The sequence below is a fragment of the Euphorbia lathyris genome, chromosome 4, assembly GCF_963576675.1.
Source record: "Euphorbia lathyris chromosome 4, ddEupLath1.1, whole genome shotgun sequence".
Lineage (NCBI taxonomy): Eukaryota > Viridiplantae > Streptophyta > Magnoliopsida > Malpighiales > Euphorbiaceae > Euphorbia > Euphorbia lathyris.
This window is the reverse complement of record NC_088913.1, coordinates 3,819,223-3,891,311: the sequence shown is the minus strand read 5'-3', so window position 1 is coordinate 3,891,311 and position 72,089 is coordinate 3,819,223. Positions and strand designations below refer to the sequence as shown.

The 72,089-nt window shown below is 35.1% G+C and overlaps 1 pseudogene; it reads right to left on the bottom strand.

The window, feature by feature from the left end:
- Positions 1 to 20,382: 20,382 nt before the first annotated feature.
- On the bottom strand, positions 20,383 to 45,791 carry LOC136227936 (putative disease resistance protein RGA3; annotated as a pseudogene).
- Positions 45,792 to 72,089: the final 26,298 nt, after the last annotated feature.

Below are 72,089 nucleotides of genomic sequence, written 5' to 3'. Positions count from 1 at the left end.
ACTGATTAAGCTTGTATGTTTGCTTGGCATATATGCACAAATAAATAAGAATGAACTGATTAAGCTTATTTGTGTGTTTGTAAGGTAGCATATCTACCATTAAGCTTGGTGTGGTTAGATGTCTTCTGGTTTGACTTGGACATACATATAAATTGATTACCATGAACTGATTAGATGTCTTCTGGTGTGACTTGAATATACATATGAACTTATTACCATGCTCTTATAGGAATAAGTTGTTCACTAGATGTCTACTTTGTATTTCAAGATAGGAATAAGTTGTTCTTTACAGAATAAATGCACAAGTTAGACAATGAACTGATTAACATGTTCCCTTGGTTTTCAATTTGAACTTTTTGTTCTTCGAGTTGCCTTCCATGGCTGTCCAAGTTGTGGACCTATTTAGTGCTCTCCCTCTTGCACATCATATGCCCATCTTGCATGCTCTTCAGTCCATCTCCTAATAGCTGAATCAAATCTACCATGTTGTTGAGGTATTTCTCAGCAACTTATTCTTGCCCAGGAAATAACTCCTCAATGAGGGGCTCTACTAGTAGTGCATAAATATGCCACAACAGTTAGAAAATGCATAGATAAATTAGACACAAAATATGGATAATTTTCTATCAAAGAAATAGATAAATTGTTGCAAATCTAACCGTGGTAGTGGGATGTGCAGGGCGAGAAAGGAGGTGGGGAAGAGGAATCATCCCCTGAGGAGCCACATTAGGATGATGAATCCTAGTCGTGAAATAAAATTGAGAATAGGAATGTAAATTTGATTAGTGTATATGCAATATCATGTAGTATATATTATCTTAATGAGATATACGTTATTACCATTGGAGGTCTGGCTGGGAACTCCAAAGGGTAACAAATGCATATTTCAAATACACCCCCTTTATAGGGGGTGTATTGTGGACCTCTTATCATGAATCCATATAGTAATAGGTTTGCATCTAGAGGACCTGCTAGCATCAAAGAGAAGAAGAATCATTACAGGAAGAAAGAAGAAAATATAATGACAATGATACCTTAGATGGTGATAAGCCACCTCGGTGCCTCCTAGAGTAGTTTGTAGAGATCCAAGAAGATCATTCTTTGTACACGTCTAAGGGAAGCCATTGTAGTATAAGTTTTCTTGGTCTGAACTTTTTACAGAATATGGTAAAACTTAGAGAGTGAGGGACACTATATTTATACTAGTTTGAGGTGGGTAAGTGAAAGGTCGTGGAAGAGGAAAGGGTAAATGGGTTTAGGGTTATTGAAATGATGATCTGTAATTAATGACCTACTTTTGGTTATGCAGATATCAAGACTTGGGGATTATTCAAAATGACTTGCTTTTTCGATATGGTAGAGATATCAAGTCCGACCTTTTGTTGTTTGCATGGATATGTATTGCTTTTATTTTTTATAATATATTCAGAAATTTATTTGAATTCATGTAAACAGATTATGAACATTAGTTTTCCATTAAGTTAAAATCATTGATATATAAAATTTCATGTTCATTGAGTATGTAAAGTTCATTATCGAGGTAAAAATCAGAAACTCATTCGAAGAAGAAAGCAAAGAGCCACATTTAATTTAAAAAAATATCATCTAAACAACAATAGAAAGACACAAAAAAAAATGAATCAGTTATCTAAAAACAAATCCATTGACATAATTGATTAAAACCTATGTCATCTAAAACAAGCTATAATAATAAAAATTATTATTCAAACTGTCATCCTAGTTATCAATATTCCAATTTTCCAAATATATCTTGACGTTTTTAATTATTAAGATGTCATTCAATGCCCACATAGGTGACGTTAATAATAAATAAGCTGTCATCCGAACGCATGTAATATGATAGCCTACTAATAAGCTTATGTCATATGAGATTCCTTCACATGACAGAACCCAACCGTCGTCTGAAGGTCCATCAGATGATAAGGAGCCCCGTGACAGTTTAATTTCTTGCGGGACGACGGTTTTGAACCATCGTCTGAGGGGCTTATCGGTGCAGTGTCCATAATTTCACATATTATTAGCGACTGTCATCACTCTTGAAAAATAATCAGAGATAGACTCTCCAACTTTCATCTCCAAACTTCAAAGTCCCGTCAAAGTGCTTGAAGTTATGCATGTTTGACTCTTTCATTCCTTTGGAATTTCTTCTTCATCGACTCCCATATTTGTTTGGATGTATCCTTTTGAAGGATGGTATTTATGATTGATTTGTCAAAGAGAAATCTTTTTACCCTTAAATCTTCCAGTTTGAGCTCATCTAACATCCTTTTTTGTGCAGCAGTAATCCCCTCTTTAGTTTCAGCATCATACCTGTTGAAACACCTTTTCACATAATTTTGATTTGACAAAATTGTTAAGTGTAATTAAAAACATATTCTAAACACAGTAAGTTTAAATGCTTTGATTTATTCTACTAATGTGTTTGTTCAATGTTGAGTTAAATTGATTACAAGACGTAAGGATTAAAAGGCCCAAGCCCAGTACAAAAGGCAAAGCCCAAGTCAAACAACTCAAGATAACTCGGCCCGCGTTTATCAAAACGATGTCGCTGTGTGCAAAATGCAACTCAGCATGAGAAGGATCTAGAAGACCTTCAGGGAACAACTTCAGAACGAAGCTGCTGAGTTGATTCGACAAAGCGTACAAGACAACAGCTGGCTAAGGAAAATTTCCAGACAAAGTATTTCTACTTTGGGTAAAGTTCAGACGACACAATATGCTGTCTAGTTGACTTTGCTATAAAAGGAGATACATTCTGCTGAGCTGACCAAAAGCTGACCGAGGACAGAAGATACACAAATCTGATTGGCCGAGAGCTCTGAGCAAGTCAGGATGACAACGACATGAAGACGTTTCCCTCCAACGGTTATTTTGAAGTTTGAAATGACCGATGCCTCAAGACGTCTCTATAAATAGTGCCATCAGAAGCTTCATTCAACACAGAAGTTGATCAAGCCATTACGCTGACCAAATTTCTACGCAAGTTCTGCAAGCAAGAAGCAAAGCAATCTTACACTACATTTCATATATTTGTGTAAAAGTCTAGAGTGATTATTTAATCATCTAAGGTGTCTTAGCATTCATTGTTTAGGACAAACACTTATCATTTCTAGAGATTAGAAAGGAGAGGCTGAGTACTCGGTTATAGTACTCAGTGAGAGATTAGGATTGAGTAGAGGTATAAAGGAAGGTACTCTTGTTATACTCAGTTGCTAAGATTGTAAAAGGTTTGAGGCTCTACCTTTAAAGTGCTCAATAGAGGATTCGAAATCTCGGAACGTGTTCCGGGGATAGGACGTAGGCTTAGAAGAAGCCGAACCTGGATAAATCTGCTGAGTAACGTATTTCTTACCTTAAAATCCTTATATATATTGCTTGCTTAAATAACCAAAAACTGACCAAGTAAAGAGGTCAAGCTGAGTTGTGCGCATCGAACATCTGAGCTCAGGAATAGACTTTAAGTGCTATCTCCTGACTCAAGTCAAGAAACTGACCTAGTCACCAGTTGACTAAGCCAGTATCTTACTGATCACCCAGCGCCGCTGTTAAAACCTTTTCTCTTAAGAAAAGAAGTTTGCCCAAACTTAAGAAAAAGTTTAAATAGTTCCTAACCCCCCCTTGGAACTATACTTGCAACGTTATAAGGGACCAACAAGTGGTATCAGAGCTTAAAAGCTCACTGTAAAAGGTCTAACAACCTCGAGCTGATCCCTACCATGGGCGAAAATAGTACTCGGTTTCTCCCAGGAAACCAAACAACTCAGATACTGCCTGAGGGGTTGTCCATCACTCGGCCTCCCCTATTCTTCGGGTCTAACTATACCTTCTGGAAGAAAAGGATAAAAAATTTCATTCAGGCTACAAATATGAGTGTCTGGCTATCTATAGTTCAAGGCCCATTTGTACCTGTCGAAGTTGTGGCTGGCCAAACAGTTGTAAAAGCTGAGGCCAAATGGACAGAGGATGATCTTAAGAAGCTTCAAAATCACGCTTTGGCTATCAATATGCTTCACTATGTGCTCGATGCTGCAGAATATAATAAAATCTCAGGTTGTGAGTCGGCGTAAGAGATCTGGAAAAAGTTGGAAGTCACCTACGAGGGAACCAATAAAGTAAAGGAGTCCAAGGTGAATCAGCAGATGAGACTGTATGAGCTGTTCGATATGAACGATGATGAGGGCATTTCAGACATGAATGCAAGGTTTACCAACATCATTAATGAGCTCAAGAGACTTGGGAAAATCTTTACTGAGGAAGAACAAGTCAAAAAGATACTCAGGAGTCTTCCTAAAGACTGGCAAGCAAAGAAGACCGCTGTTGAGGAAGCTCAGGATTTAACCACCTACAAATATGACGAACTCATCGGCTCGTTGCTGACCCATGAGATATCTATGAAAAACTTCGAGGTGAAGGAAAAATCTGAAGACAAGAAGCAGAAGTCTCTTGTCATGAAAGCTGACTCCACTGACGGGAGATCAACTGATGACGAGGAGATGGCTATGTTCACAAGGAAGATGAAAAGGCTATTCAGGAAGAATGACAAATATTCTAAGAAGCCTTACAGAAAGTTTGATAAGTATAAAGCTGACTCAAGCGACAACAAATACAAAAAGGACAGCTCAAAGCCCATTACATGCTTTGAGTGCCATCAAACTGGCCATATTAAGTCAAGCTGCCCCACACTGAGGAAAGACAAGAAGAGAGGCAAGAAGGCAATGGTGGCTACATGGAGCGACAGTGATGAGTCTTCATCTACAGAAGCTGAGGCCACCGAGTCAGCAAAGATATGCTTCATAGCTGAAAAACTTGCTGAGCCATTCGTCTCAGAGCATGCTGACCCATCCGTCGCATCAGATGACGAGGTGCAATCAAATGAGGTAATTACTCTTCCCCAGCTCAGAAATGATATGGTTAATACCCTAAGTGATCTCTACACACTTGTCAAGAAGTGTAATAAGAAAGTTAGAGCACTCAGCAGGCGCTGTGACGAAGTGGAAGAGGTCAAGCTGAGTGACCTCAGATTCCTTCTTCAGGACAATTCAACTCTGCATGATAACATGAAGATCATTGTTAAGCCCAAAATATACCTAAAATATCATACATAAATACGTTAAATTTACATTAAAATCATGTTAATTATATTCATTTGGAATACTTTTACGTCTTTATTTACTTCTTTGATGCAAGGTACTTAATTATTTGGTTAAATCCAAATAGGAGCGAAAACGGAGCTAAAATGGAGGAAAAACCTAAAAAACATACCGAGAACGCATAACGGCCAGAAGAACGCTCAAGAAGAAAGAAAAGCAGTCGAGAGACAGGGAAAATTCTCTCTGTCGCAACTGAGATTTTGAGAATCTCAGTCGCGACCTACGGAAGCCAGCTCGGGAGAAAAATGAAGTTTTCACTCGTCCCTATACCCCCTGCCGCGACTGAGATTTTCAGAATCTCAGTCGCGACAGCGAACCCTTCTGCACACGAAACACATGTTTTAAGCCGGAAAAACGTGTCTGTTCGTTCGGATAAAAGCAACCCTTCACCAGCGGACACGACCCATCAATTACAACCCTTCACCAACTATAAATAAGTGATCCATTTCAAGAAATCAAGGTTGGTTAAGTTGGAAAAAGTTAGAGAAATTAGAAAAGAAAGTTATTATGTTGAGTTTTTGACTCAGAAATGAGTCAGAAAGTTAGATTTCATCTCTGTGTAAACAATCGTGCTGTACACGAATTGTTATTAGATTAGTTATAAAAACAATATTAGTTTAGTTTTCATTCTGGTAGTAGACGAGATCATTCTCTATTCCGAAGATTCAGTGAGAAGAATTGACGGCTGAAGCGCATGAGGTTTGACGCACCTACGGAGTTTGAGAGAAAGATTGACGACCCGGATCTCAAAGTTTTCGTTACAATGCTATCCAAGTTTCTACTTCTCTGTTAACTTGTGAAAATTCACATTTCATTAATAATATACTTATTTATTCAATACATTCTTACTGTTGTTATTTTAATATTGTTCTGACAAAATGATTTTCAAAATGATAAATTGGTGTTTTTATTAAAACGTTTTATTCCATCTTATTCATATAAGAACTTTGTTGAACACTTGACAGATTCAGTTTTTATGGATGACATGATCGCTGATCGCGGCTTATCAGATATAAAATACTAGTTTGATTAAGGTAGGAATCACCTCAATATCAGGGGGATTTCTACGGTTCAAAGCCATTTAATTGAATAAATCCTTATATTGTTACATGTCTATAATCTTACAAAGTTAAAGTTGCTTTCTTTGCTTTATGGAAATAAAGTTTTATACCTTCTATTTATTCTAGTTACGGTAGTATCTGTCTTGTAATCAAAAACCACAAAGACGGAATTGTTCTCTAAACTCGATATAATCCTTCTATCTAATCCTAATTTACCAAAACCAATTCAATCAATTAAACGATATTCTTTTGTTAATCCTAAACACGTGAATAAAACTGAATTAAATAAGTTTTTAGTTAAAAAGCGTTCCTTGTGGGTTCGATATCTTTTATTACTACATGCGTATACCGTGCACTTGCGGAAATCGCTCAACAAGTTTTTGGCGCCGTTGCCGGGGATCGCCAAATTTTTAACAAAAATTTATATTTTTCGTGTTTTATTCCGAACCTTGGTTAACAATATATTTATTTATCTTTATAGTTTTTATTTGAGGATGGTCACTAGGACTAAATCCTTGTTATTATTTAACGTTTGCATTTAGATGTTTGCAGATTAACAGAAAAAAAATCCAAGTTTCTCAAAAGATAACCTGGAGATTTGATTATCAATAAAATTCATAGAAGAAATCAAGAAGGAAAAGAAAATTTTATGAAACAGGATGTCAGACGTGACAGATGATTTTTCCAGAAAATATAACTCTTCCCAAACACATTTACCTCTTTTCTATACACTATCCCTTCACCAAAACATCATTTCTCTTTGTAAACAAATTATTCAAATCCTACATTACATCCAAATAATTTCTTCTTTTATCATATCATTTCCTTAAACACCTACATTTATCTCTCTAAGAAACAGCCGATCAACTCTTCTTAGACAGATATATCAGAAAGTAGGAATGAGGAATACAGTCAATGAAATTATCTTATCCGCCAGGAAGGAATTGTATACTTTTGATATAGTTTTGAAAGTTTCGGTTCATGTGCGTAGTTCCAGTTCGTGCACAAAACTAGAAGTTCGGGCATTCAACCGCAATCAGTAGATCATTGAATTGAGAAAACGCTAAAAAAGCATTAAAAAAACAAACAAACAAAAAAAAAGGAAAAAAAAGAGAAGAAAATAAAATGATTTCAAAGTTTGGGATACAGTTCTACTTTCTTTTCTTCCCACTTGAAATTATTCTCAGGTAAGTAAACAAAACCATTATTTAGAACCGGTCTAGGTAAATGACTCTATGCATAATTCTCCTTGAGAATTCTTAAGAATTATCACCTTTTTAGTTTTTAATATTTCATATTCTAATTTTTACATTTTATTTTAGTTTAATTTTTATATTCATCTTTGGTTTAGCAATAATGATTAGATTAGAAATAAAAAAAATTCAATGAAAGATATTGAAAATATGCTTTGTATCTTCAATTTTTGTAATTTATGAGGAAAGTGTTTTTAGATTTCAAGAAATCTCAATTGAATTAAAATCACATATAATTTAAGTTTCTGATTGTATAGAGATTTTTAAACAAATCTCTACAGTGATTTTTTATTTGACGTTTTTGAACTTACTGAGAATTTTTAATTCCCAATTAAGATTTTAAAATTCTCTATAAAACTAGGGAGGACCAATGCAAAAGCATTCCTTACCAATTGGCAAGACGTGTCGCGATCGATATTCCAATTTCTCGACCATGACACGCATAATTTTCAATAAGATGTCTTTTGTTCTATGAAAATTAATTTATTTAGTTTTCATATTTTTAATTTTTAGTTTTTCTTATCTTATGTTCATAATTTTTATTTTTCTTTTTAATTTATATATTTTTATTTTTGTTTTTATTTTCATTTTTATTTTGTGTACAAATAAGTTTGTCAACATTAAAATTTTAATCTAGTCATGTTTTGAAAATGATTTCATTAAGTGTTAAGTGATCTTGAGGAATTATAAAATGCAAAAATCTCAGTTGAGATTTTTCATGTTTCAGGATTTGGAAATCTCAGTTGAGATTCTGAAAATCTCAGTTGAGATTTTCTGTCTTTTACAATTTAAATAACTGTAAGGGATTACAGCCATCTGATTTTTAAAATTTCTGTCAGTTGATTCGAAGAGGTATCACTTTTTGCATCTTTTCTTTTTAACAGATACAACCTTTCACTTAAATGTCTTATATATTCCTGTAGGATCAGACTTATTCCATTTCATTTCATCTTCCTGAATTTCTTTCTCAAATTCTCAATCCTACAGACATCATTTTCTTGTCTCTCACAAACATGACTAAGTCTTTGAAAAATATTCGAAAACACACCTCGACTCATAGCAAGCGTGTTGAAATTTCTTCATGCTATGGAGCATGATTTCCAATCTACAATCATGATGAGGGAAAACATTATTTTTAGTTTAGATATGCACAGTTTTGTGGAATGCTGTATATGAGTTCCTGAACGAAGAACTCGGGATAAACGATGATATGAAATGCTATCTGACAAACTTAGGATGGGCCAAGTTTGCATCAATGAAGTTTCTTATTATTGGAAACTGGGTATTAGAGGTTTTGTCTACTATTCGGTTCGTCAATAAGAGGCATGTTCGTCTCAGTTTTCGTTGTGAAGGGAAGATGTTCACCTTTGGATATCCTGAACTTCATAATTGGTTTGGTTTTCCACCACGGGACACCACTCCACATCATCCTGGCAGAGATATGACTTATATTGATATCTGGAGAATGTTGACAGGATTTTGGAGACTCAATCCAAGTCTTGCCTACAACAAATTAATAAATTCTAACTCCATACTGTTTTTACACAAATTTCTCTGTCATAGTTTATTTGGTCGAGTCAGAAGCAATATTGTCCATGATACTGATTTATATGTGCTAGGTGATATTTTCCAAGGCAACTCTGTGAACTCCTCAAAGATTCTAATGGAGGGGTTAGTTGCTGCTTCCCGTTCGAAGAAACGGAAGATTGGGTTCGCCAACATCATTTGTGGAATCATATTGGGAGCCAAGGGAACCATTTCTGTTCCTTGGACTGATACAAAACCATTCCCTATTTTAGACTACGAGTTCTTGGAGAACGAGGGACTTGTCAAACGAGTTTTTCATTCTGGTCCAACATTCCTTTCTGCACCAGAGAGGCAAGTCTTCGTTCAAACGAAGATTAATAGAGCCAATGCATGTCGTCTGTCATCTACTTAGGGATATATTTTATGCGTTTCTGTCTGTTGTTTTTAATATATATATATGAGTGTTTGATTGTAATTTATGTTTTTATAATGTTTCTATGTAAATATATATTATGATATTGTTTATAATAGTGAATAAAAGTGCATTAATTCTTTCGTTTATTTCTTTCATTTAAGGAACAACCTTTGGTTTTCCTTCAATTTAATATTCCAGTTTTGTTTATCTCAGTTTTAGGGATTCATTGTAACATTAATGTCACTTACTTCACAGAGGAATTGGTTTTGAAGTGTTAAAATCATAAAAAACAGTCCCAATTTTACCCAGATTTTTCAAAATCTCAGTTGAGATTGCGAATTCTTAGTTGAGACAGCAGAGGAAAAAATTTTCACCAAAATTTCGTCCCCCTACCTACTTGCTGTCGCGACTGAGATTTTGAAAATCTCAGTCGCGACTTGCGCCTTACAGTCATGGGATTTAGGCGAAATTTTGGCTCTTTTCCTATTCCTACTCTAATTCACTACCTATTACTCTATCCTAATCAATACCTATTACTTACACCTATTTAAATCACCTATTTTTACACCAATCAACCATCTTTTCTCTTCCCAATACTAAGATTCACTCATCTTCCCCATAAATCTTTACCCTATTCATCTTCTTCTTCCTCAATTCACCACCATTATCTTTTATTCTAACTTTCATCCTTTCATATTTTCTTCATTCCATTCACCCAATTTCACAAACAAATCACTATGCCTAGACAAAAGACCATTGCAACAAAGCTAAGGCCACCGAAGTCAATCGATTATGGGTTCAATATGGAGCACCGTTCGACATTGCGACGGAAGCCGAAGGATGTAAATTTCGCCGATTATTCTAATGTCCAAATAGATTTCGTCGACATGCTTTTTCTGGACACCGATACGGTAAACACACTTTCTTTTACCGAGCGTATTGATGAATTTCTTACCGTTCTTGGTTGGAAACGATTTGCTAGTATGCGTTTTCCTAGTCTTAAATCGCATATTATTGAGTTTTTGGTTACTCTAACCTATGACAAGAAGAAAGGAGTTATCTCTTTTCGGAGTGATGGAGTCCGTTATGATGTTGGGTATGCGGCCATGAACCGTTGGTTTGGTTTTCCTACTCGGAAATTTTATTCCAAACCAAAGCCTTTTGATTCACACTCGGTTTGGAATACTTTAACCGGTTTAGATGTTTTTAGTCCAAAGAATACATCTAGTAAGCTTCTTAAGGACAATTGTATTTTTCTTCTTTCACAAGTTTTTATCATTTTCCTTCTTTGGTCGAGTTGAAAGTTCCAAAGTGCAAGTTCGTGATTTGGTTGTGTTAGATGTTATTTTTAACGGTTTGGCCATTGATAGTATCGAGATGATATTTACTAATTTAGTTCGAGCTTCCAAGTCCCGCAATAAGCAAGTGCCCATGGGTAGTTTAATTATCGGCATTGTTTTGGGTGCTCGGGGTGAGTTGGTGGATTATCAAAATATGCCTCATGTTGGTTTACCTTTCTTGGATCTCACGGCACTTCAAAGGGCCAATTTATTGAAGAAAATGGGACCCCCGCCTTTATATCTTATGCGGATCGCACAAGACCTGTTTTTGCTACCTTGGGTGGTGAAGCTTCAAGTTCTCAAGGTTTGGGTGCCCAAGATGATGATGAGGATGATGAAGAGGAATTTGATACAGAAGACGAGGAGGAGGAGAATGTTGATGTTAATGCCACCAAGCAAATGTGGAACCAAATGTTGATGAACAAGTTGGATGGCAATGTGTTTTGACACAAATGAACGAGCATAACCGTCACATGAATTTACGGTTAGATGAAGTCGTTGCTAACAATACCGAAATGAGTTCGAGGATAAACACGGTGGATGCCAATATCACTACATTGAGTCGTGAGCACAAATCTACTCGTCGCCGGTTGCTATCTTTCTTCCGACGCCATGGAGTTGAGACTACGCCTTCCCCACCGAGTTCACCTTGATAAGTTTTATCCTTTCTTTCCTTAACTCATTTTCGTTATTATTATTATGTCTTGTTAAATTCGGTACAATATTTTTAATTATGTTTGGTACAATTTTCTTTATTTTTACTGTTTGAATGTTTTCGTACCATCTTTTTAATTCCCATTCGTATGGTTTATTTCGTACTATTTTTCGTGTTTTATCGCTTTTTGCACCAATGAGGACATGGTCCAAATTAAATGTGGGAGGAGATATTTCATATTCATTCTAATTTTAAGTACGAATGAATGCCACGAATAAGAATGAATGCTATTTATTTAAGTATAAATGCATATTGTTATTCAATTTTAAGTAAAATATAATATGCAACATTTTGCCAAATCAATTGCAACATTTTTATTATATGTGCAACATTTTTCAAACATAATGGCAATTTTTCATAAACGTAAATTTTTTTTGTTAACTATATTTTTCATATGTTTCAAACACTTTAACTTTCAAAATAATGTTAAGCATATTTTAAGGTTATCATTATTGTTAGAAATAATATTTCTATACGGGCTATATTTTTACAAATATTTTTACAAATCTCCGATACGATTTTATCAAAAAACGTCTCGAGTAAATGTATACAAGTAAAATTTCTTTAGTTTCAAATCTCTATTTTATATCATGAATTCATGATAAATATAAATCTTATTTTCAATTTTCAATTAGGTTTATAGGCATAAATCGAACTAACAACTTTAGCTTTTTAGCTCGATATTTTTTTGTCTTACATTAAAATCCAATTGAAGTTTTTAAGGAAACTTTAGCCATAATACATGTTGAATTTCAAGTCAATATAGGATGAATGTGCTACTTTTCTTTTCCCAATTTATAATTTTCATTTTTGTAATTTATTTTAAATAAATCAAGTAGTCGTATTCTTAACTTTTGGCCACGATTGAGACCAACCTTATCACAATCGAGGTATGAAAGGGAAGAACATTAAGTACCGTTTACTTTTGGCCACGATTGCGACCACCCTTATCACGGTCGAGGTATGAAAGGAACGTTAAAAAATTAAAGCAAAAATTAAATGTGTTTAAAGTTTTAAGTAACGATTACGTCCACCCATGGCATGGTCGGTACCTCTTAAACGAACACGAAAGCAAATAAATTCGTATAAAGTTACGATCGAGACCACCCTTATCTTGGGCGTAACTAAACAAATATATTAAACCTAAGTCCTTAATAAATCTATATTTGTAATAGTTTAGGTTTGGGAAAGGAAATTTTGTGCTTAGAAATGCCTTAAGACGAAAGATTCGGAAATCATGCGTGCTTACACCGTTCCGAATACTTCAATATAAAAATTGAAATACAAGACGAGTAATATATCTCTTTTACACTAGCTAGTTTGATGCTTTGCGTATAAATATACCATGAAAAGTTTATCTTTCGGTTTAACTAATTTAAAGAGGAATATATGGATATATGTTCTATTTATAAAGAGATTGATTAAAGAATAAATTCAGTGAAATTTTGCTCGGGACTAGCAAAAGCTTAAGTGTGGGAGTTTGTTAAGCCCAAAATATACCTAAAATATCATATATAAATACGTTAAATTTACATTAAAATCATGTTAATTATATTCATTTGGAATACTTTTACGTCTTTATTTACTTCTTTGATGCAAGGTACTTAATTATTTGGTTAAATCCAAATAGGAGCGAAAACGGAGCTAAAATGGAGGAAAAACCTAAAAAACGTACCGAGAACGCATAACGGCCAGAAGAACGCTCAAGAAGGACGAAAAGCAGTCGAGAGAGAGGGAAAATTCTCTCTGTCGCGACTGAGATTTTGAGAATCTCAGTCGCGACCTACGGAAGCCAACTCGGGAGAAAAACGAAGTTTTCACTCGTCCCTATACCCCCTATCGCGACTGAGATTTTCAGAATCTCAGTCGTGACAGTGAACCCTTCTGCACACGAAACATATGTTTTAAGTCGGAAAAACGCGTCTGTTCGTTCGGATAAAAGCAACCCTTCACCAGCGGACACGACCCATCAATTACAACCCTTCACCAACTATAAATAAGTGATCCATTTCAAGAAATTAAGGTTGGTTAAGTTGGAAAAAGTTAGAGAAATTAGAGAAGAAAGTTATTATGTTGAATTTCTGACTCAAAAATGAGTCAGAAAGTTAGATTTCATCTCTGTGTAAACAATCGTGCTGTACACGAATTGTTATTAGATTAGTTATAAAAACAATATTAGTTTAGTTTTCATTTTGGTAGTAGACGAGATCAGTCTCTATTCCGAAGATCCAGCGAGAAGAATTGACGGCTAAAGCGCATGAGGTTTGACGCACCTACGGAGTTTGAGAGAAAGATTGACGATCCGGATCTCAAAGTTTTCGTTACAATGCTATCCAAGTTTCTACTTCTCTGTCAACTTATGAAAATTCACATTTCATTAATGATATACTTATTTATTCAATACATTCTTACTGTTGTTATTTTGATATTGTTCTGACAAAATGATTTTCAAAATGATAAATTGGTGTTTTTATTAAAACGTTTTATTCCATCTTATTCATATAAGAACTTTGTTGAACACTTGACAGATTCAGTTTTTATGAATGACATGATCGCTGATCGTGGCTTATCAGATATAAAATATTAGTTTGATTAAGGTAGGAATCACCTCAACATCAGGGGGATTTCTACGGTTCAAAGCCATTTAATTGAATAAATCCTTATATTGTTACATGTCTATAATCTTACAAAGTTAAAGTTGCTTTCTTTGCTTTATGGAAATAAAGTTTTATACCTTCTATTTATTCTAGTTACGGTAGTATCTGTCTTGTAATCAAAAACCACAAAGACGGAACTGTTCTCTAAACTCGATATAATCCTTCTATCTAATCCTAATTTACCAAAACCAATTCAATCAATTAAACGATATTCTTTTGTTAAACCTAAACACGTGAATAAAACTGAATTAAATAAGTTTTTAGTTAAAAAGTGTTCCATGTGGGTTCGATATATTTTATTACTGCAAGCGTATACTCTGAAGTCCAATCAGTTTCAAAGAAACTGAGAAAGGACGTCACGACTATCCAGAACCAATTAAAGGTTCCAAATAAAAGAAACATTCCGCTGAGAACTCAGTACCATGGTACTCAGCAGAGATGGAATCCCCAGCGAAAAGTCCAGTGTGACTTTTGTGGGAAGAAAGGACACACCACTAAAGTGTGCTGGCACGCTCAGCACTGGGGTGCTGACAAGTCAGTGAAACATCCTAAACAGAAGGTCAGCTGTGACTTCTGTGGAAAGAATGGCCATACTGTCCAAGTATGTCGCCATAAAATAAAATATGATGCTTTACCTGTTGCACCTAACAAGCAAGGACCCAAAAAGAATTGGGTACCTAAAAGTAACTAGTTACAATGCAGGTAAGCCTGAGATGTGCCGAGAAGTCAAAGATGTGGTATATTGACAGCGCATGCTCGAGGCATATGACTGGTGATGAAACTCAGTTCATCATGTTTGTGCGTAAATGAGGAGGAAGTGTAAGTTTTGGAGACAACAAGAAGGGTAAGATAGTAGGGTCAGGAACCATTGGAGGTAATCCTACTATTGAATTTGTCTCCCTAGTCAGCAGACTCAAATATAACTTACTCAGCGTAGCTCAGCTATGTGACAATGAGAGAAAAGTTATATTTGATGCTACTGGATGTAAAATATATGAGGGTGAATCAAATGAGTTAATTCTAACTGCCCCTCGCATAGATAATGTCTTTATGCTAGACTTAGAGAAAAAGTTTTCAAAAACTGTATGCTTAGTATCAAAGGAAGAAAATTCCTGGCTATGGCACAGGAGACTTGGTCATGTAAGCATGGACCTCTTGGCGAAATTAGCAAGAAAGAAATTGGTTGAGGGACTGCCTGAACTTAAATTTGAAAAAGATCAATTATGCCACGCTTGCCAAGCTGGAAAACAAACCAAACAATCTTTTCACAGCAAAAATATTGTCTCAACTAAGCGTCCGTTAAAGTTACTACACTTGGATCTCTTCGGTCCAGTCCAGCCGCTGAGTCTGGGTGGAAGAAGATTTTCTTTGGTCATTGTAGATGACTTCTCTCGGTACACGTGGGTCATCTTACTGAGTAGCAAGGATGAGACCTTTGAGACATTTTCAAATTTGGTTAGAAAAATTGAAAATGATAAAGACCTAAAATTAGCTCACATCCGTAGCGATAATGGTGGAGAATTCAAAAACCAAAAGTTTGTTGAATTCTGTGAAGCCAGCGACATTGACCACAACTTTTCTGCTCCTAGAATATCTCAACAAAATGGGGTTGTTGAAAGGAAGAACATAACTCTGGTTGAAATAGCCAGGACAATGCTGGATGAGCATAGGCTTCCAAAGTATTTTTGGGGAGAGGCTGTCAACACAGCGTGCTATATTCTTAATAGGGCTCTAGTTAGATCTATATTAAAGAAAACCCCCTATGAACTTTGGAAAGGACGAAAGCCCAATATTGGATACTTTCGTGCCTTTGGCTGTAAATGTTTTATTTTAAATACCAAAGATAGCTTAGCAAAGTTTGATTCAAAAACTGACGAGGCTATCTTTCTAGGTTACTCAACAAACAGCAAAGCATACAGAGTTTTTAATAAACGAACTCAAGTTTTAGAAGAGTCAGTACATGTTGAGTTTGATGAAACTAACCCTGCAGGTAGATACCAGCCACTGACCGAGGATGATCCACACTCAGTAACCACTGACCAAGAACCAGCTACTGAGTCATTCACTAAAAGGCTGACCAAGAGTAAGAGTGAACCTAAGATTACTTTCACTGACCCATCTACTTCTGCAGAGATTGTTGAAACACAGACAACACAAGACATAAATCTACCTAAAGAGATAAGGATTCTAAGAGGGCACTCAGAGAGTGCAATCCTTGATTCTGCTGGGAATACCCTAATGATAAGGAATCAACTCAGGAAGTACCTCAGCAATGTAGCCTTCGTCTCAGTTCAAGAACCGAAGAATTTCGCTGAAGCTGAGTACGATGAATTCTGGATGATCGCAATGCAAGAGGAGCTCAATCAATTCAGAAGAAACGATGTATGGGAGCTAGTGCCTCATCCAAAGAGTCAGAAGACCATTGGAACAAGATGGGTCTTCAAAAACAAGATGGATGAACAAGGGAACGTGGTCAGAAACAAAGCAAGACTTGTAGCTCAGGGCTACAGTAAGCAAGAAGGTATTGACTACGGTGAGACCTTTGCCCCAGTGGCAAGGCTAGAGGCAATTAGAATTCTATGTGCATATGCATCTTACATGAACTTTAAATTATTCCAAATGGATGTCAAAAGTGCATTTCTTAATGGAGTTATAAACGAGGAGGTTTATGTTAATCAACCTCCAGGTTTTGAGGACCCTAAATTCCCAAACCACGTTTATAAACTCAAAAAGGCTCTGTACGGCCTCAAGCAAGCACCACGTGCTTGGTATGAGAGGCTGACCAGTTTTCTGCTGACTAGAAATTACGTCAGAGGCAAAGCTGATACAACCTTATTCATTAAGAAAAAGGGTAAAGATACCCTGCTGGCCCAAATTTATGTTGATGATATAATATTTGGTGCAACTAACGAATCAATGTGCAAGGCGTTTAGCAAACAAATGCAGACTGAGTTTGAAATGTCCATGATGGGAGAACTCAACTTCTTCCTCGGTCTTCAAATTAAACAAGGAAAGAATGGCATCTTCATCAGTCAAGCCAAATATGCCAAGGAGATATTAAAGAAATATGATTTGGAAAATTGCAAGCCAATATCCACTCCTATGGACACTGACACTGTCCTATGCGCTGACGAGAATGGTAAGTCGGTGGACAGCAAATTATATCGAGATATGATAGACTCTCTACTTTACTTAACAGCAAGCAGACCAGATATTCAGTTTTCAATATGCTACTGTGTTAGATATCAATCTAACCCTAAGGAATCTCATTACATTGCTGTAAAAAGAATCCTTAGATATTTGCAAAGCTCAGTGAACGCAGGTTTATGGTATCCCAATACTCATGATTTCACACTCATCGGATACACTGACGCTGACTATGGACGGGATAAGCTGGAACGTAAAAGCACCTCTAGAGGATGTCACTTCTTAGGAAGCTGTCTTGTATCCTGGTTCAGCAAAAAGCAGGCGTCAGTAGCCTTGTCTACCACTGAAGCTGAGTACATTGCTGCTGGTCATTGTGTTGCTCAAGTCCTATGGATTAAGCAACAACTTGAAGACTATGGTGTTCAAACAAAGACAATTGAAGTCAAATATGACAACAAAAGTGCAATTGATCTTTCAAAGAACCCAATTCAACACAACAGAATGAAGCATGTCAGCATCAGACATCACTTCATTAGAGATCATGTACTCAAGGGAGAGATCAAGCTGACCTTTGTCCCAACGGACGAGCAGCTTGCGGATATCTTCACGAAGCCACTGGCCCGTGAACAGTTCATCATACTGAGAGAAGCTATTGGTATGTTTAATCCTCTTCAGTAAATTCCTGAACTAAATGAATATGCATGCTGAGTGAATTATTATGCTGAATGATTGTTTTTGCTGAGTACTCATTGAAATTAATTAAACAGCAAATACTGAGTAAATTCGCACACTGAGTAAGTAAGTTTAAACTTAGAAATCATCCCTTTATGCAATACTGGCCACTCAGAATATGAAACGCTTAGTATTCTAAACGCTGAGTGTTAGATCCGTTAGAATAAATGCAAGAGCACGCGTATAGCCACATAGGATGACGTACGCGCCGAATGTGTCATAAATGCCAGGATCATTGTCGGTTCACAATCCCGAGGCCAAATTGACACATGGATTCGTTAAGATCCACACTTCACCGCTATAAATAATGGGTAAATCCCCATTGTTATCTTCTTTACGTCTACCGAATTCTAAGGCAAAGGAAGCTTTCTCTCTAAAAACTCTCAAAGCATCCCAAACGCATCCTTCAACTATGACTAAAATTTCCTTCAACATTTCCGGTGTCGGCCACCCTAAGCCCAACTCCGATGAAACTTCCAGGCAAACCTCTGTGCCAGAATCTACCAAGGTCACCTCACCGAGCAAAGGAAAAACTGGCCAAACCTCCTCTGGTAAGGGAAAGCCTGAAAAAGTCAGGACCTATTCAAAGGTCTTCGAAAATGTCTGAGAATGGAAGGTTGAGCCCTCAAGATGGGTATCTGAAGCCTTCGTACAATCGAAACAACCCTTCTGTGAGTGGATTTCACAGAATGGATGGACTGAGCTGTTTTCGATTAGGGATCCCACCTATCCTGACCTTGTAAAGGAGTTTTACCACAACCTTCGCGTTGCCAATGATAACCAGGACTACTTGGTAACCGTGATGAAAGAGAAAACCATCTTCATCAACCCTCTCTACCTAAGGAATCTGCTCAAGTTAAAAACTGAGGGAGCAAGGCTAAGGATATCTGGAGATCAGGATGGTACTGGGTACAAGGTCAACTTCTGTAAACCTACAGGCCACTCAGGAGAAGTATCCAGTTCCTCTATGGGTCAACACCAGAAGATGGCTCATTATCTGCTGAGCTATTTTATCTATCCCAAGATTAACTGCACCACCTCAGCAACAAACTTCGAGCAATGCTTCATCTGGCATATGCTGTCGTACAAGCCAATCAACATACCAGTATTCCTCGTTGCTGGCTTCCTAAGGAGTACCGGAACACTAAGGCTAGGATCACTCATAACCAGGATCCTCATTGATCATCAGGTAGACCTAACTGATGAAGTAGAAGCTAAAGGATCTGAGATCACAGCAGCTTTGCTGAGAGCGTTGAAGTTCGATCAGCCTCTGAAGAAAGGAAAAGCTGCTGCTGCTGCGAGTGCTAAACAGCAAGCTGAGGAAACTGCTGCCCCAAAGAAAGGGAGAAGGACTAAGGCCCCAGCTTCCCGAAAAAGAAAAGCTGTTGAGACTACTTCTCATGATACTGAGTCTCCAGCTAAGAGGCAAAAGTCAGCTGGTACTAAGGGTCAGGAGAGACCTAAGTCAGTTGATAAACGAAGCAGGCAAGATGAGCCTGAAACTGAGGACAGAACTGATGTTGATGTGCAACCGCAGAAAAAGCACAAGTCTTCTACACTGACTCCCCTCGATGCTATCCCTACTGACATTGTTGTGCCTGGTGACTTGTTGAGCGATTTCCGCAAGTGCACGGTTTCACTTGTAGTAATAAAAATATCAATCCCACAGAGAACGCTTTTTAACGAAAAACTTATATTAATTCAGTTTAAATACGACTTAAGGTTCATTAAATAGATAAACGTTATTTGAAATTGGATTTGGTTTTGAAATGCTAGAATAAGATTGTATATTTAGAATAAATCGATTGTTAGAACAAAACAGGAACATTTAGAACTATTAGAAAAATGAATGAATATGTTCATTTGCATTAAGCAAAGAAAACAACTTAAACTTTGTATCATTATGACGATGAAATAAATGATGGAACCTCTAATTAATTGGCTTTGAACGCGACAAAACCCTTTCGGGATAGTTGTCCTTACTCAAATTAAAACTCTTTCGAGATTATAATTTGCCTAAGTGTTCAACAAAGTTTCCTTATAATGATTTTGAATTCAAGCGCATATTAATGAAAACACCAGCCTCACTTATATTGGATTGGTTACCATAAGTGCTGCATTACGATTTGTCGAATAGAACGGACTTTATTAGATGAAATATAAATTGATACAAGTTTACAGAGAATAAGGAGCATCGAGTTCTTCGAGGGCGTGCAAGTGAAGGGCTTGATCGGTTCCGCTTCCTTGGGTTTCCTTAGGAGGTTGTCAGGCTCGGGGGCGAACACTTTACTCAATCTTCTCGCTGTAACTTCGTAATAGGGATTCGTTCGGCCACTACCATGATGCAAACTAAAACTGGAACAATGTCTAAACGCTACTGAGTTGTAATTAAACTATAAACAATATGTGTACCTCATCTTGCTTTGTACAGAATCTAATTTCTAACTCTCGAAATGTGTTTACTTAGAACTTCGACATAAGTTCTACGCTCTGATTATAACATTTCACACATACTACATAACAACGCAACCAACCTCTTCTCTCCATATCAACTCTTTATTTATAGATGTTGAAGGGTTGTGACTGAAGTGACGTGTCCGTTGGTTAAGAGTCGTGTCCGCTGTGAAAGGACGTCTTTATCCACTTGAACGAACGCGTTTCTTGGATTTTCAGCATGTGTTAAATGCATTTGTATAATTTCTGCACTTACCGAGGATAGGTATCCGCGGCCGTGAATGATGTAGCACTGAGCTTGAGCGACGGACGAAGGGGAGAATTGGTTGTACCGCGCGTGTCGCGGTCGCGGGTCTGAGATCCTCTGTCGCGGCCCGGCAGGTTTCCTTTGTTCTTCGCTTACGTTCGTGTCTTCGACTTGGTGCTTTCGATTTACGTCGTCTTTGACTCCTTTTGAAGGGTTTTTCTTCTGTTTTAGATCCTTTTTCGTTCCTATTTGGATTTTACCAAATATTCAAGTACCTTGCAAGAAAGAAAGATATTTGAAAGTAAAAGTAATCTAAACAGATATAAATAACACGAATTTGTAATAAGAATGATGTAAATATTAATGATATTTTAGGTATATTTTGGACTTAACAAATCTCCACACTTAATCTTTTGCTAGTCCCGAGCAAAATTTCACTGAATTTATTCCTTAACTAATCTCTTTATGAAAATAAAACATATATCTTTGTGTTTACCTTTTAAATTAGTTAAGCCGAAAAAACTAACTTCGCATGGCAAATTTATACGCAAAACATCAAACTAACTTAGTATAAATACGATATATCATTCGTCTTGTATTTCAATGTTTAAATTGAAGTATTCGGGACGATGTAAGCACGCATGTTATTGAGTTTTTCATCTTAAGGCATTTCAAAGCACCAAATTTCCTTTCCCAAACTTGAATTATTATATATGAGTATTAAGTTTAATTTATTTGCTTAGTTACGCCCGTGATAAGGGTGGTCTCGATCGTAACTTTATATGCATTTATTTGTGTTCGCTTAAGAGGTACCGACCATGCCATGGGTGGACGCAATCGTTACTTTAAACTTTAAACACGCTTAATTTTTCTAATTTAAACGTTCCTTTCATACCTCGATTGTGATAAGGGTGGTCGCAACCGTGGCCAAAAGTACGCTTTACTTATTATTTCTTCCCTTTCATACCTCGACTGTGATAAGGTTGGTCTCAATCGTGGCCAAAAGTTAAGAATACGATGTATTTGATTAATTAATATGAATTGGGAAAAAGAAAATTAGCACATTCATCCTATATTGACTTAAAATTCAACATGTATTATGGCTATAGTTTCCTTAAAAACTTCAATTGGTGTTAATGTAAGACAAAATCAAAACCGAGCTAAAAAAATTTGTTAGTTCAGTTTAATGCCTATAAACCTAATTGAAAATTTAAAATAAGATTTATTGTATCATGAAGATATAAAATAGAGATTATAATGAAAGAATTTTTACTTAAATACATTCACTCGAGACAATTTTACTTAAAATCGTGTCGAAGATTTGTGAAAAATTTTAAAAAATATTACCCGTATAGAAATATATTATTTCTATCGATAATGATAACCTAAAAATAATCATAAAAGATGTATAACTTATGATTAATTTGATAAATGTAAAAAAAATGATATTTTATAAAAAATGTTAAGTTTTTGTCATTTGTTGCAATTTAGTTAAAAAGTGTTGCAATACATGTTGCATTTGTAATTTTGAAAAACAAGTGAATATGCATTCATTCATTTGCATACATTCATTCATTCATTCGTTTGCATAAAATGATATATGTATATATCTCCTCCCACACTTAAATTGGACCATATCCTCATTGGTGCAAAAATTGATACAACAACAACAACAAAGCCTTAGTCCCGAAATGATTCGGGGTCGGCTAACATGAACCATCATATAAAACCGTGAAAATCAAGTCGTGTCAGCGACACAGATTCGCTCCCTCCACTCCGTCCTATCCACTACCATATTTTCCTCAATTCCCAATAAACTCATATCACTCTCGATCACTCTCCTCCAAGTTTGCTTAGGTCTTCCCCTACCCCTCACCACTACATCCCTTTGCCACTCTTCGGTTCTCCTAACCGGCGCATCAAGCGCTCTACGTCTCACATGGCCAAACCACCTTAGTCGGTTTTCTCTCATTTTATTCTCAATAGATGTGACCCCTACTTTTGATAAAATACGAAAAATGGTACGAAAATAAATCATACGAATGAAGAAAGAAAAAGTAGGAAATTAAAGTATCCAAATTAATATATTAAAATTGAAAATTGTACCAAACTGAAAAGGTAAAACAACATAAGAAATAAATTGAGAAAAGATAAGATAAAACCTGATCATGTGAATGGAACCCGGTGGAGATGGTGTGGTCACAACGCGGGTTGACGTGTGTTCTTTCTTTAAAGGATGTAGATGTGCATCCACCGCGGTAATTCAGTAACTACACTTTTGAATGCTTGTAACAATATCATCAAACCGCAAATGCATTCGGCAATATCAAAAATTTCAAAAAAGAAAAATGAGAACAGAATCAATGAGAATGAGAAACAACAAATATGTGGTCCGCATATAAAATACAGAAAGCAAGATAATCAATCACCTTGTAACTCATTAGAACAAGCTATGAAGGCTCGTACCCATTCAAGAACTGATGCATTTGGCAGAGTCCATGCCGCGCTGCAGGATTCGTGCATTTCTTAAAGATTATTAAGAAAGCTTTACTTATTCTGCAATTCAATGGTGTTTTACAAGATTCACTGCCAAGAGATGCCACCATTAGAAATCAACAAACCAGAAGATTTTGTATGCCATATTCATCATCGGACATAGTAACTCTTTGTAAGCAGAAAATACTAAGTTACTGCTCTTTTATTGCTTGATATGAGTCTAAATTTATTGAGACTGAAAAGTTAACAATGGGAACTGAATAAGTAGAAACACATGTTGCTATAAATCTGTCAGTACAACCTAATGTAGAAACAGATGTTATGTTCCACGGTTAAGGTTCATGTCCATCCTAATCAAGCAGCAGATTTTACTAGAGAATCCTCTAATAAAAACATGAACCGAATTTGAAGCATAACATATCAAGGAGTTGAAAAAAATGAACATATAGATCAAAGGGGAAGACATGTAATTGGAATATGGAATAGGTTATAAAATAAGTTAATTCAAGCAAAAAAAAAAAGGGCCATAAAAGAAGCAAACAGTTTATCATTCAAAACTATGGGGCTTTAATCAACATTGTGTATCAGCCCATGTTGTTTCAGAGTGAAACCAAGTTTTTAAGTCCCTTCATCACTGCAAGGGACAAGTCAACAGGAGTATAAATTACAAAATTATAAAGAAAACCATATACAGTATCCATGTAATTCCATTAAAAAAGAAACGGTCAAAAGGAGTATATTTCATCAAAAAAGGATGGAGATTGAATCACATACTCTGCCAAAATGTGGGAAAGAATAGCGGTCAGAGCAGGTAGCAGCCATTCCTTTGAACATTTAGACCGTCAACGTAAATATTTGGAATGTGAGAAATCTTTGTATTGGTTGTGCATAATTAGTGATTGACAAATCTTGTAATCTTCAGTAATTCCATCAGACCGCGTTCTTCAATTTTTGTGTTTTAAGCTCCGGAAAAGTGGCATGCAACTCAAGTTAGGACAACTTCCAACTGAGAAAGACGAGGAAAGCAGGGCAGCTCTTCCATTGATATCGATGGTGGTTTCGTTCCAACATCAGCCTTTTTGAGGCATTGCCCTGAAACAATCTCATAATTAAGTCATAATATTTAAGAAAAACAGACTTTTTGCAGGGAAAGTAGAGTTTTAGGATAAAAGTAATAAGAGTAAATCGGTCATTTTAATAAACCAATAAATACGTTATTGGTCTTTATAAAAAACCTTAAAGGACAATAAAAAAAAGAGTGGAAATAGTATTCTATAGAAAACAAACGAGCATAACAGCAAAAAGCTCCCAAAATCTCAATTTAGTACAATTAAACAGAATATTCTTACAAATCTGCATCAAATTAAGATAAACATGCATTTCATGTCATCATCGAGGCAACTAATATGTGGAATCATTTTCTCTATTCCATAGAAATAAACATTGAAAAGAGGTAGCACTAAGCATTGATCTTCATATATTACCTGCCTGAGATGGCTGTTTCTGTTGCAAGATGCTTGAGATGCTCAGAATCCTATTTGAAGTTGACGAATTGCCCTGAAATGATCTTAAACAAAAACATCTGATTCAAATCTGATATTCCAATTTGCTAGGTTACCTGTTCATAAGTAAATGAAGAACATAAAGGTAATACCAGATTGGTTAAAAGGCCACCACGAGCTTCGATGTTGCTAGCCACAGCAAGTTTGAATCAAAGGGCAAAATTTTACTGCAGAGTTCAATATGAAAGTATAAATCAAAGGGGAAGACACATAATTAGCATATTCACAAAAAGAAGCAAACAGTTGATCATTCAGAATAGGAACTGACCTTGTCAATTCTGATGACAGTAAAGGGGCTTTTATTAACATCGCATGTCACACCATGTTGTTTCTGAGTCTGTTTATCACTGCAAGGACAATTCAACGGGAATATATATTACAAAAATCCAAAGAGACCCCACTTTCATAGAAACCATATACAATATCCATAAATAAAGATTTTATAGAAACGACCAAAAGGAGTATATTTAATTCAAAAAGGATGGAGATTGAAGAGGAGGACATACTTTGCCAAAATGTGAGAAAGAATTGCAATCAGAGCAGATGGCACCCATTCCTCTGAATACTTTGATGGTCAATGGAAATATTTGGAATGCGACAAATCTTGGGCCAATCAGCAGTTGTGTTGTTCTTACATCTTTCTGATAGTTGGGGACAATCAAAGATAGTCAAATCTTGTAATGCAACGAGGTCGCCCATCCACTCTGGTATAGAGGTCAAACGATGACACCCATATATACGCAAATATTGCAGAGCCTTAACATATTGAAGCCCCTTTGGTAGAGAAACCAAGTTTTGCATCTCAAGAAAATCAACAGAACGGAGGAATTCAAATTTTTGCCACGCCATGCCATCATCCTTCTCATCACTAGACAGACTTTCGCAATCGCAAAAACAAAACTTAAGTTTTTGAAGAGAATGAAGGTACTGTAGCAACTCATTAAATGGACAATGTTCCATACTAAAGATTGAAAGCGTTGAGATTATGATCTTGTGATTCAAAGTTTGTTATTTGACTAGGTCTAGTTTTTACCAAGTCTTTATTTGTTATAAGAATAATTAGTGGAGATTTTATTGGTTGCTTTAAAATCTCCTTTATGGTTGCATTATAAGCCTATAAAAAAGGCCTTAAATCTGTATCTTTCAATTTGTGCAGAACTTGAGAGATTCAATAAAATTGTTAGCACCATTTTTTTTTTTTCTTCTGTATTCTTCTCACAAAATCCCAACAATTGGTATCAGAGCCTCAATGATTTTAAGGGATCTGTGAGTATTTGAAGCAAAACTCAACCATGGAATGATTGAGGGAATTTTCTTGAAAATTGAAAATTACTCTGGCATGGTGATTGTGAGAAACATGATCAAGAAGAAAAAGAAGGTTGGCACAAGGAGAAGCCTCAACATTTCAAAAACAAAAGAAAATGTTAGAGAAGAAAATGTCAATTTGACATGTTGATGAAAAATTAGTATCTTGATGTTGGGGAGAAGTGCTCCAATTAATAAATGAAGGTCGGTGAAAAGTGCACCGAGAAGACATTTATGGTGAGAAGTGCACCGAGAAGCCATTAGTGGAGAGAAGTGCTCCAATTAGAAGATGATGATGGAAATTACATCATTAAAAAAAAAAACTTTGAATCAGGAGGGAATGTTGAGATTATGATCTTGTGATTCAAAGTTTGTTATTTGACTAGGTCTAGTTTTTACCAAGTCTTTATTTGTTATAAGAATAATTAGTGGAGATTTTATTAGTTGTTTTAAAATCTCTTTTATGGTTGCATTATAAGCCTTAAATCTGTATCTTTCAATTTGTGCAGAACTTGACAGATTCAATAAAATTGTTAGCACCATTTTCTTCTTTTCTTCTGTATTCTTCTCACAAAATCCCAACAGAAAGATGCTCCAATTGAGCGAAAGTAGAGAAAAGTGAAGAGGTGGATTGTGATGCTGAAGTTGCCGTCATCTTCAGGGATTTTATTCCTTCTTCCCTCAATTTCAGTGTTTTAATCTCCGGAAAAAGTGGCATGTAAGTCAGGTTAGGACAACTTCCAATTTCCAAATCAGAAAGACAAGGAAAGCAGGGCAGCTCTTCCATTGATATCGATGATGGTTTCGTTCCAACATCAGTCTTGCATCTCACAAATCCCTTCAGATTGGGGCAGTCTTCGAGAACAAGATATGTTAGGGAAGGAAAGAATGAAGAAGATCCTCTGTTTTCAAAATTCACAGCAACATCTATATGCTCCAACTTAGTTAAACCCCAAATCTGTAATTTTTTAAGATAAGGGAGCTGATCAAATGGTGGGAGCCACCGCATGCTTCCGCAATACGTAATATGAATGGACCCCAAATTAGTGATAGATGGTAGCCAGCTTGGAGGTTTCACTCCTCTGTAACCCTCCAAAGACAATTCTTTCAAATTTTGGTGTGGGCGTAGAGCTTCCAATCCCATTTCATCATTCACATTGACATTGTCGTAACCATACCATTTTAATGTTAAACTTTGAAGCTGGTCCTTCTCGCTCAAATTAGCTGCCTTAAATTCAAATGCAACATTTTTCACGTTCTGCAAATGCGTGATTTCCAATGAACCTCTCAACTTGTTCAATGCATGTAATTCATCAAGCCCACCGTTACGCTTGGAAATAGAATTATCCGTGGCTATTACAAATTTAGATAATTTCTCAAGTCCTGTAAGTTGCCCAATACCCCGTGGCATATGAGTTAACCCATAACACCCGGAATTGTCAAGATCTGTAAGATTGACCAACTTTGTGATATTATCCGGCAGTTTCTTGAGACTAGTACGCGGACTTAATTTCAACACTTGTAAGTTCTTTAAATCGGTGATTGAATCTGGAAGTTTTCTCGATATTGGAACAGCCGCTAAGATCAAGATATCTTAGATGCTTCAATTTATAAATGGAACTTGGCAGCTTATCAATTTCTGAGAAACATATTCCAAGCACCCTCAAACATCTCAAATTACAAAACATGGCATCGAGTTCTTCTTCTTTGATGGGGAAATAGTTAAACCGTAATACCGTTCTTAACTTTTTTGCCTTCCACAATGGAGAAAAATCATGCAAACTAGAGTTTGAAGCAACCTGAAATGACATATGTCGAGTTTTCTCTTCAATACTTGTTATTGGATATTGTGATGCACAGAAATTGTCCCCAGCAACTGAAACGGACAGCTCATGCATTAAATCATGCATTTTGCAATATTCAGTGTTACCAAACTCATCCCTTTCAACATCTTGAAAGAACGACAATCGAAAAAGATCCATGAAATACCCATAGCCTACATCTTGAAGAGGCTCATTGGGATCTGTTGACTTGATATACCCTTGTGCCTTCCATTGTTGTATCAGATCTTCCACGGGAATTCTGAAGTCTTCAGGATACAAGCTACAATAAGCAAAGCAATTCTTACAATGGGAAGAAAGATGGTTGTAGCTCAACTTAAGAATTGGTAAAATATCATTCTGGTACGCATCTATCTTAGAGAGTTCTTTATCTTTGAACCTTCGCCATTCAGCCTCCTCCTTAGAGAACATCATACCTCCTATTGCTCTTATGGCTAAAGGAACTCCACAACACTTGGCTACAATTTCCCTTCCAATAGCTTCAAGGCTCGGATTCGGCACTTGCTCCTGCTTGAATGCCATCTGTTTGAACAAAGACCAGGCCTCATCTTCAGATAGACCTCTTAATTCATGTATATCAATTGGCTGACTCATCTCTGCAACCGATCTGGCTCGTGTAGTGATTACAATCTTACTTCCTCTTGCACCACCTGCTAACAAGCCTGTTAAATCCAACCATTTATCTCGATTCTCATTCCACACATCATCCAACACAAGCACATACTTTCTCCCATTTATCTTTTCATGGAGGAGATTTTTTAATGTTTCCATCTGGGTGTTTTGAGATTCTAAAATTTTTTTCACCAGTAACTGCACATCAAAATCATGAGACACACAGACCCACACCCTCAGCTCAAAATGGTTTTTGACATTGTCATCATTATACACCAGTTGAGCAAGTGTAGTCTTTCCCAAGCCTCCAATACCAACAATGGGAACAACAGACACATTCTCTTGATAATCAGAAGAGAGTAAAAACTCTACAATTTTCTCCTTTTCAACCTGTCTACCAATAACAACTTGAGGTGGAGAGGAGTGAGTTTGGTCCCTGCCCTTAACTACAAAAACCCTCTCCACAGATCGCTCCTCTAAATGAAACTTATTCTTTTCAGCAGCAATTTCATCTAATCTCTCTCTAAGGGCCTTAACCTTATGAGCCATTTTGATACCAAAAACAAACTGGTTGGAACTTGAAAAGAAAAGACGCACCTTTTTTGCTGTTTTAGAACCACCCATAACTTGTTGACGCAAGTCCACTGTTAAAAACTCATCCAGCAAGTCATCAGCATCATACATGGCTTCACTCAGCTTTCCAAGCCAATTTTTGACTTGACGATTCGCCATCGACTTCTCCTCAGCATCAAGAAGCACAGCTTCGATTGTGGAAACAGTGCTATCGAGTTTGTGAAGCTCATCTTTCAGACCCCACCACAGTCCTATCTCCTTCTCTACCAAAAGAACCCAGCTTGGAAATGAGTCCAACAGCGATATCAGAAAGGATCGATTCTGCCATTTTTTCCAGGGAAGTAAGAGCAATCTAAATTGGGTAGCTTGATTTCAAGTAGAAGAGAAAAAGGTTGAAACTTTCACAAATGAAATGAAATGTAAATTAGAGCACCCCTACTGGTTTATAAAGGGGACTGATCTGCAAATAAAAAAGAATGAAGGTGGGTATCTAACCATTAGGATAGAAAAAATATAAGTATCTAGATTTGGATGGTATCCAAATTTAGACAGTATTCTTAAATTTGAAGAGCGTGAAACAAAAGGGCAGTACAGTGGGAGAAGGGAAACAAAGGGAAACAACGCGCTGACGTGTCGCACAGGGAGAGGAGGGCGTCATATTCAGTTGTTGAACTGCGCGTTGCTCATCTTTTCTACGAATTTAAAAAGATACAAGCATAGAAAATACAAACCCAAATTTCCCGTAAATTGAATTTTTTATTATTATTTATTACTCAATTATATTTTCTGGGCTAAATTTATTTTCTAATATGGGATGGATTTCAAAATTAATTATAATTTTATTCTAAAAATCAAGATTTAACACATAAATTAAATTATTGGATTTTTTGGTATTATTTAATAAAGATTAATAATATAAATAATTAGATTAAAATAAAACATTATGACGTGTGGGACCCATTAAAATAAAATAAAATGTCCAACCATTAGAGATGATTTATTAAGAGAGTGTTATAATATGGAGGGTATTTTGTAATAGTGTATATTGATGAGGTGGCAGTGGTTGGATACAACCACCACTAGAGATGCTCTTATAGATCTTAATTTCTTCTGAAGATGACTGAAAAGTTCACTAGCAATATCGATAGGTCAACAATGTAAATCCATCTAATCAAAATAGGTAAATTACATCCATAGCCATTGAACTTTGTCTTTTTAACAGTATGCGCCACTAAAATTCAAACCTTAACCTACTTTTTTTTTTACGATGAATGACGACTAAACTTTCAGCGACTCCTCAAAATAACTCTTAAAAATGTCACATGTTAATAGATAGACTTGCATCCACTGGTGGAATTCTATTTTCCTCTAGCCAATTAGGCTCGTGATTGATGGGATCAGACGTGATAGTGTTACAAAGAGTTGATATTAGCTGGATCGATATTGATCCCCTTAGTCCGTGTGTGTGATTGAGTACTTGTTGGTAACTAATCATAATGCCACGTTTTCAGGTCACAATTTAGAATTAATAATTTTACCCTACAAAATAATTAGTTTAATATTTATTATTAATGTTAACATATTTATTTTCCAACAAAATAGTATGAAAAAACAATTAAGAAATAGATTGATGAACTAGAATTATTCTATAGAATTAAGACTCTGTTTGGCAAATAGCTGATTGCTAATAACTGTTTATGTAAAATGACAAAAAAGCTCCTAAAACAATTTTTTTCAAAATTACTAGTTTTTTAGACCTAAGATCATCTCTTATGCAATGTGTTTGGAATTGTGCTTGATGGGGTTGATAGGGTGGATGATGCTTGAAAGAGTGATTTGCATTGAAGTAACAAATGTTGTTTAAATAATTATCTCAATGTTGCCAATTTAGCACACATTTGGAATCCTTACTATTTTTTTAATATAAAAAAAATGATATAGTTGATCACTTGTGCAATTTATGATAATATTTATAATTAAAAAAATATATATATAAAATAATAATCTGTAGGGATATACTTGTCACTTTTAAAATTGCTTAGTATTTGAGGTTTTTTTTTCAAATTGTCAAAGGTGATATGGATTAGAAAAAATAAAATAAAATATTTTAAAATTATATGTTAAGTTTTAATAAGTTTGAAAAATGTTGGTATTAGAAATGTTCTAATAAGCTCTTTCAAATATTTTTTCACCCAATATCACAGATAGTTTGACTAAATAAAAATATGTAAAATGATTTAAATCTCTGATTTTACTTCTAAAACTCTTTACCCAATAGATGTGAATGATGAAATGTACAGTAAAATGAAATAATTGCAATTTCAATTATCTTCCTATCTCCCTCAATACATACTACAAATTAGTAATTAGAGAGTAAAATAATGGGTAAAATTCAAATAAAACCCTTGTGGTTTCACTAATTTTCAGAGAAATGACCGTGGTTTACTTTTTGTCAAAACGAGGATTGAGGTTTTTAACTTTAACAAAATAAAGACTTTTTCGATTGATACTATTAAAATCACCTTTGACGACTTCAAAAATGATATATTTTAAGAACTACTAATATTCTAAGAAACTTTAATTCTTCAACTTTTTTATTTTGAGATTGTTAAGATGGGGTTTGGTAAAGAGAGATAAAGTTAATGTTTAGAAAGAGAAAGTTCCAAAAAAGATTAGTTTCAAAAATCGAAAATGTAGTTCCATAGAAAATATGACATTGAACAACTTTCATTTTTGAAAATTTTCATTTTCAGATCGTTAAAGATGGTTTTAATAGCATTAATCCAAGTTTCAAATCTCAATCCTTGTTTTGACAAAAAGTAAATCACGATCCTTTATCTAAAAATTAATGAAATCACAGAGATTTTATTTCAACTTTCTCCTAAAAATAATTTAGATCCCTAGTCAAGTCACATCACATTCATTGTGGGTGTTAATTTCAAATCTGCATTCACACCATAATTTATTTTCGATGCATATCATAATTCAATGCTTCCAAAAAAATTTGTTTTCTACCCAAAATTTGATTGAGTACCAGTTCGTATTTACTTTTTCATAATTTGATTAAGGGTTTGAGATTTCAAGGAAAGTGGATTCTTTTCCTAATTAAAGTTTTATATCTGTATTAGAACTTGAATGAATAGTATTTAGGTGGATTGTTTCCTAATTAAAGTTTTATATTATAATTCTTTCCTAATTAAAGTTTCTAAATTAATACTATTACTAGATTCAATATTGTTTATATATAGAATAAGATACCAAAATATGTATAAGAGTTTTTTTGAAAAATTTCAATTTAGCCTTCATGTATGAAATATCATTTTGTGTAGGTTTAAAGCTTATAAAAGAGTACTAATTTTGGTTTCAATAATGAAACGTGACACGTTATTTATATTCCTCCGTAAAGTTCGACCAGTTATAGGTGGAGAGAGAAATCATAACTTAATGGAATAATATGAATGTTGTGTCACGTTACAGACGTATATATATATATGAGAGATCAGGTGTGACACATTCCTTATGGTGTGACAAGCTTTATTGTGTGACAAAGATCAATTTTGTAATTAACCAAAAGGAGTGGCAAATTTATAAATAAAAGGAAATAGAAAATTGTTTTATTTTTTTTCTTTAAAATGCATTTTCCCGACTTTTCTAACCTCGTTTTTCAAAAAAATTTATACCGTTGGACTCGATTTAATTATACGGTCATTTTAAGATCCCAGAAGCTCGGGTAAAAAAAAATTCCGATGAACGGAATCCGGCGATCTGTTTTTCTGTGAGAAAAATGTCCAGAAAATTCTCAAAAAATTTCAGAAAATATAAAACATCATTCTGAGAAACTTTAATTCTTGACTCAAAGTGAGATTTCTTACGGTTTAATCCCAAATCAACGGAATTTGGCGATCAGATGAGCATTTTCCGATGAGAAATCCGAAAGTAGCCCGAAAATTCTCAAAATATTCCATAAAATGTAAAACATTATTTAGAGAAACTTTAATTCTTGAGTCGAAGTAGGATTTCTTACGGTTTAGTCCCAATAAATTGTTGAAGCATGTAAAATGGATAAAATTAAGGAACAAGTTTTATTGGGACTAAACCGTAAGAAATCCCGCTTCAACCCAAGAATTAAAGTTTCTTAGAATAACGTTTTACATTTTCTAGAATTTTTTGAGAATTTTCTGGACACCTTTTTCCTCGCCAAAAAACGCCCACCCGGATTCCGTTCACCGGAAATTTTTTTACTTGAACTTTAGGGATCTTAAAATGACCGTCTAATAGTATAAAAATTTTCGAAAAACAAGGTTAGAAATGTCGGAAAAATGTATTTTAAAGAAATGAAATAAATCAATTTTCTGTTGGAACAATATAAGTATTATGTTGGAACAAATGGTACACTGATTTGGAACAATTTCGTAAAATGTCGGAACAATGTAAGTAAGACAAAAAAACGTGCCCAGAAAATTATCAAAAAATTTCAAAACATGTAAAACATCATTTTAAGAAACTTTAATTCTTGCCTCAAAGCGAGATTCCTTACAGTTTTGACCCAACAAATTGTTGAATCATGTAATAGATAAAATTAAGGAACAAGTTTTATTGGGACTAAACCGTAAAAAATCTCGCTTTGACCCAAGAATTAAAGTTTCTTAGAATAATATTTTACATGTTCTAAAATTTTTTGAGAATTTTCTGGGCACTTTTTTTCTCGCCAAAAAACGCCTACTCGGATTCCATTCATCGAAAATTTGTTTACTTGAGCTTCATGGATCTTAAAATGACCGTGTAATTTATGAGTCTAATAGTATAAAATTTTTTGAAAAACGAGGTTAGAAATGTCGGGAAAATGTATTTTAAAGAAAAAAAAATAAAACAATTTTCTGTTGGAATAATATAAGTATTATGTTGGAACAAATGGTACACTGATTTGGAACAAATAGTACACTGATTTGGAACAATTTTGTACACTGTCGGAACAATGTAAGTAGGACAAAAAACGTGCCCAGAAAATTATCAAAAAATTCCAAAACATATAAAACATCATTTTATGAAACTTTAATTCTTGGCTCAAAGTGAGATTGTTTACAGTTTTGACCCAACAAATTATTGAAGCATGTAAAGTTGATAAAATTAAGGAATAAGTTTTATTGGGACTAAACCGTAAGAAATCCCGCTTCGACCCAAGAATTAAAGTTTCTCAAAATAATATTTTACATTTTCTGGAATTTTTTAAGAATTTTCTGGGTACTTTTTTCTCGCCAGAAAACACCCACCCGGATTCCGTTCACCGGAATTTTTTTTTACTTGAGCTTCATGGATCTTAAAATGACCGTCTAATTTAGACGAGTCTAATAGTATAAAAATTTTCGAAAAACGAGATAGAAATGTCGAAAAAATGTATTTTAAAGAAAAGAAATAAAACAACTTTTCAATTTTCTATTTCCTTTTATTTATAAATTTGTCCTCTTGCCCTTTTTAATTATCATCAAAACTACGTAGTTTTGTTATGTCACACAATAAGCTCCTTGCCACACCCTAACCCCTTATCACACTGGATCTCACCCCTATATATATATATATAGGGGTGAGATTCAGCGTGACAATGACTTAAGTTGTGACAATGAGCTTATTGTGTGACATAACAAAACTACGTAGTTTTGATAATAATTAAAAAGAGCAAGGTGGCAAATTGGTAAATAAAATGAAAGAGATGATAGAGAAAATTATTTTATTTTTTTTCTTTAAAATGCATTTTCCCAACTTTTCCAACCTCGTTTTTCAAAAAATTTTATACCGTTGGACTCGTCTTAATTAAACGGTTATTTTAAGATTCATGAAGCTCAAGTAAAAAAATGTTCGGTGAACGGATCCGGGTGGACGTTTTCCGGCGAGAAAAAAGTGCCCAGAAATTTCTCAAAAAATTTTAGAACATGTAAAACATTATTCTAAGAAACTTTAATTCTTAGGTCGAAACGGGATTTCTTACGGTTTAGTCCCAATAAAACGTTTTCCTTAATTTTATCCATTTTACATGCTTCAACAATTTGTTGGGACTATACCGTAAGAAATCCCGCTTCGATCCAAGAATTAAAGTTTCTTAGAATAATGTTTTACATTTTCTGAAATTTTTTGAGAATTTTCTAGGCAATTTATTTTTCGCCAGAAAACGCCCATCCAGATTCCGTTCACCGGATTTTTTTTTACTTAAGCTTCAGGAATCTTAAAATGACCGTCTAATTTAGACGAGTCTAATAGTATAAAATTTTTCGAAAAACAAGGTTAGAAATGTCGGGAAAATGTATTTTAAAGAAAAGAAATAAAACATTTTTCTGTTGAAACAATACAAGTATTATGTTGGAATAAATGGTACACTGATTTGGAACAATTTAAGTAGGACAAAAAACGTGTGCAAAAAATTATCAAAAAATTCAAAAACATGTAAAACATCATTTTAAGATCTTTAATTTTTGGCTCAAAGCGAAATTCCTTACAGTTTTGACCCAATATATTGTTGAAGCATGTAAAATGGATAAAATTAAGGAACAAGTTTTATTGGGACTAAACCGTAAGGAATTCCGCTTCGACCCAAGAATTACAGTTTCTTAGAATAATATTTTACATTTTTTGGAATTTTTTAAGAATTTTCTGGGCACCTATTTTTTTCACCAGAAAACGCCCACCCGGATTCCGTTCACCGGAATTTTTTTTACTTGAGCTTCAAGGATCTTAAAATGACTGTCTAATTTAGACGAGTCTAATAGTATAAATTTTTTTGAAATCGATATCAGAAATGTCAGAAAAATGTATTTTAAAGAAAAGAAATAAAACAATTTTCTGTTGGAACAATATAAGTATTATATTGGAACAAATGGTATACTGATTTGAAACAACGTAAGTAGGACAAAAAACTTATCGAGAAAATTATCAAAAAATTTCAAAACATGTAAAACATTATTTTAAGAAACTTTAATTCTAGGCTCAAATCGAGATTCCTTACAGTTTTTACCCAACAAATTGTTGAAGCATGTAAAATGGTAAAATTAAGGAAAAAGTTTTATTGGGACTAAACTATAAGAAATCTCGCTTCGACCCAAGAATTAAAGTTTCTTAGAATAATGTTTTACATTTTCTGGAATTTTTTGAGAATTTTCTGGACAAATTTTTGCTTGCCGGAAAACGCCCACCGGGATTCCGTTCACCAGAATTTTTTTTACTTGAGCTTCATGGATCTTAAAATGACCGTTTAATTAAAACGAGTCCAACGGTATAAAATTTTTTGAAAAACGAGATTGCAAAAGTTGGGAAAATGCATTTTAAAGAAAAAATAAAACAATTTTCTCTTTCCTTTTATTTACAAATTTGCCACCTCCTTTTGGTTAATTACAAAATTGGTCCTTGTCACAGCATAAGGAATCTGTCACACCTGAAAGTTATAATTATAACTAGACCTGTCCACGGGCCCGGGTACCCGCCCGGCCCGCCCAGGCCCGTGTCCCTTGGACCGGGCTTGGACAATAAAAATTGTTCATCGGCCCAGTCCGGCCCAGGCCCGCCAAAGCCTGCCTATTTTTTGGGCGTGCTTGGGATTAATAAAAATAACAAGGGCCGGCCCAGCCCGGCCCGTTTATTAATATTAATTAATAAATATATATTTATATATTAAATATTCATTTTTAAGTATAATATTTATTTTTTTATAATTAATATATATATATATATATATATATATATGTGGGCTAATATGGGTTGGGCTCGGGATTTGATTTTTAAGCCCGAGCCCAGTCTGGTCCGAGCCCGCCTAAATTAATTGCGGGCTGGACTGGGCTTGGGCTGAGCATTTTTACTTAAAAACCTGACTGGCCCGGCCCAAGCCTGGCCCATGGACAGGTCTAATTATAAATATATAGTAATTTTTTATAATTTTTTTTTTGATAGAAATTGAGACGAGACAGACCTTGAGCGAGGAAAGCACCCATGACCCAAGAACTGTCAAACCTGCCATATATAAATAAAAGAAAATGTGAGTGTTTAAACAAGAGAAGAGGAAGGAGAACAAACAAGAAGAAGGGGGAAGGAGAAAAGTTAAGGAAATATCAAGAAAAACGCAAATGAAAAATATTACAGATGTCATCATTGATAAACCTCTGACAAAATGCAGGAGCAGAAGGCCACCAATTAATGGCATAGGAAGAGACTCCAAACTTTGCCAAAGAATCAGCAACACGATTCCCTTCCCTAAAGATGTGAGTAAAAATAATGGTCATCCTAGAGCAAATGCTAAGACAGTGCAACCACTCTTGACAAATACTCCAAGGAACAACCATGGAACGAAATCGAAGCAAATTAACTACATACATGGAGTCTAACTCAACCCAAAGATGATGCCAATTTTTCTCCCAAGCAAGTTCAATTGCGAAAATAGCGGCTCTCAATTCAGCCATATAAGCAAAAGAAGGAGGGGTAGAAAAAGCAAAACAACCTTTGGGGAAGCCGCGATAGTTACGAAAGATACCGCCCGCTCCCGCCTCGCCAGGAGTACCAAAAGCAGAGCCGTCCACATTGACTTTAACCCAATCCGGAGGAGGTTTAAGCCAATGGACCGGAATAATGTTGGGAGCTGGAGGCGGCCTTGGAGAAGTCAAAAGATGGGATAAGATATCAGCATCTCTCCTCGAAGAGCAAAAACCTTTAGAAGAAGCAAATGACTCTCGAATCATACGAAATAGGATGATCTTCGAGTGTTGAATAGAAGGAGAAACCTCCTTAAAGGTCGCTTCATTCCTACAATGCCAAATTAACCAAATGCAAGAGATAGCGGCAACACGCCAAATCATCGACACCTGAGAGCCAAAATGAATGCTACGAAGAGAGCTGAAGAAGTGGATGAATCGGGAATGACGAGGTAAAGCGCAGTCAAAATGAATCTCAAGGGCCCTCCATAGAGAATCTGCAAAAGAACAGCTAATGAATAAGTGGTTAATGGACTCAGCATCCCTACCACAAAGAATGCAACGAGAGGCAAAAGAGAAGCCTAAACGTTGCAGGAGGTCGTGAGTCGGAACCCTTCCATGCAAAACTCTCCAGGATGTGAAGGAATGAGAAGGGGGAGTGTGAACATTCCAAACAAATTTATACCAGTCCACCGAGTATGAACGAGGACTGATAATCGAATAGTACTCTTTGACAGAAAAAATACCCTTCGTAGAGGGCTGCCAAGCACATAAATCAAAATCGTCTCTACCCCTGTGAATAGATCTAATACTATTTTGAACAACCGAAGGCAGAGTGCCTAAGCCCAGCCACTCCGAATTGACCAAAAAATCATCAACAGAATTAAAGCGGGAACGCTTATCCTGATGATCAAGACCCAATCTGTCCGCCACCGATGGAATGATCCATCGATCAGTCCAGAAATTGAGCGTTGAAGACTGGCCAATCCACCAAAAGGTCTGGTCCCAAATGGATGAGTAAACACACTTACAGGAAGACTAAATCGAGGAAGGAGCAATGGTAGCTTTAGGCAAACCAGAGACAGCCATAAATCTAGACTTCATTAGAGAAATAGCAAGACTGTTGCCTTGAATTAAATCCCAACACATTTTCCCCAAGAGAGCCTGATTAAAGATCCTAAAATCCGTAATGCCCAATCCACCACCCTCCAAACTTTTGCAACAAGTTTGCCAGGGAACCGTGATTAACTTCCTCTGATCAATACAACCCGTCCAAAGGAAATTCCTAACACTTCTATTGAGCTTTTTCAACAAACCCACTGGCCACTTATAGATCAAGAATGAATGAACCAGAGAGCCAGTAATAGCAGACTTAATTAGAGTTAAACGTCCTGCAAAAAAGAGAGAGCTACCTTTCCATTTGCTAAATTGAGATAGAAATTTGTCTGCAAGACAGCTGAGGTGACGGGCCCTAGGAGCACCATTAAATAGAGGGACTCCTAAGTAACTGAAGGGGAGAGACTCCAAACAGATATAAATGAAGTTATAATACATATTCAGACCAAAAAGCGGACCAAATAATATGATATTTTAAGTATAAAATGAATCCAAACTTTTATTTAAAATTTTTAAGTATATTTTTTGTTATTAAAAATCTATTATCTTATTTTGTAGAATTCATAAAATTTTAAAACCAACCTTTTATATATGATCAGAAAAACAATAATGAGTCAATATTTATCCAACTCCACAGTTTTTTTTATCATTATCAATGACAATCTAAATTTAACCTAAAACATATTTAACCAAGCCCTAGTTAGATTTAAATTCAAATTGAAAAGGTAGCTTAAAAAAAATCAATATTCAAATTGAAAAGGTAGCTTAAAAAAAATCAATATTTAGGGTTAATTGGTTGTTGCAGTGTAATTGTGTGAGCTATCTTTCGCGCTCTTTATATAGAAGCAGAATCAAGCTCTGTTGACTGGCTGACTCTGTAAACAGAACTTGCTTCTGATTCTGAATCTAGCCTCTGTATTTTCTATTGAACAAAAAGTGAGAAAAATTATAAAAGGTTAAAAATTAACTCAAGTTTCATTCACCCCTCTTTAGAACTATTCTCACCTTACAACGGACCAACAAACATGGCATCGAGTTCTTCTTCTTTGATAGGAATGTCGTCCTTAACTTTTTTGCCTTCCACAATATGTCGAGTTTTGGGTAAATCTGAAATGCTATATGTCGAGTTTTGTCTTTAACAGTTATTATTTTATAATCCGATGAAGAGAAATTGTCCCCAGCAACTAAACGGTTAGATCATGCATTAAATCATGCATTTTGTAGTGTTCAATGTTATCAAAATCATCCATATCAGCATCTTGAAAGAACGACAACCGAAAAAGATCCATGAAATACCCAAAGTCTACATCTTGAAGACATATTTGAATTTGTTGGCTGGAGACACCTTGGTGCCTTCCATTGTTGCATAGTCTTTTGGGTACAATCTACAATAAGCAAAACAATTCTTATCATGGGAAGGAAGATGGTTGTAACTCAACTTAAGAATTGGTAAAACATGTTTCTTAATATGGATTCTTGACGATCGTGTTGATTTTGATCTTTAAATGAACTAAAAAAGTTCTTCACTAGCTACACCAGTAGAAGTGAATCTCAAGATTTAAGTATAAACCTTACTCTCAAAGATAATTTATATTTTTATTGATAAAAACTAACCATTCACACAAAGTTTGGGGTTTAAATACCTCCCCTAAAACAAAGACTAAAGACAATAAAGTTCTCACTAGGGTTACAACCCATAACTAACTATATATGGGTAGGATGGGATGAAAGGGAAAAATGGCAAACCAATAAATAAGCCTCAATGGCAAAACAATAATTACAGAGTGGCAAAACAGTATATAGAATGAAATAAGAATATGGCAGGTTTGTCTCCTTGGTGGCGAAGGTATCCACATGGCATGTGATGTGTATGACATGTCTTGTGCCCAATAGATTCAGGCTACTCGAACATGTTCTATCAAACTTCTTTGTGGGTCTTCCAAATCAGGCACACAACGTGTGAGGAAAGCCACACGTTGTGTAAATTTGTCAAAAACTTCAAGAGCTTCGACAATCCACCGACACGACATGGGGTGTTTGACATGTCGTGTGGTTCAACCTCCATTCCTTCTTTCCTTCAGCATCATGTCTCACACGACGTGTGGCTTATAGGGTCATGCTAATACAACATGCTCGGTCAACTTCTTCGTGGGTCTTCCAAATTAGTCACACGGTGTGTGGCCCCACACGCCGTGTAAATTTGTCAAAAAGTTCTAAGAGCTTCAGCAAACCACTGACATGCCGTGTAGTCATTAACACGTTGTGTGGTTCAACCTCCATCTCTTCCTTCCTTTAGCAGCATGCTTCACGCGACATGTGGCTTATGTTACACATCGTGTGAAACCTAACTCCCTCATCATTTCTTGTAGAGTTTTTATTTTTTTGACGATAGTCATTTTGACTCCGAACCTTTAAAGAACAGCATACCCCGTACTGTTCTTATGGCTAAAGAAACTCCACAACACTTTGCTACAATTTCCTTTCCCTTAGCTTCAAGGTTTGAAGTCGGCACTTGGCCCTGCTTGAATGCCATCTGTTTGAATAATGACCAAGCCTCAGTTTCAGATAAAGCTCTTAATTCATGTATAGAGATTGGTTGACTCATCTCTGCAGTCTTTCGAAGTCGTGTCGTAGTAATTACAATAGTATTTCCTCTTGCACCACCTAACAAAGTCTTTTAAGCTGAACCATTTACTCATATCCTCATTCCACATATCATCCAATACAAGTAGGTACCTTCTCCCATTAATCTCCACATTGTTTGATTAAGAGAGAGGGTGAATTTTTAGAGAGATGAAGCTCCAAAATGGTGATTTTCACTATTTTGGAAAATAAAAAATGTGATTTCATAGTAAATGTTATTCCGAACAACTTTAATTCTTGAATATTTTCATTTTGAGGTCGTTAAGGGTCATTTTGAGGAGTTAGTTAAAGTTGAATGGAAGCGGGTATAAAAAATGCAAAGTTGAGTGCCTTTTATGCTAAAGTTTTGAAGTTGATTTGCCATACCGTCAAAAAAGTAAAGTTGAGTGGCCATGGGTGAAATTTACCTTAATAATATTCTAATAAACTTTAATTCTTGAAAATTTTCGTTTTGAGTTAATTTAAGTGTTGTTTGATTAGGAGAGAGAGTGAATTTTAGAGAGAGAAATCTCCAAAAATGGTGATTTGGGCAAAAAAAAAAAGTGGTTTCATGCTAAATGTCGTTCTGAACAACTTTAATTCTTGAATATTTTCATTTTGAGATCGTTAAGAGTTATTTTGAATTTGTAAAAGTTTAGTAGCTTCGAGTGTTAAAAAGTGTAAAATTGAGTGTCAAAGTTCAATGGCCATAGATGTAATTTACCCTGAATATCAAACGATGATGCTCTAAAACTTGGATCCTATCGTATCAAAGCAATTATTTCTACAAGCAACTTGAAGCTTCTAATAAGAGAAACAAAAAAAAAAAAAAAGCCTGACCTGCTAAATCTTGGCAAAACCAGAAACTGTCAAAACAGCGGTAAATATAGAATTGATTCATTGGGACCGATTTTACACTTGCGTGTGCGTAAAAAAAATATATTGCTAAATTGAACTTACTTAAATTTTTTCCGAATATATACGTGTTATTATCTGAGTGATCCATAACCAAATTTTACGTACCAATGTAAAACTTATCAAAATTAAGCTAAATTTGGACAACAAAAATAAGATTAAGTCGCTTTTAACAAAATTTGAGAAATTTATCGCCTATTATATATTAATCTAGTTGAATTTTATAATTAAATACACGAGTTAATTAACCACTCAGGACTTTAATTAAATACAACTTCAATGAGTTAATTTTGTATTAATCTATGAAGCACCGATACTTCCCGGAGGTCACCGTACGCGTATCCGATACTCCCTGATACTCCGGGTGCGGGGATTCGGCGGGATACAACTGAGAAGTATCCCCTTTTTTCTTTTCTTTTTTTAATGAGGGGATGCGCGGGGACACGCCGGAGACACTTCGGGGATACTTTAGGGGTTTTTCAAAAAAAACTTTGAAAGTATAAGGATTTAAAAAAAAAAACTCAGAAAATATAAAGATTAAAATGAAATAATCCCAGAATTACTAGTATATACAGGCACGGAATCCATTGAACCCTAAACTAAAATTGAAAATCACTCCTATGTTTTTTTATGAATTAATGACTTATTAGTTAATATTATAGATGTTATTTGTGATTTTATAATGACTTGAGAGTATTATTTGTGTTTTTATAATGACTTTATAATTTGTGATTTATATATTTATTTATCTTTTGAATTTTCATTATAAATGATATATATATCATTAATTATATATAAAATTTGTCATATCCCCGCCGAACCCGTATCTCATATTTTTTAGAAATGTCGTTTGCCGTACCCGCACCCGTATCGGTGCTTCATAGGTATTAATTATGTCACAATCCCCAATTTATATCCACATTCTCAAATTTTGTGGAGACATGGCCCGAAAGCACCCTAATCATTGTGGTTCTGGCAACCGGAAAGGCCCGGCCCCCTCAGGCCCCTCCCTGTATCCGCCCCGTGTCAAAACCTGGTTAATAACTTAGCTAGACATAACAACAAACACCTTATAGGCTTTGAAATGACCGATTTGTGGTGAAAGAAATTGTCGACAATCATGCATAGCAGTCGGATGTTTGTACAATATTTGATTATTATTAATTCAATGCAAGCTTAAACTCAGAGAATTTGACTAGTATTGAAAGGCTAGGAATAGAGTAATTCGTACCTTGAGATCGAAATAGGAACAAGCCTCGGTAGATTTGAATGTTTAGGGTTCCAGGAATTTACAGCATGAATCCTGCATAGCTAGACATTGTGGTTCCTATGTCAAAACCTGGTTAATACCTTAGCTAGACATAACAACAAACACCTTATAGGCTGCTGGTTACTATACTTGAAATTACCGATCACCGATTTCTGGTGAAAGAAATTGTCAACAATCATGCATAGCAATCGGATGTGCGTACAATATTTGATTACTATTAATTCAATGCAAGCTTAAACTCAGAGAATTTGACTAGTATTGAAAGGCTAGGGATAGAGTAATTCGTACCTTGAGATCGAAATAGGAACAAGCCTCAATAGATTTGAATGTTTAGGGTTCCAGGAATTTACAGCATGAATCCTGCATATTTGTGGTTCCTATGTCAAAACCTGGTTATACCTTAGCTAGACATAACAACAAACACCTTATAGGCTGCTAGTTACTATACTTGCAATTACCAATTACAAATTTCTGGTCAAAGAAATTGTCGACAATCATACATAGCAGTCAGATGTTTGTATAATATTTGATTACTATTAATTCAATGCAAGCTTAAACTCAGAGAATTTGACTAGTATTGAAAGGCTAGGAATATAGTAATTCGTACCTTGACATCGAAATAGGAAAAAGCCTCGGTAGATTTGAAAGTTTGGGTTCCAGGAATTTACAGCATGAATCCTGCATAGCTAGACATTGTGGTTCCTATGTCAAAACCTGGTTAATACCTTAGCTAGACATAACAACAAACACCTTATAGGCTGCTGGTTACTATACTTGAAATTACCGATCACCGATTTCTGGTGAAAGAAATTGTCAACAATCATGCATAGCAATCGGATGTGCGTACAATATTTGATTACTATTAATTCAATGCAAGCTTAAACTCAGAGAATTTGACTAGTATTGAAAGGCTAGGGATAGAGTAATTCGTACCTTGAGATCGAAATAGGAACAAGCCTCAATAGATTTGAATGTTTAGGGTTCCAGGAATTTACAGCATGAATCCTGCATATTTGTGGTTCCTATGTCAAAACCTGGTTATACCTTAGCTAGACATAACAACAAACACCTTATAGGCTGCTAGTTACTATACTTGCAATTACCAATTACAAATTTCTGGTCAAAGAAATTGTCGACAATCATACATAGCAGTCAGATGTTTGTATAATATTTGATTACTATTAATTCAATGCAAGCTTAAACTCAGAGAATTTGACTAGTATTGAAAGGCTAGGAATATAGTAATTCGTACCTTGACATCGAAATAGGAAAAAGCCTCGGTAGATTTGAAAGTTTGGGTTCCAGGAATTTACAGCATGAATCCTGCATAGCTAGACATTGTGGTTCCTATGTCAAAACCTGGTTAATACCTTAGCTAGACATAACAACAAACACCTTATAGGCTGCTGGTTACTATACTTGAAATTACCGATCACCGATTTCTGGTGAAAGAAATTGTCAACAATCATGCATAGCAATCGGATGTGCGTACAATATTTGATTACTATTAATTCAATGCAAGCTTAAACTCAGAGAATTTGACTAGTATTGAAAGGCTAGGGATAGAGTAATTCGTACCTTGAGATCGAAATAGGAACAAGCCTCAATAGATTTGAATGTTTAGGGTTCCAGGAATTTACAGCATGAATCCTGCATATTTGTGGTTCCTATGTCAAAACCTGGTTATACCTTAGCTAGACATAACAACAAACACCTTATAGGCTGCTAGTTACTATACTTGCAATTACCAATTACAAATTTCTGGTCAAAGAAATTGTCGACAATCATACATAGCAGTCAGATGTTTGTATAATATTTGATTACTATTAATTCAATGCAAGCTTAAACTCAGAGAATTTGACTAGTATTGAAAGGCTAGGAATATAGTAATTCGTACCTTGACATCGAAATAGGAAAAAGCCTCGGTAGATTTGAAAGTTTGGGTTCCAGGAATTTACAGCATGAATCCTGCATTGCTAGACATTGTGGTTCCTGTGTCAAAACCTGGTTAATACCTTAGCTAGACATAACAGCAAACACCTTATAGGCTGCTAGTTACTATACTTGAAATTACCAATTACCGATTTCTCGTGAAAGAAATTGTGGACAATCATGCATAGCAGTCGGATATTTGATTACTATTCATTCAATGCAAGTAAACTCAGAGAATTTGAATAGTATTGAAAGGCTAGGAATAGAGTAATTCATACCTTGAGATCAAAATAGGAACTAGCGTCGCTAGGTTTGAAAGTTTAGGGTTCCAGGATGAATCCTCCTCTTCGATTGAAAGTGAGCCTTTTAGATAAGGCTAATTTATTTGCAAGATTCAATTAAAGACAAACTAACTAGTTTCGAAAAACTAATTTTTTTTTTTACAATAATAATAATAAAATTAACATTAAATAAAATTTATCTGTTAATATTTATTAGGGTTAAGTTGCAAAAATACCTCTAACGTTTTGGCTTTAGAACAATTTTACCACTAACATCTAAAATTGTGCAATTTTACTCTTGGTAGTTGGTTGTCATTGTTAGAAGTAAAATTGCACCATTTTAGACTTTGGAGATAAAATTGCTCCTGGTTGTAAGCGTTAGGGGCATTTTTGCACCTTAACTTTCAAAATTGAGTTAAGATGCAAAAATACCCTTAACGTTTTGGGTCATGAGCAATTTTACCCTAATGTTGGTAGCCAATAGCAATTTACCCCTAACGTTGATAATTTGACCAATTTCAGACACGGTTATAAAATCCAAATATTTTATTCTTATTCTGCACCAATTGCATATCAGTTAGTTAAAAAATCATGTTTTTTATAATTTAATAGTATAATTTGGAGTTTTTTTGTCCAATTGGTTCAAAAGATAGTATATTTTTTATTTTTTTCACATCTCAACATATGTTCATGATTTGCTACTGATAAAATGACGCACGTGTGAAATATAGATGACAAGATTCATGACCGAAAATACAGTTTGGTGAATTATTTCTCAAATTGACTCAATTTATTAACGTTAGGGGGTAAAATTGTCTTGGCTTCCAACGTTAGGGGTAAAATCGTACCATTGTAGACGTTAGGGGTAAAATTGCTCCTGATCCAAAAATGTTAGGAGTATTTTTGCATCTTAACCCAATTTTAAAGGATAAGGTGCAAAATGCCCCGAACGTTTACAACCAGTGGCAATTTTACCTCTAACGTTGACATCCAATAGTAATATTACCACTAATATTGGCAAGTTGGATCAATTTCAGACATAATTATGAAACACATATATTTTGTTCCTTATTCTGCATAAATTGCATATCTGTTGGTTCTAGAAAAAATGATTTCATATTTTTTTTTATTTAATAATATATTTTGAGATTACAGTATTTTTAAATTTGATAAAATGTTTAATTTTTTTTTATCCAACTCGTAAAAATACAGTATTTTTTAATTTGTTTTTTCACGTCTAATCATATGTTTGTGATGTGTTACTAATTAGTAATAAAATGACGCACATGTGAAGTGTAGATGACAATATTAATGACCGGAAAGACAGTTTGATGAATTCTTTCTATATTGACCCAAATTGTCAATGTTAGGGATAAAATTGCTCTTTACAGTCAATTAGAGGTAAAATTATACCATTTTAGACGTTATGGGTAAAATTGCTTCTAACTATAAATGTTATAAGTATTTTTGCTACTTATCCCAAATTTTAATTTTAATTGATCCTAATAATTGATGAAAATGCAAAATATATTGAAACGAAAAATATATTAAAAAACATTAGGGAAATGAGCTGAGCCGCTCATGAGCGGCTCGGTGATCGGCTCGATAAAAGCTCGACTCAACTCAGCTCGATTTGTAAATGAGCGGCTCGTGAACACGATTTACTGGCTCGGTTCGTAAACGAGCCAAGCTTGAGCAAGCCAAAGCTCGGCTCGAAAGCTCGCGAGCAGGCTCGATTAGAACATTTATGAACAAATTTTAGTTTTGTAGAAAACTATCTAGTTTTGTGTTAATTCACAAATATCTGAACTTAATATTATTTCATTTGCTATTAGATGAGTTCGTTCACAAACATAATAAATGAGTAATAGACAAAACTATTTGTAAGCATCTTGTTTATTTATTCACGAACTTTGCTTGTGAGCTTGTTTATGTACACAATTAAAGAGTTATTTGAGAGCAAACTTCACAAATATAATTAACAATTTACTCACAAATAATTCATGGTTAGATAATTTTCTTAATGAACCAAATCCAAAAGAGGATTTTGGACTCGAAACAAGCTCGAAGCTCGGCTCAAGCTCGTTGAGCCAGCCAAAGCTCGACTCGGGTTCGGCTCGTTAATTTTATAGAAAGCTTGGCTCGGGCTCGAGCTCGTTAATTTTATAGCGAGCCAAGCTTGAACAGGTCAAAGCTTGACTCGGCTCGGCTCAATTACAGCCCTAAAAAAACATACATTTGAAAATAATTAAATATTTAGAGTAGAAAAATATTAAAATTTAATGTGATTTGCTCTTGATTAAATGAGAGCCTTTGATAGAATTTTTTAAAAAGTCTGTTATACATTTTTATATTTTATGGGGTAAATAATTTATTAGTCCCCTACTTTTTACCTAACACACTGTTTAGTCCCTATTTTGGAAAACATATTATAAGGTCCCTAACTTTTGTCAATATTAACCATTTGATCCTTTTGTCTAGTTTTTTAGATTTGTAATCGTTATATTTTAGCATAAACAGATATATATAAACTAACAGAGTAACATGGTCAACTTGTACAGTACTGTGGTTGTCTTAAAAACTAAGATATGTTCGGTTAAAAATCTAAAAAAATAGATAAAAGGAACACAAGGTTAATATTGACAAAAGATAGGGAGCTTAAAATGTGTTTTTCAAAATAGGGGGACTAAACAGTGTGTTAGGTAAAAACTGGGGGACTAATAAATTATTTACCCTATTTTATGAGATCGTTAATTTTATGTAAAAGCCTTTTTATCAATTTATATCTTAATAAAAAATCTGTTATACATTTTTATATTTTATGAGATCATTAATTTTATGTAAAAGCCTTTTTATCAATTTATATCTTCAACATATTAATTTATGTATCTTACCAAAAAAAACATATTAATTTATGTCAACATACCATGTTTTATCAAATTTTCATTAATTTCTATTTATCCACTATATTACAGGGTTAATTACTAATCTAGCCCATTTGAACGGTCCATTAATATACTTGACATATTTTGCTTCCATTTTATAGATCTAAACACTTTCATCCACTTTGGATATGAACACTCTTATTTAATTCACCTTCTTCTTTAGACTGTTTATCTCATATTTGTCTTAGATATAGAACACCAGGAGGGGGAAGGATAAATAAATAAATAAATACAAGATTGTTTATCTCATGTTTGTTTTAACGATACGGTGCCAACATAGGGAAGGTATAAGGGGTGGGATAAGTTTGTTGTAATTTTAATATGATGGAAAAAAATGGAAAATTACAAAATTGGGTCAAATGGGAGACTCATTTACATATTTAATCCACCTACTCAACATACTACATATCTAGACTATGTTTGTGTGACTGTCTTAAAATACCCTCAATATGTTTGTAATTTTACGGCGCAGCCGTCTCCCTCTCTTCTGACTTCGTGAATTGATACTTTCGCGACATATGAGAAGCTTATGTTTGGTTTAGTTGATGATTTTAATCCGCACATGCGAAATCTGGACGTGTTTTTAAGAGTATTCGTGAAGTGGTATATAACAAAAAAGACCAAACAACAAGATATTCTAACATTAAAATCATAACATTATCACAAGATTGCCACAATAACAACATTGAAATCATAACATTATCAAAATTTACAACAAGATTGCCACAATAAATTCCTAACAAATCACTTTAAAGTGAACCTGACTAATCTAGACAGAAATTTCTCTCTGGACTAAAAGTCCAAACTTTTTGGGATGATAAATGGAAGTCCAGACTAAAAAAATTAATAAATTAGATTTAAGGAAGCCTAACAGGTCAAAAAAAAATTAGAAATTTAGATTTAAGGAGGTCTAACATGGCAAAAAAAAATTAGAAATTTAGATTTAGGGAGTACATGATAGGCCCAAAATATTGAAATTTTGAATTCTGGACAAACGTAACACGTAATGGACCATTTGGGGGGGGGGGGGCGGTAATTCAACACCCTGGGTCAAGGTGGTTCCGGAGGCTGGAGGGGGCCCGGACCCTCCTGTCTACGCCCCTAGGCGTAGGCATAAAAAAAGCTCAACTTTTTTGCTACTATATTGCCTGATATAAGGAATAGAAACATATGCAATCTAAGAGTATCTCCAACAGGATATAATGAACCACTCATTATATCCCTCTATTAAAAATTTTGGAATGAGTTTAATATATTAAACATCCAATATATATTGAGTATTTGATTAAACCATTTGATTATTTTTATGTATATATTTTTAATTTTTAAACTAATATAATCTAAGGTTTAATTAATTAATGATCTCTGATAATTAAGTGGTTATAGAGTTTAGCCATTAGAATGAATAGTTTAATAAACGAAGTTTATTAAATGGACTTACAATGATGGTGTCGCAATGTATACTGGGTGCTGGGTGCGAACTATTAAAGATTCTCTAAGTTTGCATATCATGAAGATATCATCAAGGAGGAAGTAATCAGGTCGGCCCAAGGCTGGAGAAGGCTCCAAAAAAATTATTAGGTGTATATATATATGGAGTAAAAAAAATATTTATACAAATATTAATATTATTTAGGTTTTAAATGGTCCAAATAATTAATATTTTAAATTTAAAAGAGACCTAATTGATTTTTTTGAATGCAAATTGAGGATTAATTTAAGAATTAAACTCATATTTGACTCATGTGGTATCCAAAATTTTGTCATTTGTCCTATGTGGTAGGTTTCGTAACATTTTCCCCTCGAAGTATTTCCATAAGTAACATTTAACCTATTTTGGATGGAAAATTAATCGGTTTGTTAAATTTTTTTACCACATGATACAATTTTTTACACGTGATATATATACATGACAGTAGATTTAATTTTTTACCATATAGATTTAATATGTAGATATATAAGGAATTAAAAAAAATATATAAGGAATTTAATAAATCGGTTAGTTTTTTTATCCAAAATGAGTTAAATGTCATCTATTGAAATACTCCAATAGGCAAATGTTATCAAATAATCCCACATTAGTCAAATGATAAAATTTTGAATACCATAGGAGTCAAATATGGGTTTAATCCTTAATTTAAATAAATTGTGAAACGTTTTTTATTTTAAATAAACAATGGTATTTAGTGAATGTAACAATATGTACCGTATAATTCACTACAAGAAAATATGCAGTTAAGGACCAAAAATTCGGTCACAATTTAGTACCTAAACTTGTTTACTGACCAAATTTTATGATTTACCGACGGAATTTATTCAGTCTAACTACCTGATCGGTAAGGAGTTGGTGACTATTTTTCTGAGGAAAAATTACAAAATTGGATCAAATAGGAGACTCATTTACATATTTACCCCATTTACCCACCCTACTACATATCTAGACTATATTATTGTGACTTTCCCAAAATACCCCAACCTTTCATCTTTCCCTTCCTCTTCCTTGCACGATTTCTCTTCCCCTTCTCAAACCTTTGATCTTTCTCTCTTCCTTTATATTATGAAAGTTGCACCAATTTTTTTATCACCATGTCTTTCTCTTCTTCCTCTCTTTATCTCTTGATTCTTCATCTTCCTATTTCTAGAAAATTAAGCCATTGTTCTTCATCTTCTTGTTTCTTTCTTTTTGTGCGGATCAAATACATCATTATTTGATGTTATTTTGATTGTTTTTCTGCGTTTATCATATGGTTATTGATGATTTTAATGGTAAAAGGCAGAAAAAATGTAAGTATCTATTGTTTTCTCTTCATTTTTTTTTTCCAGAAAAACATTTTGTGAAATGATTTTTGCGAAGGTCTGCGAAGAAAGAAAAAGAGGTTGAAACGGACGGTTTTACTTCACGAAAACAGCTTACGTGAAGTCTGGAAAGAGAAATGTTCATGATTTTTACCTTCACAGACTTCGCGTAATCTATTTTCGCGAAGTAAAATCGTCTGTTTCTGTTACATTTCTCTTTGCAGACTTCGTGGAATCTGCTTTCGCGAAGTAAAATCGTCTTTTTTCTTACTAACGCGACTTAATTTTAATGAACACAAGGCGGTTGAATACAGAACATCAAATTCAAGTACCCATTTATCTTGAATACAAATGCGATGTACTGGGATGTAGGGATGGGAACCTACCAATTTTTCTTGGATTATTTCTTGAAAAAAAAAAGAAAAATCACCACGAACTTTGGGTTCCATTTCTCATCTCAAAAGTACGCCTATTTCGCCGATTTTTCTTGCTTCTATTCTGCCGATTTCTCATATCGCTGGGATTAAGGGTTTAGGGTTTGAATTGTTGTTACAATCTTGTTGTAAAATTTGATAATATAATGTTATGATTTTAATGTTTATTGTTTCAATTTTGTTGTAAATTTTGATAATGTTATGATTTTAATATTAAAATTATTGTTGCATCCTTGTTGTTATGTTTTTTTTTTGTTATATACCACTTCGTATATTTCGCGAAATGTGAAGTATGCAAAGATAATACTGCTTAAAAACACGTCTTTTATTTCACATATTGCGAAATATGCGAAGGTGAAAATTATTTTGCAAATTAGATTGTCTTCGCGACATGTTTCGCATATTGCGAAATATGCGAATTAAATTCATGTTCTGAAATAAATATTATCTTCGCATATTGCGAAATATGCGAAGTCATACGGAATGAAGAAAGAAGAAAGACTAAAAATAATTCCAAATGATATATATATATATATATATATATATATATATATATATATATATATATATATATATATATATATATATATATAAATATTAAGGATATTTTGGAAAAGTTACAAAAAAAAATAGTCTAGATAAGTAATGAGTTGTGTAAATGAGCTAAATATGTAAATGGATCTTCCATTTCATCCAATTTTGTAATTTTCCCTTTTTCTGATCCAATCGTAAATGTTGAACCAACATTATGTAGCCGCAAAATGCATCGATAACTTATAGACTAAATTTTCATTAAACCATAAAAAGCAGTCGGGAACTGTGCTTTGGAGATATTCCAATCCTTGCATTAGCAACAGAATTGGAAGTAGTTGCACAAAGCCGCTAAAATATACATTTTTTATTGTTGATTTTCAATAGAAACAAAAAATTAAATTTGGATTGGAGAGAACTCCTTTCTCGTAAACAAGATAAACTAAAACGTAAATGCATAATATTAATGACGAAAATATTGAAATCAACGTCAAATTTAATTGTATAATCTACAAAAACATGTTCAAGAATCAGGTCGCACATAGAAGTAATACAAGAAATAAGGATAAATAAACAACCTAGTTGATCCATTGAAGGGTAAAACCTGTAACAACCAAAATATTTCGTTCATTAACCTCCCACATCCAGGGGCGGAGCTAGCCTAGGTTCAATTCCCCCAACTTTAATTTACTTTATTTATTTTAGAAAGTGTTTATTTATTTGAATTTTATTTTTCAATAATTATAAAACTATGTTACCATTATTAATTAATTTATTTATTTTCATAACACTTTTGAACTCATTTTTATTAAAAAAATCAATTTCTCATTTTTGAAACTCAAACAACTTAATTTATAAATTTTAAAACTAAAAATATAAAAATATAAAAATATTATAATTTTTTAGAAACTAGCATTCAACTAATAAAAAAATTAAATATGTTTAATCTTTTTACGTTGAACACTTTTAATATTTTAGCAAAAACACAAAAATGATTATTGTTTTGACGCGTTGAAAGCTAAAAAAGTTTTGTCCAGCCCTAACCGCCTTGACTTTGAAAAATTAGCCCCCCAACTCTAATTTCCTAGCTACGCCACATCTAGGACATAACACAAAAGTAGTACAAAATCGTGTTCACTACAAAAAAGAAAAGGGTAAAATGGAAGATGCGAACTAGAGAGACAACTATCATATGCACAAACCATGTTAGGCAAACTTCCCCTAATGGATAACAAAGGATATCCAGGACATTATGAACATAAACACAAATTGAAAACATGCATTGAAAAATAAGCACTTGCATTTTGAAAAAGGTATGAAATGAAGTGCACAAGTTTTTATCATTTTGGTATGATAATAAGTTTTATAATGAGCCAACAACTTGAACGGATGCGACCTTGTTTCTAGTTAGGAATGTAAGTGGGGTGGGAATTTCGCATCCCCGTCAGTGACCCGCCCCAATGGGAAATCATCGATAAGAATCCCCATGGGACGGGGATGGAGAATGGTATCCCTGCTCTGTGGGGATCTCCGACCTCGCCCCGTTAATCCCTGAAGCTATGAAGCACAGACTCTTCTCTGATGTGATTCTTCCTTGCTGTTCTATAGGTCATGTAGAAATAATTGGATTGTTCTGTAGGCTATTAGAAATAAGGGCTTCATTTCTCTAGAACTAATTGGGTTGTGTAGGTTATGTGCTTAGTGGGTTATGTAATAACTGGGTGACATAACTCGGTTATTAGGTTATGATTATGTAGAAATAATTGTAATATTTATTTAAGTTTTTTTTATATTTTTTATATGTAAATATATATAATTAATTATACAAAAAGTTACCGTATCCCGCCGCACCCGTGTCTCATATTTTTTTAAAAATGTCGTTTGCAGCACCCGCACCCGTGTCCGCACCCGAGTTGGTGCTTCATAGCCAAGAAGTAAATGAATATTTTTCCTAACCTAAATTAAAGACATAGTATCTTTACCATTTTTTCGAACAAAATCTAGAATTAGAAAGGAGTAGAGAAAAGAAATATATACATGATTTTTAAAAAAAAATATAAATGCTGATTCCCCGCGGGGATGGGGATCCCTACTGGGACGTGGATGGGGGACAAATCTGTCCCCGTCTAACTCGTGGGGATGGGATCCCCGACTATTCGGGGACGGGAAATCCATTCCTTGTCCCGCCTCGCGCGGTTTGCATCCCTTTTTCCAGTCTCAATATTGGTGAATACAGAATCCATGTTCTACACGTCACTCTCTTTATATAACCCGAACGACAGATAGACAAAATAAAATATTAAACTACCTAAACAGGGATATTAATTTTTGCAGGATAAATCCAAAACTCGTTTGAAACGAACCATTTGACACAAATGGGACATGATAACCCATTTTCACACCTAGACATGAACTTAAAACAAAACTATTAACTTTAATATCCACATTGGTTGTGTCAATGGGTAGAAACTATAATTTTAGATAGATTGGGGTAAAAAAAAAATCGAATGTTGGTATACATTATATGAGAGCTTAAAATAGAAAAAAGTAATTTAATGTTTTGCATTGGTTGTACTAAAAGAAATAATAATTATATTTATTTCAATTATCAAGTCAACTATATAATAAATATTTAGCTGTTAATTGATATCACAGAGAATGAATATAAATGTTTAGGTGGCAAATTAAGACATACCAAAAGAGGAAGAAGATAAAACTGCTAGATTGACCTATAAATTGAAAAACAAAAAATGATTTCATTGTGTGCAAGCTGAGATTTTGGAGAAATTTGAAAAATGGTAGATCAAGTTTTTCGTTGTAGGGTTTAGTTTTTGTATACGAGATTTTATATTAGAGTACATACATTCTTTTTTTTTTAATTGAAATCTTGGTGTGAGGGAAAAGAGTTAGACAGACATCCCAGCTAGGCTGGCACCTTCGCCCGGAACCCGAAACCCAGAACCATTATTATAAAAGGGGAAAGAATAAAAAATAGTTACAAGAAATGTAAAAGAATGCGAGAAAGTTATGCAAAACGATAAACATGCCGTCCGCTTAAATTACAGAAGTAATCTGAAACACAAAAGCCAGGGATACTATCCCATCAAACCGAATCAGGGGCCGTGCGACCAAAGTTTGCAAGGCGATATGCAACCTGGTTCCCCTCCCTGTTACAAGTGTATTGCAAATATTTGATCAGTTTGGCAGCAAAATTTTATATACCTTCCTAGGAGGAAGACTTAGACAAAATTGAAAACAAAAAAATAGGGTGTCATGTTTTTTGTTTCAAGGTTTAGCTTTTGTATACGGATTCATCTTTGTATTCCAAGAATTTCAGTTTGACAGGAAAATTTCATAAACGTTTTGAAAAGGAAGAGATTGAAAAAAAGCAAGTCATGTTTTTGGTTGCAAGGTTTAGTTTTTTGTATATATTCCAAAAAATTCAGTTTGACAGAAAATTTTTAAAAACCTTGGACAAAATTGAAAAAATGAGGAGTTATTTTATGGTTTAGCTTTTGTATAAGTATTGTATTCCAAAAATTTCAGTTTGACAGCAAAATTTCATAAACCTTCGACAAAATTGAAAAATGACTAGTCATGTTTTTGGTTGCAAGGTTTAGCTTTTGTATACGGATAAAATTTCATAAACCGTATGGGCGACACTTTATCAAAGAGTTTATGGGTTCATAGTTCTTCTGTACAAGCCTATAATCCTATAAATCTTTTGTAGATCAGCGGAGATGTAGTTTGTATTGATTCTTTAGTCACCATCCTGTTGAAAGTCTAGTATAAAAAAAAATTCTTGGAAACTCTTGTATGCCGAGTAGAGATTCCACCTTACCAACCTCATATAAACAAAAACATCCATGCAAGTAGTAGTTTCTTGTGTTAGGAAAAGGAATATAAGTATGCATATAATCTTTCTTTAACTTGTAACTTTTTTCATTACAACTAGTACTTACGCTACAATTAGTTCTATTGTAAGTTAGATTTTTCAATAAATACCTGTTAAACTCTAAACTTTCCCACACAATAAGATTTTTGACACAATTAGCCTCTATTTCCCACACAATTGTGTGGGCAATAGAGGCTCATGGTGTCAAAAAAACTTATTGTGTGGGAAGGTTTGGAATTCAACCGGTATTTGTCGAAAAACCTAACTCATTGTAGTGTGGATACTAGTGCCCACAAAAAAACCTAACTCATTATTGTGAGTTAGGTTTTTCAACAAATTTCGGTTTAACTCCAAACATTTCCACACAATAAGACTTTTGATACCATGAGCCTCTAGTGCCCACACAAACATGTGTGGGCACTAGAGGCTCATGGTGTTAAAAATCTTATTGTGTGGGAAAGTTTGGAGTTTAACCGGTATTTGCTGAAAAACCTAACTCATTATAGTGTTGATACTAGTGCCAACATAAAAACCTAACTCATTGTTGTGAGTTAGGTTTTTCAACAAATACTGGTTGAACGCCAAAGCTTTCCACACAATAAGATTCCAAAAATCTTATTGTGTGGAAAGCTTTGGCGTTCAACCGGTATTTGTTGAAAAACCTAACTCATTGTAGTGTGGATAGTAGTGCCCACATAAAAACCTAACTCATTGTTGTGAGTTAGGTTTTTCAACAAATATCGGTTGAACTCCAAAACTTCCCACACAATAAGATTTTAGACACCATTAGCCTCTACTGCCAACACAAAGTGGGCACTATAGGCTAATGTTGTAAAAAATCTTAGTGTGGGAAGGTTTCGAGTTCAACCGATATTTGCTGAAAAACTTAACTCATTGTAGTGTCGATACTAGTGACCACAAAAAAACGTAACTCATTGTATTGTGGGTACTAGTGCCCATACAAAAACCTAACTCATTATTATGAGTTAGGTTTTTCAATAAATATCGATTGAACTCCAAACCTTCCCACATAATAAGATTTTTGACTCCATAACCCTCTAGTTTGTGTGGAGGCTCATGGTGTCAAAAATCTTATTGTGTAGGAAAGTTTGGAGTTCAATCAGTATTTGCTTAAAAACCTAACACATTGTAGAGTAAATACTAGTGCCTACACAAAAACCTACCTCATTGTTGTTAGTTAGGTTTTTCAATAAATACCGGTTGAACTCTAAACCTTTCTACCTAATAAGATTTTTGACACCATGAGCCTCTAGTGCCTACACAAACATTGTGTGGGCACTAGAGGCTTATGGTGTCAAAACTCTTATTTTGTGCGAAAGTTTGGAGTTCAATCGGTATTTGTTGAAAAACCTAACTTATTGATAAATATAAATAATGCTAAATTATAAATTATAATAAATAATAATATATTATATATAAATAGTTATAATTATAATAAATAACGATGAATTATATATAAATAATTATAATAAATAATGATAATTACTGAAATTAAATTAACTGAACTGAATGCTGCTAAACTGAACTTAACTGAACTAAACTGGACTTACTTATGCTGAAATTAAGTCAAAAAGAACAGGGCCTAACACGATAAATGTGCCGAATTAATTGATTGTCTAAATGATTAATTTTAACAACAAGATCAATTTAACTAAACCTTTTTGCTTATTTTCTCGCTGATTCCATTTGTTTGGATCGACCGATTTGGATCATTTATTGAAAGGTTTTCTCTATAGGTTCTCCGACCCCAGTGTCTTCAGCTGAACTAATAAAAAATCATCAATTGAGTCCCCATTCTAAATAAAAATCATCAATTGAGACCTAATCGAAAATCATTCGGTTGAACAGTTTTAGACCTTCTTTTCCAAACAAAAATTATTACAGTCTAAATCAAATAGTTAAAATTTTTTATTTTAAAATATAATTAGGACTCAATTGATTATTTTTGCTTAATTCAGGTTTTTATTGATGATTTTTATAGTTTAGAGTTATAATTGATTTTGAGCTTCAATTTAAGGATGAAACGGGTGTAATGTGCACCGACTCGAAGCGCGAAAATCTGGGTCCCTGTCTATCCCTTACCTTACCAATTAGAAGCATCACCTTCACGCCTTTGAACATCTCTTTGATCACACAACATTTCACATTCGTTTTTCCATTACTGTTTCCTAAACTCTTTTTTTGGTAACCTCAATGAAGAACGAACTAAGCCAGAGTCCTTTTCTTCCTTCTTTATACCCTAGAGCCCTACACGACGATTAGCAGGATTCTCAAGAGAGACAGATAAGGAGGCATAGGCGCAAAACTGCAGTGTAGGCGAAGCATCTGGTTTACAGATTGTTTTACCTAATTCTTCTGCAACAGTGTCCTCTTCCTTCCTAGTTTCTACTGCGGACTAATCAGTACTCTTCTTCCTCCCGCAGATCCCTAATCGTTTATTATTTTCTTTCATTCTCTCCCTTCTGTTATGTTTGATCCCCATTGATTTCTTTATCCATACTTTGACGGAGTTTTGTGAAAAATTGATATCAATCGTGATTTCCATGAATTGTTGCGTGTTAACTTTTGATGTTCTCGCTTGTGCATCAATTGATATTTATCCCGGAATGAACAAAATTAGTTCGAGAAGGATACTCTAGTTTACCTCATTCTATTCCCTCTTCCAGAGTTTGTTGTACGTTACCACTTTTGAATAGTTGAGTTGAGACTCACAACTGTGGAAAACCTTTATCATTAGTCGCTTGCTTTTATTCATTAGTAATTCACTGGCATTTTCTTCTTGAATCTGATGATTATTTGTTGCTGTCGTCCTTATTTGTTTTCTCTAGGTCTGTTGGAGAATTTTTTTTATTTTTTGATTATCGAATTCTAAGTTAGCAATCATGATGTCAGACGAAAATTCTAATAATGGGAAGGACGAGGTGACAGAAGTAAGATCTTGAACTATAGGCGGCTGTATTACATTGATTAAATATTTCAAGTCTTAAATACCCAAACATTCTAGTGTAAAACGTTCTTACTATATATCTTTATTAAGTGATCTGTGGTGGGTGCTTTACACATTATGCAATGAGTAATTAGTTGCATAGACTATCTTGGGGAGCCGAGATTCCAAACTGAAGATACATAAAATCACAAAAGAAAATGTACAAAAAGATTCACCCACCAACACGGTCTAAAGAATTTTTTTTGAGAAACATCAATAAATTAAAATAATATATTCAGCTTACAGAGAGGGAGGTGAAAAAGGAACTAAAACACGGTTGTAGATAAAGATAAGCACATACCTAACTCGTTGTGAGTTAGGTTTTTTTTAGCAAATATCGGTTGAACTTTAAACTTTCCACACAATAAGATTTTTGACACCATTAGTGTCACACCCGACCCTAAATGACCTCAATCGGCATCAGGCGTGAAATAGAAAGATAATAATCAATACTTAGGAGTGTCCAATTTATCCAAATACCATAATATCATACACTTGAAATACCAAAGTTCTAACCATAATTCTAATAATAAGCAGCCAACTTCCAAACCTCGCCTAATCGATCGGTAACCTTCTCTATATCATGTACTTTATCACCTAAAAACATTAAAACATTTAAAAACATGAGACAAAAATCTCAGTAAGAAACTATCAGCTTTAAAAACCAACTTACTTAACATAGCTACATATATACATTTATAAAAGGATTTAATCAAAACCACTCAAAACTTAAATTCATAATATAGTCAAAGGATTAAACCAAAAACCAAAAATATATATAATCTTGTACCCATTATTGAGTTCAAAACCTTATAAAATATTGTAATCAAATAAGTGTTTTATCAAACCAACTCGGATTTAATCAAACGTAAAACCTTATATCAAAATCAATCATAACCGAAAACATAATCCAAATGAACTTAAAACATTGTATCCATTCTCGAGTTTCTCCCCTTAAGTATCAATACATAACCACATATATAATCGAGACGTCTCTTAACATTGCCTATCTCATATGGTCTTACCCAACACTTCGCTGCTATACCCAATAGGTCTTAAGACTGTGTCCACAGGCCATGTCCCTCACTGAACATGGTCTTCAAATATGGAACCACCGATCCGGATAACTCTCAATGGATATAAAATCATAAAATCATAACGTGCTCAAATATCCTTTCACAATCAAATTCTAAACTATTTGATAACCAAAAATCATTTGGCTTCAATTAGCCATTTTGTATCATAAACATCATATTTGGACTTCAACCCAAAATAATAACAACAATAACCGCAACAGATTTCTCAATCCAAAAACAATTCGTAAGAAATCATCAAATTCATTTTGTTCAATATGGATATACATTGAAACCAAAAACATATATGTATATATGTAAAATCAACCAAATTAAGCCTTAAATCAACATAATCAAGTAAAATCTGAAATTCACATAGAAGCATAATCAATAGCTTCATTTGAACCATAATTTCACAATAAAAAGCAAAATTGTGAAAAATCCCAATTTTATAAAATTCCTGCATAACCTTAAAATATCACTGTCTGAAATTTCTGTGATTATATATATATATATATCTATATACATAAAACTCAAAATATAGTTGATAGTTACTTACCTTGGCTACTAATTAAAGACCACAAACCCGTTCAATTCGCCTCTAAACTCTGTCTAGGACATTTCCTTCCGAACACTGTCGAAACTCAAAAACTCTTCGGGTAGGACTTAGATCTATGCATAAGGATGCTATGGTTCCAATTTCAAATGATTCGGACGGTCGATTCTCCGTAAATCAAAGAAACGGTGGAGAAATGGTTCAGAGAAAATTGATAAATTTTAAAAGGAATTGAAAACGAAAAAGTAAAGATAATAGATATAGATGATGATGATCCCATATCATCTGGGATATTTGAGAAAAATGTTTGGCAAATATCACGTTTGATCCTCCATCTTTATATAATCTTTTAAAAATTATTTTAAACTTTTAATTTATACCTAAAATCATCAAATGAACTCCAAATTTTTCCCGTAACACCAAATAAAAATCACACACCTAATAATTATAATATATATTACTATCAAGGTATAAATTCTAGAAATTTAGACACGGACGTGACAATTAGCCTGTTAGTGTGGGCACTAGAGGCTTATGGTGTCAAAAATATTATTGTGTGGGAAAGTTTGGAGTTCAACCGGTATTTATTGAAAAACCTAACTCACAACAATGAGTAAGGTTTTTGTGTGGGCACTAATATACACACTACAATGAGTAAAGTTTTTGTGTGGGCACTAATATGCACACTACAATGAGTTAGGTTTTTCAACAAATACCGGTTGAACTCCAAACCTTCACACACAATAAGATTTTTGACACCATAAGCCTCTAGTGCTCATACAAACTAGAGGCTCATGGTGTCAAAAATCTTATTGTGTGGGAAAGTTTAGAGTTCAACCAGTATTTGCTAACGCAAGAAACTGCTACGCATGGATGTTTTTGTTATACGAGCTTGGTAAGGTGATATCTCTGCTTGACGGACAAGAGTTTCCAAGAATGTTTTTCTCCACTAGACTTTCGACAGGTTGGCGACTAAAGAATTAGTACAAACTACATCTCCGTTGTACAGAAGATTTATAGGATTATGGGGTTGGATAAAAGAACTTCTGAGCCGTTTCATAAAGAGTCGTTCAGTAGGTTTATGAAATTCTTGGAATTCATGAATCTGTATACAAAAGCTAAACCTTGCAACCAAAAATATGACTAGATATTTTTCAATTTTGTCCAAGTTTTATGAAATTTAACGGTCAAATTGAAATTTTTGAAATACAATACATAAGCTAAACCTTACAACCAAAAACATAACTCCCCATTTTTCATTTTTCAATTTTGTCAAACTAAAATTTTTGGAATATAATACTTAGAGAGAAGCTAAACCTTGCAACCAAAAACATTACTCCACATTTTTCAATTTTCAATTTTCCAAGGTTTTTGAAATTTTTCTGTCAAACTGAAAATTTTGAAATATATAAAAAAAAACTAAACCTTGCAACCAAAAAACATGACTCATCATTTTTCAGTTTTCAATTTTGTCCTAAGGTCTTTCTCCTTGGAAGGTTTATAAAATTTTGCTTCAAACTGAAATATTTGCGATACACTTGTAACAAGAAGAATGTATGGACTCTAATATAAAATCTCATATACAAAAACTAAACCATACAACGAAAAATTTGACTCACCATTTTCGAGTTTTTAAATTTCTCCAAGATCCCAACTCACAGACAATGAAATCATTTTTTTGTTTTTCAATGTATAGGGCAATCTAGCAGTTTCATCTTCTTCCTCTTTTGGTATGTCTTAATTTGCCACGTAAACATTTATAAACATTTATATTCATTCTCCGTAATATCAATTAACAGCTAAATATTTATTATATAATTGACTTGATAATTTAAATAAATAAATATAATTATTATTTCTTTTATTACAACCAATTAAATTATTTTTTTCTATTTTAAGCTCTCATATAAAGTTAATATTTTTGTTTTAAGTTCATGTCTAGGTGTGAAAATGGTTTATCATGTCCTGTTTGTGTCAAATGATTCGTTTCCAACAAATTTTTGGATTTATCCTGCAAAAATTAACATCCCTTTTTAGGTAGTTTAATATTTTATTTTGTCTATTTGTCGTTCGGGTAAACTATATATCAATCGGTCCCTTAATTTATATTTCCGCTGATACTCACTTTTTTTATAGCAAAAAAAAACTTTGATTCTAAAATTATTCACTTTACAACTACTGTCACTGGTGAATTCAAGATTGTTCGGTTGGGGGCCTATTTTATAGGTGATGTGTAAAAAAAAAATTTGCTAAATCGAACTTGTTAAAGAACTAATTTTTAAGTACCAATGTAAAACTTTTCAAAATTAAAGTTCTTAACATGTAAAAAAATTATGTTTTGCCTAACAGGCCAAAAAAATAAAAATTGAAATTTAAGAACATGCCAAAAAAATTAGAAATTTGGATTTAGAACGCCCAACAGGGCAAAAAAAATTAGAATTTTGAATTTAGATAGGACCTAACAAGACCTCGGCGAATTTTGAGGTGCTAATTCAGCACCCAATCTAAATTTCTTGGAAACAGGGGGCCAAAACCACCACAGCCTTAAATTTTCTGGAGACAGGAGGCCGAAACTAATCGTGGCCATGGTGGTTCCGACAGCCGAAAGGGCCTGAGCCCCTCCAGGCCCCCCTTGTCTCCGCCCTTGACTACGGTTATGTAATTATTTAAATAACATTATATTATGTCTACTTTTTAATTCTTTGTACTATGAAATATTATTTTTTTCATCTTTCTCCCTTTTTATTTTGGTTTTAGTTTTTAGTAAAGAGACTGTTAAATATGTCAAATATATTTCTCGTATATTTAATTATCACACTGATATATTATTATTAAGCTCTGCTATAATGTATTACCAGTTGATCTTGTACTAATAAAATAGAAATAGGAAAACAGTACATTAGAAGAGAAAAATCCAAAATTATCTAGGAAAATTGATACACTAATATTAATTAACATGTCATGCTCTAATATTAATTAAATAAATAAATATTAATCGACTAAAAGTTATAATAAGAAAAAAGTACAAAAATAAACATTGTGGTTACATCCATTTTCGAACAACACCCATGTAGTTTAAAAGTTTGCAATGTGGTACCATGTACTTTATTATCTAATTATCACAAATAAACCCCAAAATAAAAAATAAAAATCAAATATACCATCTTCTCCATCTTTCTTTAATTTTTTAATTTTTTCTTCTTTTTCTTTTCTCTCTCCTCTTTATTAATTCCTCTCTCTAAAATCAATTCAATTTCCATGTTTTCAATTTAATGACACTTATACTCTCTTCTTCTCTCTTTAGCCTAACCATTTTGAAGATGAAGGGAAGGATTTTTCTCCAGATTGGACTCTTTTGGTAGTCGAGAGAGCAGCAGTATCTAACAGTGACTTTAATGGTAGTGAAAGTAACCAAATCCTCAAATAATTTTCAACCAGTTGTAGATGAAATTCAAGAGCAAACTGAGTCAAATGTCCAGGAAAGTGATATCCATGGGCTATCTGATGGTAGAACAGATATAGGAAGTGACATTATTGAGGATAGAAGTTTGCAGGAACCTGTTTCTGTTTTTTCATCACATGCGTTAATATCTGATATGGTAGCGCTAAGCACTATTTTAAGCTTCGGAATATCATGCTCAGCAATCGCAGTAAGTGCGTCATCCAGTTCATAAATCCCGCTTTCATACATATCAAGGCAAGCATCCAAGCTGCTTTTCATCGATTCAGAAGTGAAAGGAGCGTCGATCATTCTCTGTGCGTTGGATGATGCTTTCTCGAACCCCGACGTAGAGCTTGCATCTCCATTTTTAGAACCGAAATCGGATCTGTTTGCCCCGTTTGGAATGGAGCAATTGAGCTCAGGCATTCCGATTGATAATCAGTTGCTTCGCATATTTTGTTGATGAGAGGATTTCCCACTGGCTATGGGAAGATTTTGCAAATAGGAGGTACTGATTTGGGGGATTCGAAAGGTAATAACAGAGGACTGGATTCTAAAAAGGTAGAGATGAGGGAAAAGGAGAGATAGGTCGGCTGTTAACAGAGGATGCGGGAAGAGAAGATGAGGATGAAGACGAAGGTTTTCATTGTCTTCTTTATAAAAAGAAATTTCTGGAGAGAGAAGATGAGGAAGGAGGACAGATAAAGAATGCACAGTTTGAATGGAGAAGATGGTATATTTGGTCAGAGAAATTAACAAATAGGAGAGAGAGAAATAAAGAAAAAAATTTAAAGAGAGATGGAGAAGACGGTATATTTGATTTTTATTTTTTATTTTGGTGTTTATTTGTGATAATTAGATAATAAATGGGTCAATTTATAAAAATAAATAAATATAATGACCAAATTGACTCTTTTTCCTTTGACTTTTAACACCGTTAGTCAATTTGGTATGTGTTTGCTAACAGAATGAAGTACATGGTACCACTTTGCAAACTTTTAAACCATATGGGTGTTGTTCGAAAATGAGTGGAACCACAAGGTTTATTTTTGTACTTTTCCCTTATAATAATTAGTACCAGGGACGGAACCAAGGAGAGGTTAGGGGGGCTTGAGCCCCGACAGGGGTCGGAGAATTGAGAATTTTTTTTTTTTTAGTAATGGAGTCTAGTAATATTTTGGAAAGAATTATATTGATTCTATATAGTATTATTTCAATGTTTAAAGGTAGATGGGATGGTTAAAAATGTTTACTTCTATTTAAGAGGTTCTATGTTTGACTTCCTTCAACCTCATTTTCTTTTAAAAAGTTTTTATTATTTTTTATTTTTTTCCAATAATTATAAAAACATGGCGGGAGTCAAGAACAGGTTGCTCACTAACTCGGATAGACACAGACGGCACTTGGCGGATTCAGGAGCCTGCAGTAGATGCAGATGCCATATTGAAACTCTGTGCCATGCTCTGAGGGATTGCCCCAAGAGTAAGGAGGTGTGGAAGAAGATTCTCCCCCAACACTCTCTCCCTTCCTTCATGGCTCAGTCTGAGGTTGACTGGTTCTCTGATGGAGTTAGTGGGAGGTTATTGGCTAACATGGTACATGGTGACATTTTCTTTGCTATTATCTGTCACCAGATTTGGAAGTGGAGGAACGAGGAGATCTTTGCTGATAAAACTGTCCTTATTCCTGATTTACTTGATTTCTTCTCGAAAAAACTCTCTATTATTACTGAGAGCTTCAAAGGGGATCCCCTGGTCAATTCTACCCAGAAAAGAGAGGTCCATCTCGTTGGTTGGAGCAAACCTAGAGAAGGGGTTGTGAAGCTGAATACGGATGGCTCCTGCCTCAGCAATGGCAAAATTGCTGCCGGTGGAGTTCTTCGTGATGCGGGTGGCGCCTGGCTGGCTGGTTTCACCCATAACCTGGGGATGGGCTCCTCCTTTTCGGCAAAACTTTGGGGTATTCTCTCAGGTATCAAGCTTGCTATTAACCTGGGTGTTAGGAGGTTATCTGTGGAATCTGATAACTTGGAGGCGATCAACAGGATTTCAGATAATCAGGCTATTTGTCTTAACAACCAAAATCTTATTAAAGCCATTTTAAGGCTTCACCCTTCCTTTGAGTTCTTAAGTTTCAACCACATCTACAGGGAACAGAACCGGGTTGCGGATCGCCTGGCGGCAGCTAGGCATGAGGGGATGTTAGGTGTTTCTACCCTATCTGTTCCTCCCATCTTTCTCTCGTCTCTTAGGATTGGGGTCAGCCTTCCTAGGTTGATCCCGGGGTAGTCTGTTTTTGTTCGTTTTTTCTTTTCCTGTTTCTACCAAAAAAAATAAAAACATGTTACAATTATTAATTAATTTAAATAGACTCTTTATTTTTATTTTGATAACACTTTTGAATTCATTTTTTTTTTTTGGTAGAAAAGGAAAAGAAAAACGAATAACAACAAACTACCCAGGAATTAGCCTAGGGAAGCTAACCCCAATCCTATCTTCTAAGAGAAGATGAGAGATGAAACTAGGGGAAACAGGAAGGGTAGTAACGCCTAACGTCCCTTCATGGCCCGCCGCCGCCAAGCGATCAGCAACACGATTCTGCTCTCTAAAAATGTGTCTGAACTCTACGAACTCAAAGGAGGAGCAAAGCCTTATAATAGCTTTGATGAGGTTGCGACTGTTAAGACCCATAGAATGATTCTCATAAATCATTTTGATTGCTTCCAAATTATCAGACTCCACAGAGAGCCTCTTAACACCCAGCCTTTTAGCAAGATTGATTCCAGTAAGAATAGCCCAGAGCTCCGCAGAAAAGGAAGAACCCAACCCTAAATTCTGGGAGAACCCAGAAAGCCAGACGCCCCCTACATCTCTAAGCACACCTCCAGCCGCAATCTTACCGTTACTGAGGCAGGAATCATCAGTATTCAGCTTCACAACCCCCTCTCTTGACCTGCTCCATCCCACGAGATGGACATCACAACACTGAGAGGCTCTGGCAAGGGACTCTCCTTTGAAACTATCGATAATAGAGAAAAGTTTTTTCGAGAAGAAATCAGCTAAGTTTGTCATAAAAACAGTTTTATCTCCAAAAATCTCCTCGTTTCTCCATTTCCAAACTTGGTGACAGATAATAGCAAAGAAAATGTCACCATGCTCCATGTATGGAAGCAACTTTCCTCTAACACCATCAGAGAACCAGTCGACCTCAGAATGTGCCATGAAGGAAGAGAAAATATGGTGTGGGAGAATTTTCCTCCAAACCTCTTTACTATTAGAGCAATCTCTAAGAGCATGGCACAAAGTCTCAATATGGCCTCTGCATCTACTGCAAGCTCCAGAATCAGCCAAGTGCCTTCTGTGCCTATCCGAATTAGTAAGAAGCCTGTCCTTAACGCCCAGCCACAGGAAACTCCTAATACGGAAAGGAACTTTAAGGGTCCAAATCGACTTCCACACATCCGAGGGAGGATCAGATCTAAAGAGAGAGAAAGCTTCAAAGGCCGATTTGCAAGAATAAACTCCATTGTTAGTCAGCGCCCAACAGTGCCTATCCAAGTCTTCCTCTTGATTACTCACCTTCACTCCCCGCATTCTAAGGAGAGTCTCAAGGCTAAAGAAAGTATCAAACTTTGACCAGATCCAGTCCCCTTCCGAGTCAACCACATCGGCAATCCTCCAGTTGCGTATATCACTAGGCGGGGGGAAGAACACACCTCAATTAACGGTTTATCCCCAATCCAGTTATCAAACCAGAAACTAATGGACTTACCATTCCCCACCTCCAGGCCAACTCCCAAGCAGAACTCATCAAACACAGCACTAAGTCCTTTCCAGAGGAAGGAACAATTAGCAACTCTCTCTTTCGGGCCCCCGAAGATTTTGTCTTTCCGATACTTACCACAAAGGAGGCGAACCCAAAGAGAGGAGGGGTTTTGCCACATACGCCAAAGGAGTTTCATTAATAAAACTTTATTATTGTCCTTTGCTTTCCTAATACCCAGACCCCCAAAATCTTTAGGCTGGCAAACCTCACTCCAAGGCACAAGATGGATCTTCCTGCCCTCCGCAGCTTCCCCCCACAGGAACCTACGGTTAATCTTGTCAAGATCATTAAGCACAGGATCCGGAAGCTTACAAGCCTGCATGATGTGATTGGGAGCAGCACAATTAACAGATTGAATTAACGTGAGGCGGCCAGCGAGAGACAGAGTCTTGGCTTTCCAAGTGGCACACTTCGAATTAGCTTTATCCAAAGTCTCTTTGAAGGAGCCTTTAGACACACGCTCACTATGGAGGGGAACGCCTAGATACTTCCCAAGAGAATCAGTAAGAGGAATACCTGAGAGATCACTTAATCTCTTACAGACTCTCTGATTCATATTCTTAGAGCACATCATCCTAGATTTCTGGATATTAAGCTTCTGCCCAGAGGCCGAACAAAAACAATCCAGAATATCCATAATGACTCTCAACTGCTCCTCATTACCCTCAAGAAAGATAAGGACATCATCTGCAAAGAATAAGTGAGTCACCTGGGGACAGAAGCTGTTGATCGCCACAGGGTGGAAACTCCCATTATCAATCGCATCCTGAATCAGGTGAGAGAACCTCTCCATAGCAATAACAAAAAGGAAAGGGCTCATAGGATCCCCCTGACGGATTCCTCTGTCCGGGGAAAATTCCTCCGACATATCCCCATTGACCATAACTTGAAACACAGGAGAAGAAATACATACCTTAATTAAACTTCTCCAGCTGTCCGGGATTTTAGCTCTCTCAAGGCTCTCCATCAAGAAATCCCAATTAATTCGATCATAGGCCTTCTCTAAATCCAGCTTCAGAGCCACAATGCCTTTCCTCCCCTTCCTAATCTTCATCGTGTGGACCATCTCTTGGGCGATCACCACATTATCCATCATTTGTCTACCAGGCACAAAGCTACCCTGATTCTGACAAATGATCGCAGGAAGAATGCCACGGATTCTATTAGCCACAATCTTTGTAACAGTTTTGTAAAGAACATTACAAAGACTGATAGGTCTCATATGCAAAAAGGAAGAAGGCTTATCAATCTTAGGAATCAGAACCAGGAGGGTTCTATTAACCAGCTCAATATCCTTCGAACCACTGAACACCCCCAAGACAAAATTATAGATGCCTTCCTTCACTACATCCCAATGCTTATGGTAAAAGCCCGCCGGAAGACCATCAATCCCAGGAGCTTTAGAAGCCCCAATGCTGAAGATAGTTTGGTCAATCTCTTTTCGGGAAATAGGTTGAAAGGCCTCCTGACTACAATCCTCACTGATTAAAGGAAATGTAGCAATAGAGTGAGCCCTCTCCAAAAGAACAGGTTCCTCTTTGAACAGCTCTCTGTAGAAATCCAGGGCTAAGTTCCGAATAACCTCATCTTCATAAACCCAATCACCATTAGAATCCTTAATGGCCTCAATTCTATTTCTCTGCCTTCTGATCAGGGTAGAGAGATGGAAGTATTTGGTATTACGATCCCCATCTCTAATCCAGGACTTCCGAGACTTCTGGAACCAAAGGAACTCCTCCTGCCTAAGCACAGCCTCCAGCTCCTTCTGAAGGGTTCTGAGGAGGCCCTCAAGGCTATGATCAAACCTCCCCTCCAACCTGCGTTGAATGCCCTCCATCCTCTTTAATAACTTGTTCTTCCTTCTGATAATATGCCCAAACACATTCCTATTCCACCCCTGCACCTTATTCCTGAACCCTTCAGCAGCTTGCAGTACATACGAATGAGGTCTCCAACTCTCATAAACGAACTCTTTAAACTTAGGATGGGACTCCCAAGCCAACTGATACCGGAACGGTCTCTTACCCCTAGGATGCTTACCTCTCAAAAGTCTAAACAAAATAGGACAATGATCCGAATGACGGAACGGGAGGTTCAACACAGAGCACTCGGGGAAGGAAGTTAGAGCTAAAACATTAGCGTAGACTTTGTCCAATCGAACAAAAGTATTATTACGCTTCCAAGTGAATTTATGACCAGAAGCCCCCAGATCGGAAAGCCCACATAAATCCATACTATTCTTGTGATGCAGACAGCGATTAACATAATGATTGGATCCCCCTCTCTGATCACTCATAAAGGCGATATCATTGAAGTCACCCGCCACAAACCAGGGCTCCGAAATACTGACACTCATAGAATAGAGAACCTCCCAGAGCCGTTTTCGATTAGACAAGATAGGGTCAGCATACACAAGGGTAATAAAAAAGGGAGTATTGCCGGAAATACTCACTTTACAATGAATGAACTGCTTATCCATGCTAAGAATATCAAAATGAATCCGATCTGGCCTCCAAAAAAGCCAAATCCCCCCAGCCCGGCCAGTTGCCTCCGATCTAACACAGTGCCAGTTCTTAAACTTCTTAACCACCTCATCTGCTTTCTCACCACTAATCTTAGTTTCCAAAAGAGCAAAACAAGATGGATTAAACTGCTTAATAAGATCATTAATATGGATACGGGTAGCCTTGCTAGCCGCACCCCTAACATTCCAAAATAACAAATCCATAGAAAGGAGGACAACTGACCACACCCCTACCCTAAGCTAGGTATTTACTAGGGGCTCCTGAGAGCCTTACCGAGGTACCCCCGGGCCCCCTCTTATCTGGAAACGCCAAAGTGTTAAGGCCACTTTTTTGTTTTCCTTTAAGCTTTTTCATATTAGTTTTGTTAACTCCCATAGATTTCCCAATCCCAGGATCAATACCAGGAACAGGAATACTAACCTCATTTGAATTCTTCATCCTTCTAGCTGCAAGGGTCAGGGTCCCCCCCTGGGCTTCATCCTTAGAGACAAAAAGTGGGTTCACAGATTCAACCACCTTCTCGACTGGATCTACAGACTCTAATCCTGGAATACTCTCATCCATATGATTCTCATCTTGGTCTGACTCTTGAACTTCCTCAATCATCAGGGCCCCAAATCTGGACCCAGGCAAGGCTACTGAAGAAACCCCAGCCTCCTTTCTAGCTTTGAGGACAGGCTTCTCCTTGACATTTGGAATAACAGTAGCTTTAGGAGAAAGGGACTTAGAATTTGTGTTGATATCAGGAGGACGATTGTGAACCACTGCAGGTTGATTCCTACGTCTAGCGGGCCTCTTTGCCACCATCCAGGGACCAAAGTTCCCTTCATACCCCTGGTTCCCTCCAGTAATCCGCACACTACTCTCAACCCTCTCTATAACAACCCTCTCCCTTTTAGGGCAACCCTCCTGAGAATGACCATACATGCCACAATCATAACAGATGTTATGTAAACCTTCATACTCAATAAAGAACACTTTATCCTGAACACAGAACTTAGAAAGTAAAGGTTTAGCCAGATCAACATCTATACATACCCTAGCAAACTTACCCCTAATGGCCCCAATTGTAGTCTTGTCCACATGGTGGACCTTACCAACCAAACCTCCTATTTTACTCAGAAAGTTTTCACTGTAGTACTCAATGGGAAGGCCCGGGAATCTTACCCAAGTCAAGATCCTGTTAACCGAACAGTCGTGAGGATTAAAATTAGGAACCCAAGGCCTTAAGGCCAAAACATGATTGGAAATGATATATGGGCCTCCCTTGATAACCGAATTATAATCCTCAACCCTAGTAAATTTAATGACATAGTAGTCATTTTCCAGGTCAGTAATACTGACTTTACCTTTCCTTGCCCACTGCGCT